Genomic DNA, 71,843 nt, shown 5'->3' with positions numbered 1-71,843 from the left:
CTCTCCAACACGCTGAAAATAAACAAGGATTCATTTAAAATGTACTCTGAGTGTCCCTGTGTAGTATTTCCACGACTGTATTTGGGACAAATCATTCACTAAACCCTAAACCTCAACTAAATCTTGAAAGAAATCATATGGAAATTTAGCAAGTTGTGGGGACTAAACTGCTTGGAGTAACCCTAGATTGTAAACTGTCATGGTCAAAACATATTGATACAGCAGTAGCCATGCTGTGGAGAAGTCTGTCCATAATAAAGCGCTGCTCTGCCTTCTTAACAGCACTATCAACAAGGCAGGTCCTACAGGCTCTAGTTTTGTCGCACCTGGACTACTGTTCAGTCGTGTGGTCACGTGCCACAGAGGGACTTAGGAAAATTGCGATTGGCTCAGAACAGGGAAGCACGGCTCTCTGTACACACAGAGCAAACATTAATAATATGCATGTCAATCTCTCCTGGCTCAAAGTAGAGGAGAGATTGACTTCACCACTACTTGTATTTGTGAGAGGTATTGACATGTTGAAAGCACTGAACTGTCTGTTTAAACTATTAGCACACAGCTCAGACACCCATGCTTACCCTACAAGACATGCCACCAGAGGTCTCTTCACAGTCCCCAAGTCCAGAACAGACTATGGGAGGCGCACAGTACTACATAGAACTCTATTCCACATCAAGTAACTGATTGAAGCAGTAGAATCAGATTTAAAAAACATAAAAATACACCTTATGGAACAGAGGGTACTGTTAAGCAACACAAACATAGGCACAGACACATGCATACACACACATGACCACATATGCACTATACACACGCGTACACATGGATTTTGTGTTGTAGATATGTGGTGGTTGAGTATGGGCCTGAGGGCACACACTTAGTGTGTTGTGAATTCTGTAATGAATGTTTTGTAATGTTTTTAAAATTGCCTTAATTTGCCCGGACCCCAGGAAGAGTAGCTGCTGCCTTGGTAGCAGCTAATGGGGATCCATAATAAATACAAATACAAAACCTTGTGTTGTCAGGGATATTACAGAGTTTAACCGGTGCTGCACCCAGTTTGGGTAAGAACATGGGAACACATTGATGGTTAAATTAAAGTGCTATGCACATAGCCTACAGATGAAAGTTCCATCTTCCTAGTACCATACTTCTCTTTTAAAAGATGAAGTGGACGATGTTATGCCAATGAATTGATAAATGGCCAAATAAGTCAGTTACTGAAACGTCGGCATAGGTTACAGTTCATGGTTCTTATTAATGTGCGTTATTATTTTGACTTTCACAGGTCCAGTGTGGCTCAGTTGGTAGAGCATGGCACTTGCTACGCCACTGTTGGGGGTTCAATTCTCAAGGGGGACCTGTATAAAGGAAAATGTATGAGCTCAACAACTATAAATAGCTAAATTGTAGAAATATAAACAGTACTAAAGGCCATTAGGTTATCCCAAGACATTTGAAATATCTTCATGCCTAGAAGAGGATCCAGGCTTCTGTCAATTCTGAATGAGGAAAATAATTATTACATGGGCAGTTTGGTAGAACTAATCCCGTCAAAATCATCCACTGTAAAAACGGACATGTTGGGGTAATAATTACATAACAAACGTTCTATACTAGTCCTGCGTGAATAGGGCTTTAAATAATCCCACAGCACCCATGAATATGCTGATAGCCATTTAGGAGAAATGTACTTACTATGATTGTGATATATGAAATCAAATTAAGATGAATGCACTCTAAGTCGCTCTGGATAAGAGTGTCTGCTAATTGACTAACATTTGCTAAAATGCTAAAGTTGTCCGTGATGAGATAAGAAACAAGCAACCTTTGGGTTGCTAGATATTTGCATTCTATAAATCTATCTCCCACCATTTAGTATGATTTGTTACGTTTTGTATGTTATGTATTAATTTGTGCATGTCCATCATCCATTTAGTATGATCACTTACAAATTGCAATTCATATGATATGTTATAATTTGCAATTCATACAATATGCTACGAATTTGCAATACGTATGATATGTTACGAATTCCAATTTGTTGTTGCTAATGTTAGCTAGGTGGCTAAAGCTAACGTTCACTAAGTGGCTAACGTTAGCAATGCTAAGGGTTAGGGGTTACATTTAGGGTTAAGGTTATGACTTAGGTTAAGAGGTTAGGGTTAGGGTTAGGGGAAGGGTTAGCTAACATACTAAGTAGTTGCAAAGTAGCTAAAAAGTAGTAAGTAGCAAAAATGCTAATTAGCTAAAATGCTAACATAACATATCATACTATTTTGATTGTCCCAAATTTACCCATGCTGCCTATGAGACAAGGCTGGATGATTCGCACATTTGATGTGCCATCACATTACTAGTGTACCTGAAAGTATTGTAGTACACTTGTGTAAATAACAAGTAGGCCTATAAATAATTAATGGTGTGTTTTTTAAGAGGTACTTGTATGAAAGGAGAGGGATAATGAAGATTGTCTTTCATATTTTTACCCCAATAAACCTTGGTTTGAATCGTCAAGCAGACATTTATCATTTGCAGTGCAGTCCACCAAAATCTTCTATTGTTATATTGTTGTATGTCTGTCAAAGCAGCTCAGCTGACAAAGCTAGAACTCAGCGGTGGAGAATTCAATTTATTCACCATTAATGCAGCAACATGGAACAGCACTTTGCTGTTCTGAAGAGAAGACATCCTGGATATCAGTTTAACCCGCATTAACATGTGCTCAGAGGACGGTAATTGCAATGGCATTAGGATATTATGTCACTTAATTTCAATAGCTCTTTCTATTAAGGAGTTCTATTACCTAGGAATGGATTGGTCTGAATCGCTCTAGGAATCACTGTGTACAATATGTGCAAACATTTACTTACAAATACACTTCCCTTAGGCAGCATGGGGACATTTTGTAAACAGTGCTGAGTGTCTGCTGTGCTGCTGGTTTCTTAGAATTATACTGGAGATAAATGGAGTCTGCAGTGTGCAGTGTGCACTTCCCTACATACTTCTCTCTGGCTGATATCATGAATGGGTCATGAACATACTGACCATGCACCACAAACACTTCTCCCAATCTCCTTCTCTGTGCAATAACATAATGCCAGGGTTTAATTACCAAAGCCTAGCTCTTTCCAAAGGCAAATTACCAAGCCAGGCTGCCTTTTGACATGTACATACCTCATAAGCATATATACAATGGAGATAAGTGTTTTATGGGAAAGTGTTGTTCTTTACAGATGGCCTTGCTGGAGAAACATCTGGAAGCTGTTGAATTGGAGGCTGTAAGAGTCACTTGCAGGGCTGATAAAAGGGGGCTCAATTTTGTTTTCATTTAAATGACTGCGGATGTTATCGCACTAAAATACATCTGGAAAGGTTGTTTTTCATATGAATAATTAGAATAATTGAATCAGGACGCATATTCAAAACGTTAACATGACTGACCAAGGGCCAATGGTTTAAGTTTAAGTATAATCTCCAAATGTCTTTGTTGAACTAAACTGGACCCAACAGTTAAATGTTGCATGTATTGTTGTCTTGGCCTTTTTCCCTTTCTTCAGTATATGGAATACATTTTCTGTTGCATGTTCCGTTTATTCTACAGCATAAACAGATAAAGCCAGGTATAATGGTATCTGACTCCTTGTTTAAACAGATATTCTCTTCATCTTGTAATGTCCAGCCGCTATACAGTAACTACTGCTACATTAAGCTTACACAAAACCCTTTGGTTTCTTTATAGGGAGACATGGTAAGGCCTTGCCTGAGCGGCCTCCTCTGTATTTTCTTCCTGCAGAATGGTGCTATTAATAGGTGCGAAACAGCAGGGGAAAGGTTAGCTGTCCATTGAAATTGTCTTAACGACTCCATTATCAAGGGGTGTCAAGCTCTACCACGACTCTGCTACCTACTTTGTGCCCATGCCCCAGAACAATTCCAGTTCAAAAGAGCCAGGCTTTCTAATAGCTCTGATTTGACACTCTCAAAGAAAAGGGGAAAGGATCAGGCCATTGGTTTGTTTTGTCTTATGCTCATGACAAGGAGATAATGATTGAATGGCGCATATACTGAATGGGTGTATCCTACTGACTTTGTTAAGATGAAATGTGTTAGTCTTGAGAGTCCAAACAATGACAATTGAGGAGGCTTAACATCTTAATCGTGAGATGGCACCATGTGATGTAGTGTTTTATATTACAACCACTAAACCCAAGTGTTATGCTGATGAAACCCAGAGTGTTGGCCCAGGTACAGTATGTCGCTACCACAGTCCCACACTCACAGTACGATTCCCACACTCACATTGTCAATGCTTTCTTCACCATCTGCCTAAAACAGAACAGAGTGCGAGTTCATTTATTGTGATATTGCTTGTCCTTGTTCATTGTTTAACTCATGTACAGTAAAGTGGCTCTTTCACTGCAGTTGAGTTGAGGTGAATGCCTTGTCTCAATCCCCATATAGGACTTGGTCATGGACAACAAGTATAGATTTGGAGATCACAGGAACCTTGCCAGGAGAGATAGTGCATGTGATGATTTTTCATGCAGAAAGCTACCGGTCCCTGTGAAGAATTTTGGTCATTATGTTACTTGGAGCTGGGCTCCTGCACCTTGGGTCAAAAGGAGAGGCAAGTGGAGCTGAGCTCCAGCATGGGTCCAAAGAGATAAGCATGATAAAAGGTACAATAAAAGTATGATAAACCAAGATTAGGGTTAGGGTAATGCAAAAAGTGTGTCAGGCATAACCCTAACTTTAGCCTTATGTTGGACACCTGAGTGGCGCAGCAGTCTAAGGCACTCCATCTCAGCACTAGAGGCGTCACTACAGACACTGGTTCGATTCCAGGCTGTATCACAACCGGCCGTGATTGGGAGTCTCATAGGGCTGCGCACAATTGGCCCAGCGTCATCCGGGTTTGGTTGGGGTCATTGTAAATAAGAATTTGTTCTTAACTGACTTGCCTAGTTAAATAAAGGCTAAATAAAATACAAATGAACCCTATCATCCCAAAATAGGTCTCCCCCACCTCTGAATTCCCAATTTAACCGCTGATTATTGCCTTCAAAATGCAAAAGACAGACTCTTGTGGTTTATGTAATGAAAACAATAGAACATAGATAACATTTTAATGAACTCAGTCAATCATTTGATATAGTGAAATCTGATGGATAACACTCTGTGATGTTTTGTCTTGGGCAAAAGGCAGAGGAACAAGAGTTATGTTCAACAGATGGTGGAGACCATTTGGATGGAGGGAGGCATTCTTTGCAGTGGGGGTGGAGCCATGAGCCAGTCTGAAATGCTTGAAACAGCTGACATAGTGAAAGGAGGTTAGCACGTGAAGCCTATTTATAGTAGGCCAAGAATTGTCTTTAAATTGTCTCACCTAGATTTGGTTTGTTTAACAGTACTTGTTTTGCAGTTGAAAAATCATATCTAGAAAAAAAATGTTAAAGAAAGAAAAATGTATGCACTCAATACTGAAGCTACGTTGCTCTGGATAAGACTGTCTGCTGAAGGACTCAATTGCAAATGTAAATGTAAGAAATCAATGGTTAAATGTCTGGTCAAATCCCAAACAGACACAAATCTTTGCATTGTTTCACCAAATTTTAACAAAATTATTGTAGCGTTCGTTGTTTGAAGTAGAAGGAGACCAAGGTGCAGCGTGGTAAGCGTTCATGATATTTAATCAAACTGAACACTGAAACAAAATAACAAAGTGGAACAAAACGAAACCCAAACAGTTCTGTCAGGTGCAGACACAAAACAGAAAACAACTACCCACAAAACACAGGTGGGAAAAAGATAGACAGCTGCCTCTGATTGGGAACCACACTCAGCCAAAAACAAAGTGATAGAAACATAGAATGCCCACCCTAATCACACCCAGGCCTAACCAAAATAGAGAATAAAAACCTCTCTATGGCCAGGGCGTGACAATTATAATTTCTTGTTTCAGACCAGCAGGCGGGAACTGTCTGTAAATCAATATTTGTATGGCGAATTTCTAAGTGAAATTCATCATAAATAACTTTTTTAACGTAATCAACTTGAATGTATTCCTTTTTACTTAATGAAAAACCCAAATATATTACTTAACCTTAACCATAACACCCTGTACATAGCCTCTTTATAATTATTTAATTGTGTTACTTTTTTTAAACTTTAGTTTATTTAGTAAATATTTTCTTAACTCTATTTTCTTAACTGCATTGTTGATTAAGGGCTTGTAAGTAAGCATTTGACGGTAAGGTCCACACCTGCTGATTTGATTTGAGTTGAGTTGAAAGGAGTAGAAATAGAAGAGAAGGGAACACATTTAATGAAAAGAACGGACCTTGAAACAGAGAAGTCTATTGGTGGTCTTAAAATGAAATGCAAATTGGATTTGTACTCCATGAAAGGGTACATTCCCTGCATACTTTTCATCAGTAGGAGGAAGAAGGAAACTTTCCTTCTTGGCTACAAATAAACAAAATATGCATAAATGAAACATCATCTTTAAACCTGGTGGTCCAAGTATTCAATTTGACATGGTGCTTTCTATTTTCAGCTAATCATGTTTATGTGAAGGAAAAAATATATAATTTTGGATGGATTGTTGTTAGCAGAATCCAACCTTGGCGCAGTACTTATTATGGAGAGGGGATGCATCTACAGCGATACGAGACATCCACTGCTTTGAAATGTGTTCATATAGTGCCAAGGCCTCAATGTTCTACAGCTTCAATAAAAGTAGTTGCTAAATGCTCACACACACTTTGTATAGATTACATTAATATCTCAGGTTATATCTCAGTCTTCTTTTTTTCAGGGGGCAAAAACTTGTCATGGTACTGAATAGTGGGAATTTGATTTAAAGCACATTACATGTCTATTTGAGACAACCCTGTCTCATTAGCCCTGTTTGTACCTGGTTCTCTAACTTGCGTCCTTTGCCCTCTTCATGTCCACATTCTGATTGTGCCCACATTTTTAGAAAGGTGTAGACTCAAAAGACATAATGTCATCTGATTGTGATCAGATCATCCTGGCCTGCCTCCGGAGGATAGTGAGACACACATTGTGTCTGGATATCTTACAAGTGTAGACAGCTCGTGAGAGAGAAACCATTTCAATCATAAATATTCCACCCTCTAAAATCATTGGCAGGTGGCATCATTGACTGATTACATCAATATGTGTCTTACAATAAATAAATAAATTGTATTTGGAAAGAATAGCTGTGAAATCATTTGCATAAAGGAAGGGACCAGGAAATCTGGTCACAATGCAGACACAGTGGACAGATAACAGACACATTTTAATACCATGTGTAGACACATTTCTGGAAATTTAGGCACAATCAGAATGTAGACAAGATAAAGACAAAGGACCCATGTTAGCACCAGCTATAAACGGGGCTTTAGTTACTGTCACTCGTTACATTCCAGCGAGCAACAAACGTTTCCAAAACTTTAGAGAACTTTCCCTTAAACTAACGTCTTCATAGGAATGTTCCAGTGATGTGCAAGGACTGTTTTCAAGAGACCGTTCCTTTAATGTCAAATAGAACTTACCCAGAATGTGGTTACCATGTTCACAGAATATTTAATATTAATGTTCTCCAAACGTTTCATTGGAACGTTGCAAGAGTCTTCCAGTTGTCAGTCTTCTGAGGGTTAGGAGAATATTCCATCAACGTCACACCAAACATACACAGAACATGGTTCCCATGTTCTCAGAATATAAGATATTAATGTTCTAGACACGTTTCATGGGAATGTTGAAAGAACATTCATGTGTCCAATGATGTTTAAAACAAAGGATGTTCTGTCATGGTCCCCTGTAGGTTTTTGTCTAGTTTCCAGCGTGTTTCGGTGACGTCCATAAAGACGTTTTGCAGTGGAGAGGATCAAAAGCTTCAAGGTCCTCAGCGTGAACATCACTGAGGACCTGAAATGGTCCCTCCATAATATATTTTTTACTTTTTGTTTATTGTATTGCTGGATATTACTGCACTGTTGGAGCTAGAAACATAAGCATTTTGCTGCACCTGCAAATAACATCTGAAAATCTGTGTACGTGACCAATAACATTTGATTTGGTTCACCATTCAGGGCCTTGATGGGCTCGGCAACAGTTATAAGGGGTGATCTGTAATGAAACACGTTTTTGGGGGGGAGAACGTCTCTTTGGGACTATCAGGCGACGTCCTAAAACGTACTTACGGAAGTCACTGGAACAAGCCGGGAACTAGACAAAAACATCCAAGGTACCATGCCAGAACGTCATATATTTTAAACGTCCTTAGACACATGCATATTTTGGCAACATTCCAATGACTCATGTCTCGAACATTAATATCTTATATTTTGAGAACACGGCAGCCATGTTCTGTGTATGTTTGATGTGACGTTGATGGAATATTCTCCCAACCCTCAGAAAATTGGACACATGAAAGTTATTGCAAAGTCCCATGAAATGGGTCTAGAAAATGTATATTGGATATTTTGAGAACATGGTAACCACATTCTGGGTAAAATTCTGTTTGACATTAAGGGAATGTTCTCCTAACTCTAATGCCAAACATGATAAATAGGTTCTCAGGAGGTTTTTGCTAACATACAGTAACAGCCAAAAGTTGACACACCTACTCATTCCAGGGTTTTTCTTTATGTTTACTATTTTCTACATTGTAGAATAATAGTGAAGACATCAACACTATGAAATAACACATATGGAATCATATAGAACCAAAAAAAATTTCAACAAATGTAAATATATTTTAGATTTGAGATTCTTCAAAGTAGCCACCCTTTGCCTTGACGACAGCTTTGCACACTCTTGGCAGTCTCTCAACCAGCTTCACCTGGAATGCTTTTCCAACAGTCTTGAAGGAGTTCCCACATATGCTGAGCACTTGTTGGATGATTTTCCTTCACTCTGCAGTCCAACTAATCAAATGGCTACCCAGACTATTTGCATTGCCAGTACATCCTGCCCTTGGATCTTTTGAACCATCAGTGTAAATGGCCACAAAATCGTGATACACAGTATCCAGATGTCTCTTAAACAAATCAGATGGATCGACACCCTCCCAATCTTTCTGTAGTCTCTCCAACACTTCTAGATCAACTACTGGAGGCGGGAGTAGTCAATTTGGGTTTACAGGAATAGCTAGCGTTGGACTAAACTCTCTTCCATACAGTCCATTTCCCTCGGCTTTGTAGTACCCACCCACCCAAAGTTTGTGTTCTGTCCTTGCTCATGTTCCGAGCATGCCTGTAAAATCCCTTTCAAAGGATGAGACACCCCATGTCTCTGTAGGTTGACCCAATAATTAATTGCCAGCTGCTGTCTCCTAATCTACAATGAGATATCCCCCATCTCCACCTGTAGTGCAGACACTGGAGAGGACTGAAACGATCCACTACATATTGTGAGTCCTTGCCCCTGCATGACATCTAGCCTTTCCAATGAGGCCTGGGCTGCCTAACCATACGCTATACTGCCATAGTCTATTACAAATCGGATCAATGCAACATACATGGTCCTCAATGAGTAACGCCCAGCCCCCAGTCCTTCCCTGTCAGACAGCCCGGGTCAGCCTAGTGTCAAAGTATACCCCAAGGAACCTGATGGCCCCCACCCTCTCCAAGTTTCTCCCATATAACCTCAAGCGTACCTCATCTCCCACCTTCCTCCTGGTAAAGAACAATGTCTGAGTTTTCTCTACAGATAACCTGAATCCTCACATTAACTCCCACTGTTCTACCTCATCAATTGCTTCCTGTACTTCCTGACTATGTATGGCACATTTCTTCCCCTCTTCCATAAGTCCCCATCATCAGCAAATAACAACCTCCCAATATCGATCCTTACTGGAGAGTAAACAGCATTGATCATGATTGAGAACAACAGAGGACTAATCACGCTCCCCTGCGGTGTACCGTTATCCACCAGGTAGCTACCTGATAGACTTCCCCACCCTTACCTAGATAGACCTTCCAAACAGGAAATACTTTATCCAGTTGTACGTTCTATCCTCCTACCCCCATAATATCAAGCTTTATTAACAACCCCTCCTTCCACATCATATCATATGCCTTCTCCACTTCAAAAAAGACAGCTCAACAGTCTCCTTGTTCAGCTGAGCCTTCCTGACCTCTGTTTCTAAGCAGAGCACTGGGTCCATTGTTCCCTTAACCTTCCTGAACCCAAATGGTTGTGGCGATACCTGCTCTCCAGGAATTAAGTTAGCCTCTCCATAATCATACACTACATGATCAAAAGTATGTGGACACCTGCTCATCGAACATCTCATTCCAAAATCATGGGCATTAATATGGAGTTGGTCCCGCCTTTGCTACAGGGACTTGCTTCCATTCAGCCACAAGAGCATTAGTGAGGTCAGGCACTGATGTTAGGCGATTAGGTCTGGCTCGCAGTCGACGTTCCAATTCATCACAAAGGTGTTCGATGGGGTTGAGGTCAGGGCTCTGTGCAGGCCAGTCAAGGTCTTCCACGCCGATCTCGATAAACCATTTCTGTATGGACCTCGCTTTGTGTAAGGGAGTATTGTCATGCTGAAACAGGAAAGGGTCTTCCCCAAACTGTTGCCACAAAGTTGGAAGCACATAATCATCTAGTGTGTCATTGTATGCTGTAGTGTTAAAATTTCCCTTCACTGGAACCAATGGGCCTAGCCCGAACCATGAAAAACAGATCCAGACCATTATTCCTCCTCCAACAAACTTTACAGTTGGCACTATGCATTGGGGCAGGTAGCGTTCTCCTGGCATCCACCAAACCCAGATTTGTCCGTCGGACTGCCAGATGGTGAAGCGTGATTCATCACTCCAGAAAACGCGTTTCCACTGCTCCAGAGTCGAATTGCAGCGAGCTTTACACCACTCCAGGTGATGCTTGGCATTGCGCATGGTGATATTAGGCTTGTGTGTGGCTGCTCGGCCATGGAAGCCCCTTTCATAAAGCTCCCGACGAACAGTTTTTGTGCTGACGTTGCTTCCAGAGGCAGTTTGAAACTTGGTAGTGAGTGTTGCAACTGAGGACAGACAATTTCTACACGCTTCATCAGTGCTCGGCGGTCCCGTTCTGTGAGCTTGTGTGGCCTACCACTTTACGGCTGAGCCGTTGTTGCTCCTAGACGTTTCCACTTCATAATAACAGCCGTTGACCGGGGCAGCTCTAACAGGGCAGACATTTTTGTAACTGACTTGTTGGAAAAGTGGCATCCTATGACGGTACCACGTTAAAAGTCACTGAGCTCTTCAGTTAGGCCATTCTGCTGCCAATGTTTGTCTTTGGCGATTGCATGGCTGTGTGCTCGATTTTATACACCTGTTAAGTGGCTGAATGGGTGTGGCTGAAATAGCCAATTCCACTAATTTGAAAGGGTGTCCACATACTTTTGTATATAAAGTGTACATTCCATAATCTTACATATACAGTATGTGATGTTAAAGCTATTGGCTGATGCAACATTTACATCCTCCCTCTTATCCATCACTCCAGGGTGCTCCGCTCTCTTTCTCTCTCTCCCACTCTGCCCCTGCTCTGACAAATTTGCTGATCTACGCACCTGGACAAACGCTGTGGCCATCATCTCTGCCTTCTTCTCATCTGTTTGTGCCATATCCTCCCCACTCGTCAACACTGGATAATCCCATTCCCTTCTGACCCCTCCCACAGGTGTCGCCCTTCCAATGGTGTCACAGAACTGACTCCAACATGACCTGGGCCTGCTAATACTGAATTAGATGTTGGAAGTTACAGTGAGGAGAACAAGTATTTGATACACTGCTGATTTTGGGTTCAGGTCTGGAGACTGGCTAGGCCACTCCAGGACCTTGAGATGCTTCTTACGGAGCCACTCCTTAGTTGCCCTGGCTGTGTGTTCCGGGTCGTTGTCATGCTGGAAGACCCAGCCACGACCCATCTTCAATGCTCTTACTGAGGGAAGGAGGTTGTTGGCCAAGATCTTGCGATACATGGCCCCATCCATCCTCCCCTCAATACGGTGCAGTCGTCCTGTCCCCTTTGCAGAAAAGCATCCCCAAAGAATGATGTTTCCACCTCCATGCTTCACGGTTGGGATGGTGTTCTTGGGGTTGTACTCATCCTTCTTCTTCCTCCAAACACGGCGAGTGGAGTTTAGACCAAAAAGCTCTATTTTTGTCTCATCAGACCACATGACCTTCTCCCATTCCTCCTCTGGATCATCCAGATGGTCATTGGCAAACTTCAGACGGGCCTGGACATGCGCTGGCTTGAGCAGGGGGACCTTGCGTGCGCTGCATGATTTTAATCCATGACGGCGTAGTGTGTTACTAATGGTTTTCTTTGAGACTGTGGTCCCAGCTCTCTTCAGGTCATTGACCAGGTCCTGCCGTGTAGTTCTGGGCTGATCCCTCACCTTCCTCATGATCATTGATGCCCGACGAGGTGAGATCTTGCATGGAGCCATAGACCGAGGGTGATTGACCGTCATCTTGAACTTCTTCCATTTTCTAATAATTGCGCCAACTGTTGTTGCCTTCTCACCAAGCTGCTTGCCTATTGTCCTGTAGCCCATCCCAGCCTTGTGCAGGTCTACAATTTTAACCCTGATGTCCTTACACAGCTCTCTGGTCTTGGCCATTGTGGAGAGGTTGGAGTCTGTTTGATTGAGTGTGTGGACAGGTGTCTTTTATACAGGTAACGAGTTCAAACAGGTGCAGTTAATACAGGTAATGAGTGGAGAACAGGAGGGCTTCTTAAAGAAAAACTAACAGGTCTGTGAGAGACGGAATTCTTACTGGTTGGTAGGTGATCAAATACTTATGTCATGCAATAAAATGCAAATTCATTACTTAAAAATCATACAATGTGATTTTCTGGATTTTGTTTTAGATTCCGTCTCTCACAGTTGAAGTGTACCTATGATAACAATTACAGACCTCTACATGCTTCGTAAGTAGGAAAACCTGCAAAATCGGCAGTGTATCAAATACTTGTTCTCCCCACTGTATGTGTCCGTTTCAGTACTCTAAATGCCCTGTTCCTACTCCTCACCATTACCCCACACTCCTCCGTCCACCATGGGACTGCTTTCCTCCTCCTTCTCCCATTCTTAGGTATAGCCTCAGTAGCTGCCCCCACTAAAGCTGTTCTAACCCAGTTAATCATACTGTCCACATATCCCCTCTCATATCCACCTGTTCACTCAGCTCCTGAAACTGATCCTACTTTGCCCTTCCAAACACCCACCTGCCTACTCCATCCACTGACACCTCCTCCTCCCTCCGGCCTACTTTGCATACTATGGGATAATGATCACTCCCTACTGTCGACTCCTCCCATACCTCCCACTCACAGACTACTGCCATCGCACTAGATACCAGAGTGAGGTCCCCTACAAAAGTCCAACGTTGGTTTGAGCAAATTTTCCTGCACACAAATAAATTCAGGCTTAATTTGCATATCCACAATGAACTGTTTGAACTCCTGCCCATTAGCCAACAGGCTTCGAGCATTCTATTGTAGTATTACCACCATAACTAAGATCCAGTAATACATGACTTCAGCCTCGGGTGATTGAGGTAATCTCAAACCTTTCCCATGTCAACCCTGTCACTCAGATGTCTCTCAGCATATGACACCCTTCTCTACACTCTCACTTGCTGCACCTCCACTGCCTGCTTCATTGCCTCACACCCACCATATGCCACACTATGAGCACCCCCACAGCACTTTGGTTGTACACCATCCCCACACTTCCCATACGCATGTTCCCCTCCACACCTGGCACACCTCTTTTTCTCTTTCCTTGCTGTTGCCACATGCCCAAACCTTTGGCATTTATCACAGCTTAAAGGCTTCGGTACATAAGCCCTCACATAATAACTCCTATATCCTATGGTTACTTTATTTGGCAGTATCCACTTGGGGCTCCCGTGTGGCGCAGCGGTCTAAGGCACTGCATCTCAGTGCTAGAGGTGTCGCTGCAGACCCTTGTTTGATCCCGGGCTGGGTCCCATAGGGCAGCGCACAATTGTCCCAGCATTGTCCGGGTTAGGGGAGGCCGGGGTAGGCCGTCATTGTAAATGAGAATTTGTTCTTAACTGACTTGCCAAATTAAAATTGGGCTATCTAACTCCATCTCTTGTTGCTTGCAATCTTTGAACATTCACTGAACGCCTCCTCTGAAGTTGTAGCATACCTCCTTAGTGCTAACACTCAGAGGCACTCCTGTTATCACCCCTTTAATTCACTGCTTCCCTGCTTGATCAGTCCAGCTGCTCGACACCACTTTACACTTCCCTATTTGCTTCACTCTGAGAGTGTTTTCTCTCTGAGCCATGTCCTGACAGAACACCAACAAGATCCCATCTCTTAACACTTTAGCATAGACAACTTCCCCAATCAACTCTTTTATCACAGCCGTCAACCTTCCCCAATCAGACTCATTGCCCCAATTCCCCCTTCCTCCCTAAACTTCAGAATCACTTTATGCTCCTCCTCAACTCCATGCTACCCTCGCAACTTATCTTGCCCTTCCTCGGCACTCTTTACCTCCAAACTGCGGTACCACTATGCTCCATACTTGCCTCACTTTCTTCTCCATCCTTATCTCCTTTCATCTCTGACCCAGTCCCAGCACAGCTGTCCCGAACCGCCACCACACCAAGTAAAGTTTGATTGTTTGCTTATCAACGATTGATACCAGAGCTCCGATCAACCCACATTACATCTCAACCGAGTTCAGATTCCTATTCAGATTCCCCCAACGGCATAAGGCAAGGGTAAGTGGACGAGGGTGTGTCTTTTATGAGTTTAAACCGCAGCCCTTGAGTCTTATCTCCCTGGTGTTTCATGACTTTCTGCCTGACTTCATGACTTTCATGACTTTCTGCAACCAAATACTGCACAGAAATTGACCATGATGATGAATCAACTAGTTATCAACACTGTTATCATGCAGCTTGAGGTAGAACTCAGCTGTTGTTGAAAGAATTGATGCTGTGGTCTTCCAACATGGCCACCAGGAGGCGTCGTGCGTCAACTGGCAACCCTCTATTGAGGCTAAAACGCATATGGTACACTTCTCTATGGTCCATTTCCTGCTTTGACTTCCTGCTTTGATTTCCTGCTTCTACTTCCTGCTTTTATTTCCTGCTTTGCTCCTATGAGTACACTCCATAGAGAATGACAGAGGCCTCTAGTGGCCAAAAGGCTGTTTTAGCATGAACGTAGCCATTGAGGGCTTCCACCATTTTAATGTAATCAACTGGGGGTGGGACAAACGGCTATATCAGTCCGCTAAAACAGGACTATTAAATGCCCAATGCTAAATTTTTCTCAAGTTTTTTATTTTGTTTTTATTAATATTTTGTTTCAATTCAGATTTTTCAGGGGGTGCTGCAGCACCCCTACTTCCCATGGCTATGTAATGTGGCCAATAGCGTTAGAGCAGGTATTCCCAAACTGGGGTACGCGCAATGCCGTCGGGGGTACGCCAAATAGAAATGTGATTCACATTTTCAAACAGTCCATTTATATTTTCCAACCGGTCTATACATTTGGGTGAGGTTTTGTTCTCGCCTGAGTGGCCTCGTTTCACTGGCAAAAATAAATTTAAACCATCTAGTGTTCAGCGAAATAACAACACAATTTCAAATACAGGTAGCCTAGTTAAATAATTAACATCCAATCATTAACCGTTACTCCGCGTCCATAGAGACACATACCAGCTCTACTGGTAGTACTGCTACTGCCATCAGTACTACACCTGCAACTGTTGACGACGCAAGTTGTTCTGCTTCCACGAGCACATCCAATGCTAGCATCAGTAATTCTACATTTGTTGTTAGCCCAGCTAGCATAGTATCTGTACTGATGGTGCAAAAGCCATGACAGGGAGACATGGTGGAGTGGTAACGCACGTGCAAGCAGTTGCTCCCAACACCACTTGTGTACACTGCAGCATCCACCGAGAGGCTCTTGCTGCCAAAGGAATGCCTGACAGCTTGAAAGATGTTTTGGACACTACAGTGAAAATGGTTAACTTTGTTAAAGCAAGGCCCCTGAACGCTCGCATATTTTCTGCACTATGCAATGATATGGGCAGCGATCATGTAATGTTTTTACAACATACAGAAGTGCTCTAGTTATCAAGGGGCAAAGTATTGACAAGTTTTTTTGAATTGAGAGACGAGCTTAAAGTTTTCTTTACCGACCATAATTTTCACCTGTCTGACCACTTGCATGATGACGAGTTTCTCACATGACTGGCCTATCTGGGTGATGTTTTTCTTGTCTGAATGAACTGAATCTAGGATTACAGGGACTCTTCGCAACTATTTTCAATGTGCGGGACAAAATTTAGGCTATGATTAAGAAGTTGGAGCTCTTCTCTGTCTCCATTAACAAGGACAACACACAGGTCTTTCAATCATTGTATGATTTTTTTGTGTGCAAATTAACTCAAGCTTAAGGACAATATCAAATGTGATATAGCGAAGAACCTGAGTGAGTTGGGTGTGCAATTACGCAGGTACTTTCCCATTAACGGATGACACAAACAACTGGATTCATTATCTCTTTCATGCCCTGCCTCCAGCCCACTTACCGATATCTGAACAAGAGAGCCTCATCGAAATTGCAACAAGCGGTTCTGTGAAAATTTAATTTAATCAGAAGCCACTGCCAGATTTCTGGATTGGGCTGCGCTCAGAGTATCCTGCCTTGGCAAATCGAGCTGTTAAGACACTGATGCCCTTTGCAACCACGTACCTATGTGAGAGTGGATTGTCAGCCTTCACAAGCATGAAAAAGAAATATAGGCACAGACTGTGTGTGGAAAATTATTTAAGACTGAGACTCTCTCCAATACAACCCAACATTGCAGAATTATGTGCATCCTTTCAAGCACACCCTTCTTATTAACGTGTGGTGAGTTATTCACAATTTTCCATGAACAAATAAAGTTTTATATGTAAGATGGCCCTATAAAGAGGAAAATTATTGATTATTATTATATTATTATTTGTGCCCTGGTCCTATAAGTGCTCTTTGTCACTTCCTATGAGCTGGGTTGTGACAAAAACTCACACTCATTCTTATGTTTAATAAATGTATCGTATAGTGTGTGTGTGGCAGGCTTACAATGATGGCAAAAAAACAACATTTGAGAGTGCGCTGACCCTGGTGCTAGAGGAGGTACGCAGCTGGAGGTTGAATGTTTGAAGGGGTACGGGACTATAAAAAGTTTGGGAACCACTGCGTTAGAGGATGGAAGCCCTTCTTTTGATCCTAAAATAAACACCATTGGCACAAAACGGTAGGAGTAGACCCTCCTGCAGCTGAGAGGCTTATGGTAGGCATATTATACAGATGATTTAGCCTACCATTTTGGTTGGATCTTGAAATTATCCTATAAACATTAACCTCTCCCTCAATGTGAGCAAGACAAAGGAGCTGATCGTGGACTACAGAAACAGCCGGGCCGAACAAGCCCCCATTCACATCAACGGGGCTGTAGTGGAGCTGGTCGAGAGTTTCAAGTTCCTTGGTGTCCACATCACCAACAAACTATCATGGTCCAAACATACCAAGACAGTCGTGAAGAGGGCATGACAAAACCTTTCCCCCTCAGGAGACTGAGAAGATTTGGCATGGGTCCCCAGATCCTCAAAAGGTTCTACAGCTGCACCATCGAGAGCATCCTGACCGGTTGCATCACCGCCTGGTATGGCAACTGCTCGGCATCTGACCGAAAGGCGCTACAGAGGGTAGTGCGAACGGCTCAGTACATCACTGGGGCCAAGCTTCCTGCCATCCAGGATCTATATAATATGCAGTGTCAGAGGAAAACCCATAAAATTGTCAGAGACTCAAGTCACCCAAGTCATAGACTATTTTCTCTGCTACCGCACGGCAAGCGGTACCGGAGCGCCAAGTCTAGGACCAAAAGGCTCCTCAAAAGCTTCTACCCCCAAGCCATAAGACTGCTGAACAATTAATAAAATCGCCACCGGACAATTTACATTGACCCCCCCTCCCTTTTGTACACTGCTGTTACTCGCTGTTTATCATCTATGCCTAGTCACTTCACCCCCACCTATATGTACAAACTACCTCAACTAACCTCTACCCCCGCACACTGATTCGGTACCGGTGCCCCCTGTATATAGCCTCATTATTGTTATTCTTATTGTGTTTATTTATTTTTTACTTTTTATTTTAGTTTACTTGGTAAATATTTTCTTAACTCTTCTTGAACTGTACTGTTAAGGGCTTGTAAGTAAGCATTTCACGGTAAAGTCTACACTTGTTGTATTCGGCGCATGTGACAAATAAAGTTTGATTTGATAGGCTAACTTTTAAACGAATAACCTATCAATTTACATTCCCCTGGTGACTTTTCTAGTTGTATTCAAATCCAAGGCTTTACTTGTAGGCTACTTTAGGTGGGTACCTTAATGAGTATAAGAAAGGTATGAATTCCTTGAGTTTATTTTTTTTCTTCCCTTCATCCTTCATTAGGCCTAATTAAGGAATGACAGCGCTCAATGCCATCATAACTGCTTCAATTCCTTGATCCATCATTCATCCTTCCAGTGCCTAACTTACATAGCTACTGTGTTCTATTTGTTGTATTTTGGTATGTGCTTTTGTATATGCAATGCAGCTTTCAGCTGCCATGTATAGAATAAATTTTTTGAAACAAAAAAACAACAAGGAATGCACTGCAGCCACAATGACTGCTTCCTCCATCAAACAGAGAATAAATCAAATCAAACTATTAAGCTAGAGAGCATTTTCTCAAATATCCCAAAGGTTTTAGTGCAATAAAATCTTGAATGCTAGCTTGAGCCAGTGATTTTAATGCTCTGAACAGTGAAGATCTTTCCAGCACTCCTGAAGCACTTATTTCAGAGCAGAGAGATAGCTTTTAAATTGGCAATGTCATCCCTTCGCTCTTGGCTTTGTTGTAGAATATGTTGATTTTCCACAGTGTTTCTAATGTGTATACCTTCAGCTGGACTTCCCAGAAATGAGAGAGAAGCAGATCAGCAGGAGAGCGGAAATACCCCACACTTTCTTAAAATATGCAATGCTTGTTTCATCATGTTTTTAAACCTGGACTGAGGGCTGGGTATATTCTGGATTTGCCTGTCTGTTTTAGTCAGAGCCAGCTCAACCGTCGCTGCCTTGTTTGGCATTACAACGACAACAGTCCTGGCTAATGCTGAAGCAAATTGGAAGCCAGTCTGTTGTGCTTTAGCTTTTATGACACATGGACATTACAAAAGGCCTGTTATGAACCAGGGTCCCACTGGGCACAGACATCATTTCAACATCCAGTTTCGATTTACATTTGGTTGAGTTTTCAACTAACGTGAATTCAACGTCAAATAAACAAAACATTTCACCATGTCATTGGATTTAGGTTAAAAGTTGGGTGAAAAAAAGATGAAATTCCCTTACGTTGATCATTTTTTGTAAATCCATTCAGTATTCCACGTTGATTCAACGTCATCACAATTGTTTTTAAATGACATGGAAGCAACATTGATTCAACCAGTTTTTGCTCAGTGGGCTAGTTTTAATAGTTATTGATGAGTGGTCAAAAGCTGTTGCAATCCTGAGAAGACAAGTCGATGGGCCTCTCAAAGTGTCTCTTGAAGGTAGATGAGTTTCTCTGAGCTGTGGGATTAAACATCCGGTCAAATGGATGATTTCAAATTAGTCTATTCTCAATTTCTGTGTCGAGCACAAGAATGTTTACTTTAGATGTGTGCTGTTATGAATGCTATTTTATGGGTAATAACCTACATTTACTCTGTCTGGGCTTAGCCACTTACAACCCTGTTGATGTAGCACTTATAGAACAGGCTGAATAAAACCGATGCTGTCAGATGTCCTCTGTAATCTCCATCTGAGATGTATTGTTTTTTAAAGATTAAATAAATGGTCACAAGTTCCCTTTATTGGAGTCCAAGACTGGAATATGAAATATCAATTCAGATTTCACTGTCATTTATCTCCCCATAAATGGCCCCCTTTGTGACAAAAGCTTTAAAATCCCGTAACATTTTCCCATTCTCTCGTCTGACCGAATTAAATGGGGTTACATAACTTTTCAATTGACACCTCTACAGTCCTTCATTCATGTCCTGGACATCGGTTGTAATGATACGACCTAAGGGAGTTGAATGCCCATCTCTAAAGACTGCGCCAGGATACTGTGGCGGGGTGCGTTCCACAGCTGGATCAATCATTCAGTTTCAGTGTCAGGTGCCCTTGTCTGGCTCCACGGGGCTGTGTGACATCATCGCCCACTACCCGCCCATCTCTAAAGGAGGCATCGGCTGGTGAAGGGGCTCGTGAATAATTTAGGAGCTCTGGTGCACTTTATAACCTGGCCTGCAAGGCTGCTTGAGACATTCACTGTAAGTGCATTAGTATGATAGTAGTAGGGAGAAACAAGCCTTTATTGACTAATTTAATCAATAGCAGCACTTCTGTTGAAAAGGACTGGGGGTGCGCTGGACAGATGATTATATAGGATAAGATTAACTACAGAGCATTGGTGGCAGTGAAAGAAACAGTTCTAGAATACTTTTCTAATTGGGGTGAATTAGTTTCCCATATTCTGTTGAATAGGCCTACCAATGAACAGATGTTGGCTGCAAAACAGACAATAAGAAAAGTTATTCGTGATGATTCACACCGAGTAATTTACCATTCATTTCCTTGTCTGAGCGAAGAGCCATCTGTGACAAAATCCACACATAACATCCTCATGGCAAGGAGATTACTTTTTTCAACAAGATAAAATCAAATCAAATGTAATTTGGGCTCCCGAGTGGCGCAGCGGTCTAAGGCACTGCATCTCAGTGCAAGAGTCACTACAGTCCCTGGTTCAAATCCAGGCTGTATCACATCTGGCCGTGATTGGGAGTCCCATAGGGCTGTGCACAATTGGCCCAGGTTTAGCCGGGGTAGGCTGTCATTTAAAATAAGAATTTGTTCTTAACTAGTTAAATAAAGGTTCAAATGAAAAAATATAAAAAATGTGCCGAATACAACAGGAGTAGAACTTTACCATGAAATGCTCACATACAAAAATATGTACAAAATAAACTAAAGTAAAAAATAAGTAACACAATTAAATAACAATAACGAGGCTATATACAGAGGGTACCGGTACTAAGTCAATGTGCAGGGGTACGGGTTAGTCGAGGTAATTTGTTCATGTAGGTAGGGGTAAAGTGACTATGCATACATAATAAACAGTGAGTAGCAGCAGTGATAAAAGCAAAGGGGCGTGAGTGTCAATGCATATAGTCCGGGTGGCCATTTGATGAATTGTTCAGCAGTATTATGGCTTGGGGGTAGAATCTGTTAAGGAGCCTTTTGGACCTGGACTTGGGGCTCCGGTACCGCTTGCCATGCGGTAGCAGAGAGAATAGTCCATGACTTGGGTGACTGGAGTCTTTGACAATTTTTTGGGCCTTCCTCTGACTCCACCTAGTATAAAGATCCTGGATGGCAGGAAGCTTGGACCCAGTGATGTAACGGGCTGTACGCACTACGGTCGGATGCTGAGCAGTAGCCATACTAGGCGGTGATGCAACCGGTCAGGATGCTCTCGATGGTGTAGCTGTAGAACTTTGAGGATCTTGGGACCCATGCCAAATCTTTTCAGTCTCCTAAGGGGGAAAAGGCATTGTCGTGCTCTCTTCACAATTTTCTTGGTGTGTTTGGACCATGATAGTTTGTTGGTGATGTGGACACCAAGGAACTTGAAGCTCTCAACCTCTTCCACTACAGCCCCGTCGATGTGAATGGGGGTGTGTTCGGCCCTCCTTTTCCTGTAGTCCACGATCATCTCCTTTGTCTTGCTCACGTTTAGGAAGAGGTTGTTGTCCTGGCACCACACTTCCAAGTCTCTGACCACCTCCCTATAGGCTATCTCATTGTTGTCGGTGATCAGGCCTACCACTGTTGTGTTGTCAGCACACTTAATGATGGTGTTGGAGTTGTGCTTGGCCACGCAGTTGTGGGTGAACAGGGAGTTCAGGAGCACGCACCCCTGAAGGGTACCCCTGGGGTGGCCCGTCAGGAAGTCCAGGATCCACTTGCAGAGGGAGGTGTTTAGTCCCAGGGTCCTTAGCTTAGTGATGAGCTTTGTGGTCACTATGGTTTTGAACACTGAGCTGTAGTCAATGAACAATATTCTCACATAGGTGTTCCTTTTTGTCCAGGTGGGAAAGGGAAGTGTGGAGTGAGATTGAAATTGCGTCATCTGTGGATCTGTTGGGGCGGAATGCAAATTGGAGTGGGTCTAGGGTTTCCGGGATGATGGTGTTGATGTGAGCCATGTCCAGTCTTTCAAAGCACATCATGGCTGCAGGGGTCGGTAGGCATTTAGGCAGGTTACCTTTGCAATCTTGGGCACAGGGACTATGGTGGTCTGCTTTAAACATGTAGGGTTTACAGACTTGGTCAGGGAGAGGTTGAAAATGTCAGTGAAGACACTTGGCAGTTGGTCCGCGCATGCTCTGAGCACATGTCCTGGTAATCCATCTGGCCCCACAGCCTTGTGAATGTTGACCTGTTTAAAGTTCTTGCTCATATTGGCTACGGAGAGCGTGATCACACAGTCGTCCGGAGCAGCTGGTGCTCTCATGCATGCTTCAGTGTTGCTTGCCTCGAAGAGACTGCCAGAGGTCCGGACAACAGGCCCTCCGATTTGACACACTGAACTCTATCTGAGAAGTAGTTGGTGAACCAGGCGAAGCAGTCATTTGAGAAACCAAGGCTGTTGAGTCTGCCGATAAGAATACGGGGATTGACAGAGTCGAAAGCCTTGGCCAGGTCAATGAAGACGGCTGCACAGTACTGTCTTTTATCGATGGCGATTATGATATCGTTTAGTACCTTGAGCGTGGCTGAGATGCACCGTGACCAGCTCGGAAACCAGATTGCACGAAGGTACGGTGGGATTTGAAATGGTCAGTGATCTGTTTATTAACTTGGCTTTCAAACACTTTAGAAAGGCAGGGCAGGATAGATATAGGTCTGTAACAGTTTGGGTTTAGAGTGTCACCCCCTTTGAAGAGGGGGATGACCACGGAAGCTTTCCAATCTTTAGGAATCTCGGATGATATGAAAGAGAGGTTGAAAAGACTAGTAATAGGGGTTGCAACAATGGTGGCAGATAATTTTAGAAAGAGAGGGTCCAGAATGTCTAGCCCAGCTGATTTGTACAGGTCCAGGTTTTGCAGCTCTTTCAGAACATCTGCTATCTGGATTTGGGTGAAGGAGAAGTTGGGTAGGCTTGGGCAAGTAGCTGCGGGGGGTGTGGAGCTGTTGGCCGGGGTTGGAGTAGCCAGGAGGAAAGCATGGCCAGCCGTAGAGAAATGCCTATTGAAATTCTCAGTTATCATGGATTTATCGGTGGTGACAGTGTTTCCTAGCCTCGGTGCAGTGGGCAGCTGGGAGGAGGTGATGTTATTCTCAATGGACTTTAGTGTCCCAGAGCTTTTTGGAGTTAGAGCTACAGGATGCAAATTTCTGTTTGAAAAAGCTAGCCTTTGCTTTCCTAAGTGACTGTGTGTATTGGTTCCTGACTTCCCTGAAAAGTTGCATATCGCAGGGACTATTCGATGCTAGTGCAGTACGCCACAGGATGTTTTTGTGCTGGTCGAGGGCAGTCAGGTATGGAGTGAACCAAGGGCTATATCTGTTCTTAGTGCTACATTTTTTGAAAGGGGCATGCTTATTTAAGATGGTGAGGAAATTACTTTTAAAGAACAACCAGGCATCCTCTACTGACGGGGTGAGGTCAATATCCTTCCAGGACACCCGGAAAGGTCGATTAGAAAGGCCTGCTCGCGGAAGTGTTTTAGGGAGCGTTTGACAGTGATGAGGGGTGGTCATTTGACCATCCTGATTGAAAACAGCAGAGGTGTATTTGGAGAGCAAGTTGGTCAGAATAATATCTATGAGGGTGCCCATGTTTACATATTTAGGGTTGTACCTGGAGGGTTCCGTGATGATTTGTGTGAGATTGAGGGCATCTAGCTTAGATTGTAGGACGGCCGGGGTGTTAAGCATATCCCAGTTTAGGTCACCTAACAGAACAAACTCTAAAGATAGATGGGCGGCAATCAATTCACATATGGTGTCCAGGGCATAGCTGGGAGCTGAGGGCGGTCTATAACAGGCGGCAACAGTGAGAGACTTATTTCTGGAGAGATTAATTTGGCAGTTCTATCTTGACGGAAAATGTTGTAGCTGGGGATGAAAATCTCAGAATTTTTGGTGGCCTTCCTAAGCCAGGATTTAGACACGGCAAGGACATCAGGGTTGGCGGAGTGTGCTAAAGCAGTGAGTAAAACAAACTGAGGGAGGAGGCTTCTGATGTTAACATGCATGGAACCAAGGCTCTTACGGTTACAGAAGTCAACAAATGAGAGTGCCTGGGGACACACAGGGCCTGGGTTAACCTCCACATCACCCGAGGAACAGAGGAGGAGTAGGATGAGGGTACAGCTAAAGGCTATCAAAACTGGTCATCTAGTGCTTTGGGGAGAGAGAATAAAAGGAGCAGATTTCTGGGCGTGGTAGAATAGATTCAGGGCATAATGTACAGACAGGGGTATGGTAGGGTGCGGGTACAGTGGAGGTAAACGCAGGCATTGAGTGACAATAAGAGAGGTTGCATCTCTGGAGGCACTAGTTATGCTAGGTGAGGTCACCCCATGTGTGGGAGGTGGGACAAAATAGGTATCTGGGGCATGTTGAGTGGGGCTAGGGGCTCCGGAGTAAAATAAAACAATGATAACTACCCTAAACAGTATACAAGGCATATTGACATTAGAGAGAGACTTAAAGCGAGTTATAAAGCAATCACAGGTGTTGATTGGGAGAGCTAGCTAAGACAACGGGTAAGACAGCAACAGCTAATCAGCTAAGACAACAACAGTAAAATGGCGATGAATGGGCAGAGAGGGTCAGTTAACTACACACAGGGCCTGAATTCGAAGGCTGGGGCCGACAGATAAACAAAATAAACAAAATGGAATACCGTGATTAATGAACAGTCCAGCAGGCATCAGCTATGTAGCCAGGTGGTCATAGGGTCCAGTGAACAGCAATAGATGAAACAGGGAAGTCGTTACTACACAAGCAAGCGGGAGACACGCTGTTCATAAAGTTAGCAGGCCGGGGCTAGCAGAAGCGTCTTCACCGACATCCGACAAAGGCCGGTTGAGGGCACATCGGACGGAATTACGTCGGCAGACCAGATGTTTTGGATCGGCGGGGCTTCGTGTCGACAAAGGGTCCAGGCCAATTGGCAAAAGAGGTATTGTAGGTGGAGTAATTTCGTATGCTAGCCTGGCTCGAGGCTAACTGGTGCTAGCTTCGGGACAAGGGCATTAGCCACTATAGACACTCGGTAACAGCTAGATAGTTGCGATGATCTGATGCAAAGGTCCAGAGCTTACGGCAGGAATCCAGCGATGTAGTGGCTTCTAGTCGTGTTAGTGAAGAGTCTGGGAGGCATCAGCTGTGTAGCCGAGTGATCATAGGGTCCACTGAGCAGGCCGGGAGATGGGCCTGGCTCAAAGGCTAGCTTCGGGGCTGGGTCACTCGGTAGCAGCTAGCTAGCTGTGATGATCTGGAGTAATGGCGGAGAAAAGCAGTCCGGAATTCTCAGGGTTGATATCGCGCTGTGCAGACTGGCGGGTATTATCCAGGGAAAAAGCGGCTGGTGTCTGAGCTAGAGGTAAAGGCCGCTAACAATGACTAAATAGCAGATCCGCATCACATTGGGTGAGGCGGGTTGCCGGAAGGTATATTTAATTTAAACATGGAAAAAGAGATTGAAATATATACAAAAATATGAGGGTGAGGGAGAGCTTTGTACGCATATCGGTGTGTGGAGTAAAGGTGGTTTAGAGTTTGTTTTCCTATGGTTGCACATGTGACATGCTGGTAGAAATGAGGTAAAACAGATTTAAGTTTGCCTGCATTGAGGTCCCCGGACACAAGGAGTGCCGCTTCTGGATGAGCATTTTCTTGTTTGCTTATGGCCTAATACAGCTTGTTGAGTGACGTCTTAGTGTCAAGCGTTTGTGGAGGAAAATAGAGGGCTGAAATGAAAACTCTCTTGGTAGATAGTGTGGTCTACAGCTTTTCATGAGGTACTCTATCTGAGACGAGCAATACCTTGAGACTACCTTAATATTAGACATCGTGCACCAGCTGTTACCGACAAATAGACACACACCACCACCCCTTAGCTGTTCTCTCCTGCCGATGCATGGAAAACCCAGCCATCTGTATATTATCTGTATCGTCGTTCAGCCACGACTCGGTGAAACATAAGATATTACAGTTTTGATTTCCCATTCCTAGGATAGTCTCGAACGGAGCTCATCCAGTTTATGCTCCAGTGACTGCACGTTGGTTAGTAGAACGGATGGCAGAGGTGGGTTCCCCACTCGCCGACGAATTCTCACAAGGCACCCTGATCTCCGCCCCCGGTATCTCCTTTATTCATGTGAATGACAGGGATTTGGACCTTGAATTTCCATCTTTTCTTCAAGCGAACGATGGGGATTTGGGCCTGGTCTCGGAGAAGCAGTATATCCTTCGCGTCCGACTCATTAAATAAAAAGTCTTAGTCTAGTTCGAGGTGAGTAATCGCTGTTCTGATATCCAGAAGCTCTTGGTTGTAAGACAGAGACAGAGTCTTCTCACAAAATCATCTGTAACATCCGAATGGTTTGGCCTACAAACTATTATGACCCCTCTATGGAAAGATGAGACTCTCAGGAACACCACGGTGTACTCGTCTGAAGTCGGTACAGCTCATCTGCCAACTTCTGTCTGTAGTGTCTGAACACTTTGGGTTACACACTAATATGACCCCTCTATGGAAAGGTGAGACTCTCACGAACACGTACCCAAGGCATCACAAGACTTGTCTTAAGATTCCTGGTACCAGTTTTTTTTTAAATGAATGGAAGTATACATGGAGACAGTTTAGTGCCAAAAAAATAAAATACAAATCCTGATCTTTCATACAGCTCTCAGATATAGGACAGACACTTCAGAACAAACTTCCTTTAGATTTTTTTGGGAGAACTATCTGTTTTTCCATGTAGTTAATCAGTTATTCAATGCGTTTGTATGAGCTAATAGCAGTAAAATAAAATTTTAAAAGTATCAAATAATTGTCTGAAATATTATTTTTTATACTTCACAGGGTCTTAAAATTCAAAATCAAATAGCTAAATGATCATTGCTATTAACTTCTTAAAACAATTCCATATAGCTTAGTATAACCCCCCCTCCCCAGTTTAGACAGGGCTTAGACTGTAGACTCTACAGTGTAGAGGGTTAAGGCTTAGATTCAATCAGATCTAGTGATAGCAGACACCTGCATAGAGGATGTTTGGCGGTGTAGGAGGTGGAACTGCGTTTAACCTGGTAAGCAGCTGTTCTTGCAATCATTGTCACAAAGCCACATCCATCCCACTGGCCCGATGTTCAGAGCGAAAAAGTGTCGGCTGTATAGAAATAATTACGCTTAAATTGAAAATACCTTTAAATTGAATAATGAGGATTTCATCCTAATCGAGGTGTAGATTACGTAAAATATTAATGTCACATGCACAAGTTCAGTGAAATGCCTTTCTTGCAAGCTCTAAACCCAACATGGCAGTGATCAATAACAATGTAACTGTCACGCTGGTATGAACGATTCGTGAGACAGGCGCAAGAACGCGTAATATATTTTTTTTATTACGCCGCATTTTACGGCGTGCAGTGTAAAGGCACGCGGACGAAGACCAAAGGAACACGTAACAAAAACACAGGGTTGAAACCCAAACAAAAGAGCGTAGAGAGAGAGTACCTCGAATAAATAACACTAGCGGACAATGATTAACACACGGGACGAGACCCGTAATCATCTGCGCAATCCACAAGGGCACGAACGCCAAAACACACAGCACAGGTACGGTCATAGTAACAATAATCGACAGCACCATGGTGAACAAAGGGCACGTTATACAAATACAATCAGTGGGAATAGGGGGCAGGTGTGCACAATGAATGTTCCAGAGGAATCCGTGACAGTAACACTAAAAATAACAAGGTAGATCAAAACACACAAGATATAAAAATAAGAAGAACACAATAAAATAAGTAAGCATACAATAGACAGGGTCAGTTCCAGCACCATATTTACAATGTGCAAGGATACTTGATCGATAGAGGTAGATATGTATAGGGTTAAGGTGATTAGGCATCAGGATATACACTATATATACAAAAGTATGTGGACACCCCTTCAAATTAGTGGATTTGGCTATTTCAGCCACACCCTTTGCTGACAGGTTTATAAAATCGAGCACACAGCCATGTAATCTCCATAGACAAACATTGGCAATAAAATGGCCTTGCTGAGGAGCTCAGTGACTTTCAACGTGGCACCGTCATAGGATGCCACCTTTCCAACAAGTCAGGTCGTCAAATTTCTGCCCTGCTAGAGCTGCCCCGGTCAACTGTAAGTGCTGTTATTGTGAAGTGGAAACACTAGTGGCCCTAGTGTTGTACTGGGCTGTCAGCACCACCCTCTGTAGCGCCTTGCGATTGAGGGCGGTGCTATTACCATACCAAGCAGTGATGCAGCCAGTCAAGATGTTGTCAATGGCACAGCTGTGAACTTTTTGAGGATTTGATGGCCCATGCCAAACCTTTTCAACCTCCTGAGGGGGAAGAGGTCCTGTCTTCACGAATGTTTGGACCATTTTAAGTTCTTAGTGATTTGGACACCGAGGAACTTGAAGCTCTTGACCTGCTCCACTGCAGTCCCATCGATGTGGGTGTGCTCGTCCCCGTTTCCTGTAGTCCACGATCAGCTCCTTGGTAATACTGACGTTGAGGGAGAGGTTGTTGTTCCGGCCAGGTCATTGACCTTCTCCCTGTAGGCTGTCTCATCATCGCCGGTGATCAGGCCTACCTTCGTCGTGTCGTCAGCAAACTTGATGATGGTGTTGGAGTCTTGCGTGGCCACGCAGTCATGGGTGAAAAGGAAGTACAGGAGGGAGCTAAGCCCACACCCCTGTGGGGCCCCGTCTTGAGGATCAGCGTGGCGGAGGTGATGTTGCCTACCCTCACCACCTGGGGTCTTGTCGGCCAGTCAGGAAGTCCAGGATTCGGTTGCAGAGGGAGGAGTTCAGTCCCTGGGTCCTAAGCTTAGTGACGAGCTTGGAGGGGACAATGGTGTTGAACGCTGAACTATAGTCAAAGAACAGCATTCTCACATAGGTATTCCTCTATAGGTGGGTGAGGGCACTGTGGAGTGCAATTGACATTGCGTTGTGTATGGATCTGTTGTGGCGATGTACGCAGGAGTACGGAGATCTGATTTACAGAATGGAGGACGAGGGAGGGCCTTGTATGCTTGCTTGTGGGTAGAATAACAATAATCTAGGACGTTATCGCCCCTAGTAGTGAGAGAAATGTGTTGATGGAAGTTGAGCATCACGTGCCTTAATGACACAGAATTAAAATCTGTGGCAACCAGAAAAGCATCCTCTGGAAGTAAGTTTTTCTGCTTGGTTATAGCCTCGTACAGTTCGTTAAGTGCCAGCCTGTTCTTGTCCTGAGGTGGAATGTATACAACAGTTACGGTAACAGCTGAAAACTTCCTCGGGAGGTAAAAGGATCGGCATTTGTCCATCAGGTATTCGAAGACGGTTGAACAATGGGTTGGCACTTCCACCAAGCTCGAGTCAGCAAACCAGTTGCGGTTTGAGGCTAACCCCTCCCCCCTCGATTTCCCCGACTCCACTGTCCTGTCGGGATGGTGAATTGAGAGTCTATCGAGTTGGAAAGCCATGTGGTGTATCTTGTCCGAGAGTCATGTTTCAGAAAAGCAGAGAATATTGCAGTTTCGAGAGTCCCGTTGGTAGAAAATCCGCGAATGGAGGGAAGAGGTGGTCGGTTTTCCCTTCAACTTAATCTCGCCAGGATCCCCCTCTCTTGCCTCTGTAACGTCGTCGTTTCCTCTTGGGTAGCCCGAAAATTGGCCGGAATTACAGAAAGAGCCCAGAGCAGATGAGTCGAAGTTGAAGCCGGAATTGAGGTAAGTAACTGCCGATCTGATGCTCAAAAGTTCTTGTCGGTTGTAAGAAATGATAGAGGATACATTTCGAGAAAATAAAGTAAAAATACACAACAAAAGAATTACAAAAGCTAAGTTGCTAAGTTGCCAATGAGCTTGCATAACAACGGCCATCCTGTATGGCTCCATTTATTTTTTAAATATTTTTTACATCTCACATTCCAGTGTTCGAACTTGTTAAAAAGGCTGCATGGGATTTCTATCAATGTGACTATTTGCACCCAATGGCAATGTTCGGTTTAGGTATAATGCCGGGAGCCACTTATGGATTTGTAAGGTCTAATGCAATTCCACCTCCGAACACAGCCAAAACAACCACCTTGCGGATGTCGGCTGAAGCAGATCTGATTGAATAGAGCCCATAGTAGGCTACCTCTATACTATCCACTGCAAACTCAGAGTCATTGAGGGAATTGTTTATTAGTTGATTTATTTATTTTTTATTTCCCCTTTATTTAACCAGGTAGGCCAGTTGAGAACAGGTTCTCATTTACAACTGCGACCTGGCCAAGATAAAGCAAAGCAGTGCGACAAAAACAACAACAACACAGAGTTAGTGGGACGTATTGGGATAGAAGCTCAAGGTAATTTCTAAGAGAATGATGAGAGATATAGAAAATCTCAAGAGCTTAATCATGTTGATAGTAATGGATTGTCTCTTGAAGGGAATTGCCTACCGTTCTTGTAAGGTGAAAGTAAAAGAAAAGTGAGGCTCCATGCCATTCTAATTTATGGATATGCTTACTCAGCAATGTGCGTCCACACAGTGTTTTGGCGAGCTCTGCGTTACAAATTCACTACACAAACACACTGCTCTTACAATTAGGTCATCCCAGCTGATGCTAGTAAACTTTTACTGACATTTTTTTTTACATGGACATATTCATCAATTTAATTCTCCATCATGTTAGGTAAGGAAACAGGTAACGGATAGGCATATGTTATCTCATTCCGGTTAATTGAAACACAATCAAAGTCATGATTGAATTATGATGATGCATGGACAGCTGTTCTCTAAAGAATGCATTTTGATTGGTAGAGAGGTGAACACACTCACAGGAACAGTGTCCAGGTGCAATGGCCTTCTCGGGGAATCTACTGCCACACACACTCACAAAAACGAAGGAGACGGCCAAGTGACCCCAGAGGTAGATTTACAATGTGTCAGCAGCAACCTCCCCCTCCTCCCTACACACCACTGAGGATTTATAACATGACTGGAGAAGTTTTGGTTTGGCTGACTGACTTACCGAGGTCAAATTACAGCATCTTGCAGCCTGCTCTAGCCACATGATGAAAGAGTAATCATACAGAATCTTAACGTCACTCTAATATCTGCCCATAGACTTCCGGCTACATCTGGGGACTTTTACACTATGGTTTCAATGTTGGGTAGACTTGAAATCCTACGAAGTCAGAGCCAATAGCTCCTTCGTATTGTGGTGTACGTGTCTAAGTCAGTCTGGAATATAACCAGTCTGGTATTAATAAATTGTGTATAGGGATTGGGGTGGAAATATGGTTTTGGGAATCAAGAGTGGAGCTATCTTGAGCATAGATTACAGTACAGGACATGGTGGGGATAGACTGATAGTATAGAATGATATGTTTTGGAAATCTGCCATTTTCTGTCAGATTTTGCACTTCCTTCCTGGTTGAACAGCATTTTCCACAGAGGGTTTCTTCATGAAACCCAATGGGACAGCTGAAGAACACTTTTTTTTTTATCCCTATTGCTAAAAATCTTGTTGTATCCTATGTTTTAGAAGGGTTTGATTCAACTCATGATAATAATGGAGTAAAATGCTAACTTACATAACAGGCTCTAGCACAACAACACAGTGTCAATGTATCACATTTCTATGGATAGAAATGCAAAAAAAGGGTATTACAATTTATCGGATTTGACTGATCAAATATAAAGCTAACTATCATCAACGTCATGCAATGGCAGCTTTGCCATTTTGACAAGGCAATTAATATACAAATACTATGTTACCAGTGTATCTTGTGTATGGTTACAAAGTCAGATGAATTGGGAAGTTCTCAGTTCTTTGAGCAAAGGCATCCAACAAACAATTTCAACCTTTTAATTTACTGAGTGGGTTTGGCTTAGTCAGACAATGCGCAGTGTAAGGATTCATGTTGTACAGGCTGTTCAACAAATGTGAGGGTATGAACTTGGTTGGATAAAGAAGATGAAAGAGCTGTTGCCATTCAATTCTTACACAGAGAGGTTACGTCATTTAGCAAATGCTCTTACCCAGAGCAACTTGCAGTAGTGAGTGCATAAATGTTTAATACTGGTCCCCCATGGGAATCAAACCCACAACCCTGGCATTGCAAACTCCATGCTCTACCAACTAAGCCACACTGGACCTGTGTGTTCCACTCACTAAATTGGAATGAACCAATGAGTGATTCCTTTTCACACCTGGTTGAAACAGACCAGTGTTCATGCCACAATAGGAGCCTTTCTTTCCTTCATGTGCCATTGAGCAGCAAAGGTTGGTAAAGTTCAGGAGGCACACAAATTTTTATTTTAAAATCTATAAATTGTGAAAATGAATGCCCCTGTGTTTATTTGTGCTTCACTTTCAGGGCCAGAGACTTCAGTCCGGTTGCCAGCTGCAGACCTATTAGTACCCCACAAAACCCCCTAACATCACAGCTGTGGCGTTGTGTTTGTTTGACTTTGTCATTATTGAATTGAGACATGCAAGCACAGTGGATGTGAATTGAGAATGTGTATTAACTCATTTTGAAGGGTGCACTTGTTAAGTCCTGACCATCTCGGATAATGTTTAGACTGAGAAACACTTCCAAACTGTTGACTCTGGTCTTGGACAATTCAACTTTGGGTGAGTTATGTATCTCAGAAATTTGAAAGGTGTTTCTGAGGCCAAGTTTTCCATTCTTTCTGGACCTCAATGCTGACTCCTGAATTCATTTATTGAGGAGGGCTTGAATAAACACAGAATATGGCATGAGCTTTTGTGCCTTAGTGTTGATTGAATATGTTTGAATAAGGATTATCCCAAAGCTGCGTTCAAGCTGTCATCAGAGAGTGTGTAATTTGATGTAATTCTTCACGAATCATAAATACAGTTTTGACATATGGTATATGGTTGTTATTCAATATTCAAACAATAGCACACAGGGTAATGAGAGAGCGGTCATTCAACACTACGGTTGAGTGGTCACTCCTCTTTTCTATCTGCTATTCCACTATGTCATCTCCATGAAACTTCCACAAAAAAAACAAAAGGCCAAAAATCCAGTGTTCCAGGCTGCTTCAACCGTACGGCTTCAAGCTCCACAGGAGGAATCTGTCTTGTAAACTGATCTGGCTGGCCAGTCATGACCTCAGCCTTCAAGCATGAGTTCTCAGCATGGGTCTGGGTTTAAAAGAACAGCTTTCCAGTGTAACTGAGACTAATTAGCATCTGTCCCTATGGAGAGCAGCAGAAGGTACAGTAGAGCTGAAAAGATGAACCTATAGACACTCTTTAAGTAACATCCCCTTATGCTTATGATGACAGAAGGTAGGCTAAAGAAAATAGGCTGAGAAGCTATTTGTTTTCTGAAGGAGATTATTTTATTTTTCCCCACTTTGCATTTATTGTGATCTTAAAGCAATTTACTAAAGCAATGTTTTTGTTTTTTAATTCTGCAACAGATTCATATTTCTCTGAGTGCTGCAATGTTAACTCGCAATGTGAACTGTACAACAAACTACAATAAACCAAGTTTTCAATGCCAAATAAAAACTTATCTTTGTAATATTGCTCAGTTGGTGACAGCTTAATCACAGTATGTTGCCAAGCTGTTGTCCAACAAACAGGTTGAGAGCTGTCAGCAGATCTGTGAATGATGGTCTGTGATCATGACGGATACAGAGGGAACTCTGTGAGATGACAGGTGGCCGTGGACAGCATTAGCTCTCTGAGAATCCTCTTGGGGGTCTCATGGAACAATGTTCCCTTGAACCTCAGCTGTGGATGGGCTAAAGTGATAACTTTTGCCTCTGCTGTGTCCATTAGCTTGATGTGATCAATTGTAATTGACGCTGCTTGCTCCAGGACGGATTGAGACCTGTTCTTTTAATGGGATCCTCATATTCCTCTTGAGAATACTCAAGGTCTTATTCTACAGCTTTGCTTGCAATGGAGCCCCCGAGCAAAGATATTCACTACAGTGCCTGAAATAAAGCAAGGTGACATTGTTCCTAAACCAGAATGTGGGTTCAGAGGGTAGGCTAAACTCAGAATGTGGGTTCAGAGGGTAGGTTAAACTCAGAATGTGGGTTCAGAGGGTAGGCTAAACTCAGAATGTGGGTTCAGAGGGTAGGCTAACCTCAGAATGTGGGTTCAGAGGGTAGGTTAAACCAGAATGTGGGTTCAGAGGGTAGGCTAAACTCAGAATGTGGGTTCAGAGGGTAGGTTAAACCAGAATGTGGGTTCAGAGGGTAGGCTAAACCAGAATGTGGGTTCAGAGGGTAGGCTAAACTCAGAATGTGGGTTCAGAGGGTAGGCTAACCTCAGAATGTGGGTTCAGAGGGTAGGCTAAACCAGAATGTGGGTTCAGAGGCTAGGCTAAACCAGAATGTCAGTTCAGAGGGTAGGTTAAACCAGAATGTGGGTTCAGAGGGTAGGCTAACCTCAGAATGTGGGTTCAGAGGGTAGGCTAAACCAGAATGTGGGTTCAGAGGGTAGGTTAAACCAGAATGTGGGTTCAGAGGGTAGACTAAACTCAGAATGTGGGTTCAGAGGGTAGGTTAAACTCAGAATGTGGGTTCAGAGGGTAGGTTAAACCAGAATGTGGGTTCAGAGGGTAGGCTAAACTCAGAATGTGGGTTCAGAGGGTAGGTTAAACTCAGAATGTGGGTTCAGAGGGTAGGTTAAACCAGAATGTGGGTTCAGAGGGTAGGTTAAACCAGAATGTGGGTTCAGAGGGTAGGCTAAACTCAGAATGTGGGTTCAGAGGGTAGGTTAAACTCAGAATGTGGGTTCAGAGGGTAGGTTAAACTCAGAATGTGGGTTCAGAGGGTAGGCTAAACTCAGAATGTGGGTTCAGAGGGTAGGTTAAACCAGAATGTGGGTTCAGAGGGTAGGTTAAACTCAGAATGTGGGTTCAGAGGGTAGGCTAAACCAGAATGTGGGTTCAGAGGGTAGGTTAAACCAGAATGTGGGTTCAGAGGGTAGGTTAAACCAGAATGTGGGTTCAGAGGGTAGGTTAAACTCAGAATGTGGGTTCAGAGGGTAGGCTAAACCAGAATGTGGGTTCAGAGGGTAGGTTAAACTCAGAATGTGGGTTCAGAGGGTAGGCTAAACCAGAATGTGGGTTCAGAGGGTAGGTTAAACCAGAATGTGGGTTCAGAGGGTAGGTTAAACCAGAATGTGGGTTCAGAGGGGAGGCTAAACTCAGAATGTGGGTTCAGAGGGTAGGTTAAACTCAGAATGTGGGTTCAGAGGGTAGGCTAAACTCAGAATGTGGGTTCAGAGGGTAGGTTAAACCAGAATGTGGGTTCAGAGGGTAGGTTAAACCAGAATGTGGGTTCAGAGGGTAGGCTAAACCAGAATGTGGGTTCAGAGGGTAGGCTAAACCAGAATGTGGGTTCAGAGGGTAGGTTAAACCAGAATGTGGGTTCAGAGGGTAGGCTAAACTCAGAATGTGGGTTCAGAGGGTAGGCTAAACCAGAATGTGGGTTCAGAGGGTAGGCTAAACCAGAATGTGGGTTCAGAGGGTAGGCTAAACTCAGAATGTGGGTTCAGAGGGTAGGCTAACCTCAGAATGTGGGTTCAGAGGGTAGGCTAAACCAGAATGTGGGTTCAGAGGGTAGGTTAAACCAGAATGTGGGTTCAGAGGGTAGGCTAAACCAGAATGTGGGTTCAGAGGGTAGGCTAAACCAGAATGTGGGTTCAGAGGGTAGGTTAAACCAGAATGTGGGTTCAGAGGGTAGGCTAAACTCAGAATGTGGGTTCAGAGGGTAGGCTAAACCAGAATGTGGGTTCAGAGGGTAGGCTAAACCAGAATGTGGGTTCAGAGGGTAGGCTAAACTCAGAATGTGGGTTCAGAGGGTAGGCTAACCTCAGAATGTGGGTTCAGAGGGTAGGCTAAACCAGAATGTGGGTTCAGAGGGTAGGCTAAACCAGAATGTGGGTTCAGAGGGTAGGTTAACCAGAATGTGGGTTCAGAGGGTAGGCTAAACTCAGAATGTGGGTTCAGAGGGTAGGCTAACCTCAGAATGTGGGTTCAGAGGGTAGGCTAAACTCAGAATGTGGGTTCAGAGGGTAGGCTAAACCAGAATGTGGGTTCAGAGGGTAGGCTAAACCAGAATGTGGGTTCAGAGGGTAGGCTAAACCAGAATGTGGGTTCAGAGGGTAGGCTAAACCAGAATTTTATTACGTTTGCAATCGCAACAAATAATCTGCTCAGACCCCAACCAAGGAGCATCAATAATCGTGCTATAAATTCTCAGACAACACAAAGATTCCTTGATGCCCTTCCAGACTCCTTCTGTCTACCCAAGGACGTCAGAGGACAAAAATCAGTTAACCACCTAACTGAGGAACTCAATTTAACCTTGCGCAATACCCTAGATGCAGTTGCACTCCTAAAAACTAAAAACATTTGTCATAAGAAACTAGCTCCCTGGTATACAGAAAATACCCGAGCTCTGAAGCAAGCTTCCAGAAAATTGGAACGGAAATGGCGCCACACCAAACTGAAAGTCTTCCGACTAGCTTGGAAAGACAGTACCGTGCAGTATCGAAGAGCCCTCACTGCTGCTCGATCATCCTATTTTTCCAACTTAATTGAGGAAAATAAGAACAATCCAAAATGTATTTTTGATACTGTCGCAAAGCTAACGAAAAAGCAGCATTCCCCAAGTGAGGATGGCTTTCACTTCAGCAGTAATAAATTCATGAACTTCTTTGAGGAAAAGATCATGATCATTACAAAGCAAATTACGGACTCCTCTTTAAATCTGCGTATTCCTCCAAAGCTCAGCTGTCCTGAGTCTGCACAACTCTGCCAGGACCTAAGATCAAGAGAGACACTTAAGTGTTTTAGTACTATATCTCTTGACACAATGATGAAAATAATCATGGCCTCTAAACCTTTAAGCTGCATACTGGACCCTATTCCAACTAAACTACTTAAAGAGCTGCTTCATGTGCTTGGCCCTCCTATGTTGACCATAATAAACGTCTCTCTATCCACCGGATGTGTACCAAACTCACTAAAAGTGGCAGTAATAAAGCCTCTCTTGAAAAAGCCAAACCTTGACCCAGAAAATATAAAAAACTATCGGCCTATATCGAATCTTCCATTCCTATCAAAAATTTTAGAAAAAGCTGTTGCGCAGCAACTCACTGCCTTCCTGAAGACAAACAATCTATACGAAATGCTTCAGTCTGGTTTTAGACCCCATCATAGCACTGAGACTGCACTTGTGAAGGTGGTAAATTACCTTTTAATGGCGTCAGACCGAGGCTCTGCATCTGTTCTCGTGCTACTAGACCTTAGTGCTGCCTTTGATACCATCAATCACCACATTCTTTTGGAGAGATTGGAAACCCAAATTGGTCTACACGGACAAGTTCTGGCCTGGTTTAGATCTTATCTGTCGGAAAGATATCAGTTTGTGTCTGTGAATGGTTTGTCCTCTGACAAATCAACTGTACATTTCGGTGTTCCTCAAGGTTCCGTTTTAGGACCGCTATTGTTTTCACTATATATTTTACCTCTTGGGGATGTCATTCGAAAACATAATGTTAACTTTCACTGCTATGCGGATGACACACAGCTGTACATTTCAATGAAACATGGTGAAGCCCCAAAATTGCCCTCGCTAGAAGCCTGTGTTTCAGACATAAGGAAGTGGATGGCTGAAAACATTCTACTTTTAAACTGGGACAAAACAGAGATGCTTGTTCTAGGTCCCAAGAAACAAAGAGATCTTCTGTTGAATCTGACAATTAATCTTGATGGTTGTAAAGTCGTCTCAAATAAAACTGTGAAGGACCTCGGCGTTACTCTGGACCCTGATCTCTCTTTTGACGAACATATCAAGACTGTTTCAAGGACAGCTTTTTTTCCATCTACGTAACATTGCAAAAATCAGAAATTTTCTGTCCAAAAATGATGCAGAAAAATTAATCCATGCTTTTGTTACTTCTAGATTAGACTACTGCAATGCTCTACTTTCCGGCTACCCAGATAAAGCACTAAATAAACTTCAGTTAGTGCTAAATACGGCTGCTAGAATCCTGACTAGAACCAAAAAATGTGATCATATTACTCCAGTGCTAGCCTCCCTACACTGGCTTCCTGTTAAGGCAAGGGCTGATTTCAAGGTTTTACTGCTAACCTACAAAGCATTACATGGGCTTGCTCCTACCTATCTTTCCAAGTTGGTCCTGCCGTACATACCTACACGTACGCTACGGTCACAAGACGCAGGCCTCCTAATTGTCCCTAGAATTTCTAAGCAAACAGCTAGAGGCAGGGCTTTCTCCTATAGATTTCCATTTTTATGGAATGGTCTGCCTACCCATGTGAGAGACGCAGACTCGGTCTTAACCTTTAAGTCTTTACTGAAGACTCATCTCTTCAGTAGGTCATATGATTGAGTGTAGTTTGGCCCAGGAGTGTGAAGGTGAACGGAAAGGCTCTAGAGCAACGAACCGCTCTTGCTGTCTCTGCCCGGCCGGTTCCCCTCTCTCCACTGGGATTCTCTGCCTCTAACCCTATTACAGGGGCTGAGTCACTGGCTTACTGGTGCTCTTTCATGCCGTCCCTAGGAGGGGTGCATCACTTGAGTGGGTTGAGTCACTGACGTGGTCTTCCTGTCTGGGTTGGCGCCCCCCCTTGGGTTGTGCCGTGGCGGAAATCTTTGTGGGCTATACTCTGCCTTGTCTCAGGATGGTAAGTTGGTGGTTGAAGATATCCCTCTAGTGGTGTGGGGGCTGTGCTTTGGCAAAGTGTGTGGGGTTATATCCTTCCTGTTTGGCCCTGTCCGGGGGTATCATCGGATGGGGCCACAGTGTCTCCTGACCCCTCCAGTCTCAATGCTGCAGTAGTTTGTGTCGGGGGGCTAGGATCAGTCTGTTATATCTGGAGTACTTCTCCTGTCTTATCCAGTGTCCTGTGTGAATTTAAGTATGCTCTCTCTAATTCTCTCTCTCGGAGGACCTGAGCCCTAGGACCATGCCTCAGGACGACCTGGCATGATGACTCCTTGCTGTCCCCAGTCCACCTGGCCGTGTTGCTGCTCCAGTTTCAACTGTTCTGCCTGCGGATATGGAACCCTGACCTGTTCACCGGACGTGCTGTTTTCAACTCTCTAGAGACCGCAGGAGCGGTAGAGATACTCTTAATGATTGGTTATGAAAAGCCAACTGACATTTACTCCTGTGCTGGCTTGCTGCACCCACGACAACTGTGATTATTTGACCATGCTGGTCATTTATGAACATCTTGTCCATGTTCAGTTATAATCTCCACCCGGCACAGCCAGAAGAGGACTGGCCACCCCTCATAGCCTGGTTCCTCTCTAGGGTTCGGCCTTTCTAGGGAGTTTTTCCTAGCCACCGTGCTTCTACACCTGCATTGCTTGCTGTTTGGGGTTTTAGGCTGGGTTTCTGTACAGCACTTTGAGATATCAGCTGATGTACGAAGGGCTATAAATAAATTTGATTTGAAATTTGATTTAATGTGGGTTCAGAGGGTGGGCTAAACTCAGAATGGCTGTTAGGCTAAGACACGTGTTTTTCTTTTGAAGGTTGAACAACAAATGTAATTGTAGAGGATACAGATCAATGGAAAGATCTACATCCTTGGGGAATAAAGATTCATGAACAGTTTATACTACAGGTAGTCTAGCGGTTAGTCGGGCCAGTAAGCGAAGGTTGGTTTGAATACCTGAGCAGACATGGTGAAAATAGGCAAGGTACCCTTGAGCAAGGCACTGAACACCAATTCGCTCCAGTTCTATGGCTAACCCTGTAAAACACATTTGGGATTACCAGGTCATTGTTACCTTGGGTTCAGATCCAGACCCTTCCATTTTTGGGGTTACAAAAGCAGAGGACTTAATGAGATGGACCAGAGGCTGACCAACAGCAGAATAGATCTGACCTGAATAATGTCTGTACAGATGCTCCTTAGAGTGCAGTGAGAGGCCTTGAAAAGGAGCAGCTCTGAGCAACTGGGTCAGCCCAACCATGTCCCAAAAAAAGCAGCCTTACAGCTTGAGTGTCTAATGCATGTGAACACCGGCCATACTCAGTTGCCATTTCCTCTAAGCCAGTCAAAATGTCATTACGCAAGCAGTTGAATGCCTACCAGAATTTGTGCTCTTTGGCAGATGTTCAAGTGATAGCTAGAAAATGGCATTGTAAATGTGCCATGCAAGCACCAATAAAGGAAACTAGCTGCACATCACATGAAATTGCCAAGACAGCAACTAAAGCACTAGCTCCTTCTAGTGGACAAGATTAAGTATTACAATAAGAATACCTTCAAAATCAAAGTATTAAACAAAAGCATAATTTAAAAGTTTATAAAATGTTTATTGACATTACATGAATATACAGTCTTGATCATACATGCAAGTTACATTGATGGCCAGGTAGAACTTACCCACTTTAGGTCAATGCATTTAATTACCAGGAAGTCCAACACCCAGGTGTTGGAACACAAGCTATACACTTCCAACACTAACATTTCTCCCACAATCGTTAAGACTTTACTAAAAAAAATAAAAATCACATAAGTCATACATTCTGTACAGTACAAGCAGCACATAGCGCCAGCAGGCATCTCATAGGGTGAGTTGTTTTGCAAGGTCCTTGATCAATGAAGACTTAAGCTGTGAAATAGTGGCAATTCTCATCTGCTTCTGACTAGAGTACTTGTTCTTAACCGTCTGAAACAAAGAGTTAAAAATCAGGGGGACATGGGCAATTTCGTAGAATCATTTGAACGCTAATCATTGGTGCATGTATAGTGACATTCACAAAGCAAGAGGCAGTACTTTATATGATACTCACCATGTGCTTAGTTTGTCCCTCGTTCACCTTCAGAACATTTTTTGCGATGTGCTGCATGGCAGGGACCAGGCTGTCTTCTGTGTAGTTCATGTAATGCTGTAGTGTGGAGCTCTGGGGTGAGGACGGAAATACAGCAAGTAAGAAGACTTAAGCAATAATGAACAATGTCCTCGTTTCACTGGTCAGGAAAGCTTACAAAATGGTGGATGCCATTCAGAAAAGTTAAGAGAATTGAATAAACTGATGACATCTTACCCATTCACCGCAGTTGAAGACCTTCAGGGTGAGGGCAAAGGCTGCACTGGCCACCTGGGAGGGAGGGAAGTGCACCATCTCGTAGTCTACCATGGTGAGCTCCACAAAGTACTTTGCCAGGGTGTGGTGCTCAGCAGTCACCTGGAGAGATTTTAATTGGTGTGAATACAGGACAGGGCTGTCCAACCCTCTTCCAAAGAGCTACAGTCCTATAGATTTCTGCACTAAGGCTAATCTAGTGCACCAGATTCTAATAATTAGCTGGTTGATAAACTAAGTTACACCTGTGGTTGGAGCAAAAACCTACAGGAAGGTAGCTCTTTCGGAACAGGGTTGGAGAGCAACACAAATGGAGGTGTCAGTATTGAAGGGGGTTGGCATACCTCGCCAATCTTTGAGGCCCTTCTGAGGAACTGGAGGGGGAGAGGACGGCCAAAGCTGAACTTGAGCACCCTTAGGATCGTCATCTCCATGTCCCTGATCTGTGCAGTGGTGTAGGCCTGGTCGGTAACATAGGCGAAGTCTAAGATCTCCGGAGGGTACATCTCCTCGTATTTGGAGGCAATGAACATGGCTGTCACACCAACAAGCTGGAGCTGCTTTTTGGGCAGTGGGTTATCCTGGTGAACGAGATGTCAATCAATTGGGACCTTTCACACACACATAGTAATAAGAGCAAATTATTTGTGGTTCTGTCAAACCCATTTTGTTGATCTGCCCCAACTTGAAATGCTGGATTGGCAAAAAATAAAGCCTACTAGCGGGTTAAATGATATGTCTGCTACATTCCCCACCACGTGGCCTCCCGAGTGGCGCAGTGGTCTAAGGCACTGCATCACAGTGCTAGCTGTGCCACTAGAGATTCTGGGTTCGAGTCCAGGCCCTGTCGCAGCAGGCCGCGACCGGGAGGCAGCGCACAATTGGCCCAGCGGTATCCGGGTTAGGGGAGGGTTTGGCCGGCAGGGATATCCTTGTCTCATAGCACTAGCAACGCCTGTGGCGGGCCGGGCACAGGGCACACTGACACGGTAGCCAGGTGTACGGTGTTTCCGACGACACATTGGTGCGGATGGCTTCCAGGTTGGATGGACATTGTGTCAAGAAGCAGTGCAGCTAGGTTGTGTTTCGGAGGATGCATGGCTCTAGACCGTCGCCTCTCCCCGAATCCGTACTGGAGTTGCAGCAAGACTAGACTAACTACTACCAATTGGATATCACGAAATTGGGGAGGAATAAAGGGGTGAAAATAAATTCCCACAACACTTCAAATAGTTTCAGATCAGGATGTCTAGGATATAGTTGGTCAAGGGAAAAATGCCACTGACTTATTACCTGAAGGAAGCGATCAATGATTCCCACAGTCATGAACATGGTCTCCTGCAGCAGGCGGAACTTGATTTGGACCTGGACAAGCCAATCGATGAGGATAGCACGCATGTTGCCTGTAATTTCCTGTCCCTCCAGATATTTGGGTTTGACAGCCTGATCAATCTGCAAGGGGAGATGACAGAGGGTCATGTATGCAACAGGCACATGCAGTAAGATAATGCATTTGCTGGACATAGTTACTCCGTTTCAGAACACCAACCTCAAGTTTCTGGAGATATTTGTAGATGTCCTTCACATAGTCACTGCAGAGCATGGGGTTGTCATAGTCATCAGCATCTACATCCTTGATATTAAGTAGGACATCTGAGAAGGCCTGGCACAGCTCGTTGGGAACACAGCCAGATGTCTCCATAGGTGTGGGAGACATTGGCTCAGGCAAAACCTGTCAGATAGCACCCAACGTTCATATTCAATATGGGGTGTAGTGGTGAACAAGGTCCAAAACGGGAATGGAGAGTTGAGCAGATTGAAGGCAAACAAAAATATGAAGCAGACAAATTATTGCCCATCACCCCAGAAGTCTCACCTGAACAAGGGGAAAAACTACTATTTTTGGTGCTTGAACCACCTGGGCCTTCTCAGCCCGCGTGCTGGTCTTCCTGTCAACCACCTTAGTGGTTTCTGCCTTTGCATTCTGTAGAATAATTTAAGCGCAGTATTTTAGTACAAAAAAAAATAAAGACATGGCAACTAGATCGTAAGCCATACATAGAGAAAACTTTTCCGGAATCTCACCTTTTTCAGAGTCTGTCTGGGGACTCCAACATTTCCGATTTCGCCGAGCGCCGCTCGTTGTCTCAGTGTAGGCTTAGTTCCCAGAACAGCCTTTCCCGGCAGAGTAGTTTGGTTCTCTGAGGAAGCCAGACGACTCTACCGCAATAAAAGAAACCATGTAGCTAGATTGATTCACAGTCAAATAAAACAAGGGATATCGAACTCTGAATGACTACAGTACGCAAGAATGTCACGAGAAGGAAACATTTTTGCAGATGCACGAGGCGATTCCCTCATCGCCATTTGAGCTCCAAAAATTCTAAACTAATGCATAGAAAAAATGAATCAAATGCCACGACTACATTACAACAACGAGAAATTCCGCAAAATATAAAACTTACTCTGGTCATAGGGAGAGCCATTTCGAAAGATGAGTTGGTTTGCTGAAGACAGAATACACTGATCTGTACAATACCAAAGGGTGAATGACCGTGGTTTAAATGCAGGCTTACTCGAATCTCATTCGCTGCGTTCCCAAATTCATTGTCATCTGATTGGATGATATGCAGCCGCTTAGAATGCGTTCCTAGGACAACCAGTAATGACGACAGAATTCATCTTTTTTTTTAAGACTTCCGCCTCCTTATAAATAAGAAAAATACATTTTGTTTCAGTTGAAAACAAAGGCACTTTATTGTACTTAATTACGGTTTACCAACTTGTTTTTTTGTTTGTTGATGTTTTCTACTATGTAATGAATTATATGTTTGCAAAGATCTTTTAATTTATTTTACTAGGCAAGTCAGTGAAGAACAAATTCGTATTTACAATGACGGCCTACCGGGGAACAGTGGGTTACCTGCCTTGATCAGGGGCAGAACGACAGATTTTTATCTTGTCGGCTTCGGGATTCGATCCAGCAACCTTTCGGTACTGGCCGAACTCTCTAACCACGAGGCTACCTGCCGCCCCTAGGAGCACCATCAGCTGCTAAATTCCCCAAAGATTCTTAAAAACCTTTGATTTTGGCTCTGCTTTTCTTTGATAACTCCACCATCACAGTTGCATTTTATGTAATAAAGTGTACACTTGTACTGCACTGTTATTTGACTATTTACGGTCTTCTTATTACTGCATTTGTGCTAGTCATGTAGGAAACAGGACATCATGCCCATACAACACACATTTATTATATTGTGTTAACCTCTGATCCCATAAATGTGCTCTGGAGGCACATCAGGCTCTCCACATATCTTGTGCATAATTACTCTTCTAAAAAAATGGAGGTGGAATAATCAAAGAACATAATAAAGACAGTGGTTGTAGTCCAACCATGATAAAAGTTATATATTCAATTTTTATTTCACATGAACTGCACACACACATAAATGCAAAAAAAAAAAAAAAAAAATTCTAAAATTTGATTTGGTACCACAGAATAAGTTACATGATACATGTTCCATCTTTCAGATAATTCATGGACTCCATTTGTTGTGTCATTGCCAGAACATCATGGAATCCAGTAGTGAGGCCAGACATGTGCTGGAAATAGGCCTCCTTCTCCACCTGGACAGATAGATTATTCACCCCGGCATCTTTCAGAATAGCAGTCACCTATAAATGACAACATGAAAATGGTTTGAGATGTATTATTCATGAAAACACAATTAACTTAACCCAAAAAATAACCAAGAAAAAAAAAATTCCACTCGCCTGCTGTATGATCCTCTGCTCCACAACGTCTGACATCAGCTGCAGGTGAATCGTTCCTGCGATGACACTGGCTGAGTGTCTCCAAAAGTGAGGGTCGCGGTAAGATAGCACACCTTCTACTTTCTCAATCTGAAAGAATACAAAAATACCCAACCTGATTATTCATTGTATGGTCCGCTCTTCAAACAATATCAATCAACCCAACATGATTATTCATTGTATGGTATGGTCCACTCTTCAAACACTATCAATCAACTGAACACAAATCTAATGTACTTAATTACAATATTTCAATTTTGATTTACTTTACTATGTAAGTACAGGTTTTGCTATCCAACCTTTTCCAGGGCGATGTTGAGGTCCTTCTCATGTTCAGGAGGCGTCCTCAAGAGGAGGACCTCGGCTGCATCTGTCAGCAGCGGGATGACACTGAGGAAGATGAGGGTGGAGATGAAGAGGGAACAGATGGGGTCAGCGATCAACCAGCCAAACTGACGAATGAGAATTGTGGAGATGATCACACCAACACTGCCCAGGGTGTCAGCCAGCACGTGCAGAAAGACACCTGGAAAAAAATACGCATTTAAAGCCGTGATTAAACAGACTGTGGTCCGTCATACAGTTGAAAACAACGAAGAGCAAATGAGCACCTAATTTGGACGTACATTCATAACACCTCTCTTCAGCTCAGCTCTACAAGGAATTATGAACAGCTTTTATAATGTGGATCACTCACCTCTCATATTGGCATTCATGCCCCCGCCATGGGAGTGGCCATGGCTGCTTCCATGACTGTGTCCATGACTGCTCTGCCCATGCCCGTTTCCACCGTGCCCATGTCCCCCATGAGAGTGCCCGTGCTCGCTGTGCCCATGCCCGTGGGAGTGGCCATGATCATGTGATGAACAGTTGCTTTTAGCGGCACCGTGGGAGTGGGCGTGGCTGAAGGCACAGATACCCACTAGGTTGACGAGGAGACCTCCAACTGACACAGGCTAGGGAAAACACAGATGCTGTGTTATCAGGGTTACCAGACGAACATTTGTTTAAACTCTTTTGGACAACCTACATATTATTAGGTAGAGAAACTTGAATATGTTTGATACAAATGTTAACATGATGAACATAAAGAGGCATTATGAGAAGCTGTAGACATGGTTAACTTACTGTCAACATGTCTGTGTTAATGTTGGGAGGGTCTACGAGTCGTGTGACCGACTCCACAAAGACAAAGAAAGCTATGACCATGAGGAACAAGCCATTGATGAATCCAGAGAGAATTTCAACTCGGCCATATCTGCAAATTGAAACAGAACATTGATCAATCACATTTGAATTTCTCAACTTGACAATAATAGCTCCAGATAAGAATGAAGACGTCCAATTAGGGCTGGGCGATATGACGATATATATCGTGTGACGATAGAAAAACTTCTATCATTTCATATTATGCTCTATCGTTTATTTCGTTGTGTCGCAAATCACACTCTATACGGCAATATTTTTCGTCGATTGGACGACGCTTTGCGTTCTTCCACACGTGCAGAAGGAAATTTGCAACACAAACAAACATGGAGGAGAGTGAACGTGACACAAAGCACGGAGCCATGGAGCTCGTATCTAAAAGAGGGGCTACTTCGGTCGCTTGGACGTGGTTTGGGTATCAAAAGTCTGACACGGGCCAGAAAACCGTCCTCTGCAAAATATGCCGCAAGCCGGTCCCGACAACAGGCTCAAACACCACTAACCTCTTTTACCACCTACGCAAGAATCATGTGAAACAGTACGGAGAGAATCTAAGGATGAGACCCAAAACAGTACAATCGAGTGCTCAAAACAAACCACCGACTCAGACATTGCAAGAGGCTTTTGCCCGCGGCACACCATATGGCAAAGAATCACAAAGGTGGAAGGAGATAACAGCTGCCGTTACAACTTACATCTGCAAAGACATGGCCCCAATTTATACTGTCGAGAAACTGAGGTTTCGTGAGTTGGTGCCAACACTCGACCCAAGGTACCAAATGCAAATTGATAAGTGACAAGTATTAATGCCAAAATAACATGCAAAACAGGCAAGCCCCCCTCCATTTAAAAAAAATATTATATATATACAGTGGGGAGAACAAGTATTTGATACACTGCCGATTTTGCAGGTTTTCCTACTTACAAAGCATGTAGAGGTCTGTAATTTTTATCATAGGTACACTTCAACTGTGAGAGACGGAATCTAAAACAAAAATCCAGAAAATCACATTGTATGATTTTTAAGTAATTAATTTGCATTTTATTGCATGACATAAGTATTTGAACACCTACCAACCAGTAAGAATTCTGGCTCTCACAGACCTGTTAGTTTTTCTTTAAGAAGCCCTCCTGTTCTCCACTCATTACCTGTATTAACTGCACATGTTTGAACTCGTTACCTGTATAAAAGACACCTGTCCACACGCTCAATCAAACAGACTCCAACCTCTCCACAATGGCCAAGACCAGAGAGCTGTGTAAGGACATCAGGGATAAAATTGTAGACCTGCACAAGGCTGGGATGGGCTACAGGACAATAGGCAAGCAGCTTGGTGAGAAGGCAACAACTGTTGGCGCAATTATTAGAAAATGGAAGAAGTTCAAGATGACGGTCAATCACCCTCGGTCTGGGGCTCCATGCAAGATATCACCTCGTGGGGCATCAATGATCATGAGGAAGGTGAGGGATCAGCCCAGAACTACACGGCAGGACCTGGTCAATGACCTGAAGAGAGCTGGGACCACAGTCTCAAAGAAAACCATTAGTAACACACTACGCCGTCATGGATTAAAATCCTGCAGCGCACGCAAGGTCCCCCTGCTCAAGCCAGCGCATGTCCAGGCCCGTCTGAAGTTTGCCAATGACCATCTGGATGATCCAGAGGAGGAATGGGAGAAGGTCATGTGGTCTGATGAGACAAAAATATAACTTTTTGGTCTAAACTCCACTCGCTGTGTTTGGAGGAAGAAGAAGGATGAGTACAACCCCAAGAACCCATCCCAAACGTGAAGCATGGAGGTGGAAACATCATTCTTTGGGGCTGCTTTTCTGCAAAGGGTACAGGACGACTGCACCGTATTGAGGGGAGGATGGATGGGGCCATGTATCGCGAGATCTTGGCCAACAACCTCCTTCCCTCAGTAAGAGCATTGAAGATGGGTCGTGGCTGGGTCTTCCAGCATGACAACGACCCGAAACACACAGCCAGGGCAACTAAGGAGTGGCTCCGTAAGAAGCATCTCAAGGTCCTGGAGTGGTCTAGCCAGTCTCCAGACCTGAATCCAATAGAAAATCTTTGGAGGGAGCTGAAATTCCGTATTGCCCAGCGACAGCCCCGAAACCTGAAGGATCTGGAGAAGGTCTGTATGGAGGAGTGGGCCAAAATCCCTGCTGCAGTGTGTGCAAACCTGGTCAAGAACTACAGGAAACGTATGATCTCTGTAATTGCAAACAAAGGTTTCTGTACCAAATATTAAGTTCTGCTTTTCTGATGTATCAAATACTTATGTCATGCAATAAAATGCAAAGGAATTACTTAAAAATCATACAATGTGATTTTCTGGATTTTTGTTTTAGATTCCGTCTCTCACAGTTGAAGTGTACCTATGATAAAAATTACAGACCTCTACATGCTTTGTAAGTAGGAAAACCTGCAAAATCGGCAGTGTATCAAATACTTGTTCTCCCCACTGTATATATTTTTAGGCCTATATTTATTTTGTTTGCAACTATAGTTGAAGTGTTTTCTATTTACCTTTTTAGGTTTCATAAATTTGGTTACATTCTTATTTGAAAATGTGCACAAAGGTTCTAAATAAAAGGAGAAATAATCATATGAGTAAGTACCTTTTATTTGTTGATTATAACTCAAAATGTAATAAGAAATAGGCCTTTACATGTGGTCATTTCATATAAACTATTTATTCATTGAATTTACAGAAAATGTGCTATATCGTGATATGATTCGTTATCGGGATATGAAATTACTTATAAATCGGGATATGAGATTTTGGCCATATCGTCCAGCCCTACGTCCAATACCTCTTAGAGCAGCTTATCTCCATTACTGAGCTTACCCATAAGAGAATATCCTGGTTGCTTTCCAGCGTGTCATGAGAGCTGCGAAGAGGCCCAGCACTAGAGCAGAGCAGTCAAACAACATGTGGAAGCCATCAGAGATCAGGCCCAGGCTGTTGGTCCACACACCGTAGAAGAGCTCCACAAACGTGAAAGCCTAGAACGTGGAAAACAAGAAGTAACAAGCAATTTAGTCAACTAATCTTAATTTTTTTTAGCCACCACAAAAAGCTCTGTAGATAAGGCATGGTACTGAAATTCTCAAGTCTAGATCACCCAGTCCAGTCATCTGATATTCAGTCCTGTGTATTCTCATACCTGAGGTTCTACTTACCAGATTGAGACAGAGGAAGTAGAAGATCTGTCTGGAATCATACTCCTCCAGGATCTGTTTGAGGGAGTCTTTGATGAAGCGGGGCAGAGACTGGGACGTGTGCTGCAGGGCGTCCCCCATGAAGTTATACAGAGGGGTTCCCTCGGGGGAATACCCCACCAAGGTCCCCTTCTGACCCTTCTTCGATGGTGACGACAAGATGCTGTCAGCTGAAAACAGTGAGAGAGGGGGATTTACGCTATATGACATGCTCAATGAATGCCACCTGAAAGTTAGACTACTTAATGTCAGTCCTTAATCTGACAAAAACTGTCTAGCCACCATGAAGTCAGTCATTACTACTGCCGGTACTCTCACTCACCCATGATGAAGAAGACTGCACTGACCAGCACCCCCCCAGAGAGCACATGCTCCGTCTCTGTGCTCTCTTGCTGGGGGGTCTTGCTCATGGTCCGGAGCTGTTCCGTCAGCGGGTGGGTCCAGAAGTTGGCCAGCAGCAGCCCGCTGAGGAAGAGAAAGATGGAGCCGTAGCGGGCACACCTGGGAGCCTCCATCTTGGTGATGCAGATGGACTCTACATAGAACTCCAGGATCATTACAGAGAAGATGATCATCCCAAATGGCAGGATAAGAGCCGACCATGACTCCACTTTGCTCTGGAAATTTAGAATCACAGTTTAGGCACTTTGTACTCTTTATGCAGTAACAAATACCCAATTGTTTGGGCTCTTAACCTTACTGAGACAAAATATTTGTAAAGAAATCTGATAAAGCTGCATTATAGATGCCTTAGAACTGTGCTTTCCCATATTATCCATATCTTACCTCTGTGGTGGCTGAGAGCACTATGACCCAGGGCAGCAGGACTATGGAGGAGACCAAGTTATCCAGGGCATAGAGGCGTTTGGCTCCCCCGATCTCCACAGACAACTTCCTGGAAGCTGTGTGGAAGCCAATCTTCAGGCAGAGGGACACCACCAGCAACACAACTCCACCCTGAGAAAGAGAGCATTAGTGGCTTAACTTTTCTCAAAGTGTGGAGAAAGGAGAGAAGATGGAGTTGAGGCACAGGGAAGATTACATCCACTAGACAAGCAAATACTGTACTTGTGATGTGATTGATTTCCTTACCTTGTGATCTGCTACCCCCAAGAATGCAATAGCAGTATAGAGAGCATGAGTGAGGGCACTGTCATGGTGTCCTTCAGCTAGAAGAGCAGATGATTAAGGGAAAGACTATAGAGGTTAGACATTATGATCACCCATTCAGAAAGAAAATAATGCACTTGTATACCCCTATTCTATCATGCATTTCAGAAAGGATACGATGTTCCGCCATCTTCGCCATGAGGTCATCATTGTCAAAGAGAAGGAGACAGATGACAGCGATAATGAAGAGAGCAGCACCTCTGGTCTACAACACAAACAGACATGTTGTCATTCACAACATCCACAGGGGTTTGGAAGACATTGAAATGAAGATTGATAAGACTGTTTAGAAAGAAATTTAAAAAACAGATGCACACGTGTGCTTACCTTGGAGGGGCCACCTCCTGAGCTTGTGAATAGAACACTGAGGAGTGCGATGACCACCACATCGCTGTGCTCAAACAGTAACAACGTCCTGAGCAAGAAGGAAAAAAATTGGATCTTATCAAGGAGTGTCTGAGGTCGTACAAGTAATGACATCAAGAAACAAAACCCTCCATTCAATCAGACGGCTGAAATGACATCTTACCTTAAAGGTCCACAGAGAGTGAGACCAAAGAAACCCAGGAGGGAAATGATGCAGCTGATGACCGAATGTTTGAGAAGCTTGATCCACTGCAATAAAGATGGGTGAGGGTCACGTGATTACTCCTGGAGTGCACATGCTGTCTATGACACATTATTTGTGTCTCCGAGTAAGACCTGAAAGCAAGGCAAAAGCATACCTGTCTCTTTGAAATTGCTTTCCCAGAAGAGAATGGTTTTTGGAAGAAAACCAAAATCACTGCACACCTAGACAGGAACAAGAGACAGATGTATTTTCCATTCATAACAGAATAAACTCAGATTTTAAATCGGAGGAGAAAAGGGTAACAAGGAGCTACTCACCCCAATTTTAGTATGAAGATGAACTGAACAATATGGACAACTTTAAGGAGGTCATATGATTCAAAGATCCCAAGTGCCTTCAACACCTTGGACACAAGCAGTAACACTATGTACCTGGTTAGCCTGAAAGAGAGAATACCAAATGCAATCTGAGAACATGAATTTGCCCACCTAGCTAAGGACGACTAGTGATGACAATCAGTGACAAACACAGCCATGATGTAAACAATAGCCTCACTTCTACTGTAGGCTAGCATTGAACAGAACATACAAGCAAATACTCTGAACTCAACTAATGTGGTACAATCGTCACAGGATAAATAGTTAGTCAGCGAAGAAAGCAACTGACCTTTTTTGTCTTGCTGCTTTTTGTTCTATGTTGCTCTGTCTGTATGCTACGTCTTGCTTGTCCTATGTTGCTATGTCTGTATGCTATGTCTTGTTCTATGTTGCTATTGTCCATATTGTAATTGTTTTTAATAACCTGCCCAGGGACTGCGGTTGAAAATTAGCCGGCTGGCTAAAACCGGCACTTTTACTGAAACGTTGATTAATGTGCACTGTCCCTGTAAAAATAAAATAAACTCAAACTCAAACCTAGCTGAGGAACGCTCAGCTCTGTTCTCTCTTGAGCATTCCTCAGCTACAGCTAACCTAAGCTGCCTAACCACAACAATTTAACGTTACTAGAAAACTAGAGGGCTTACCTGGCATTCGGTATTTCAACCCTGCCAAGCTGTCCACTGGAAAGTACATTGCTGCTGTATTTGTCATCCATTTTTAAAGCTAGGCTGAAATTCAACAAATGTAATGATCCATGCGACCAGGCTGGTGGTTGCTAGCGAACGTTGGCCTTGTAAAGTTGTGTCAAAGAGATTAACGTTACTATAGTAGCTGTTGTTAGCTAGCTAGCCGGCTAGCTTATCATATAATTCAACAAGGCATCGTAGCTAGCTAGTTAGCAAGACCTCCCTCTTACAATACAGATGCAGACCATGTTCGTTCAAATATCCGGCATAATTAAGAATATGGTATCATAAACTATTTGTAAAATTGCTTCCAAAGGAAAGAATACCATCCCAGATGGTTGCGGCCACACTTCCGGATACTGTAAACGTTTCCACGTCACAAATTCGCGAACCTAATGCCGCGTTCAAACAACTTGGAACACGGAAAAATACGAGGTCAAATCATGACGTTAGTGATCTTCAGGTCGGAAAGTCGGAGCTCTAGGCATAGGCCCGAGCTCCCGATTTGAATTCCGATTTGGATGACCATTCAAATCGATTTTTCTCAGTCGACGCTTGTTTTTTCCGAGTTCCCAATGGTTTTGAACGTACTAGAGTTCCCAGGTCCGAGTTCCCATCAGTTCTGCTTTTTGCAGCCAAAGTGAAATTATAGCCTTTCCCCAAAACATTTTATATTTAGACTTTGGATTACATATTTTATACTGCTGTAGGATACCTAAAAAGATACATTGATTACTGCTCTTACAAAGAGTTTTATGAATACATAATTCCAATATACTTATTTAGTAAACAAACCACATATGAAGGCAGCACTAGTTGTCAAGCTCTTATCTGTTCTTTATGTATGCAGCTATTTGTAAACAGGTAGGCCTTCAATATTTTCAATATGTTTTTATTTATTTTAGTAATGCAAGAACATTTGGTATGTACAGTCTTCAGAGAGGTCCGCACAGTAAAAGCAGGATTTTCTCATAATATCCCTTGTCTCCTCCTGTTTCACAAAGGAAACGGGGTAATGAGTTAATGTCAAAATAAAAAATCTCCAACTTTCTCCTGATTCTCACCCAGTGTTGTGTTGTGTAATTCACCAGGGTGTGCTCCTGTAGGTTTTTTTTGTACATGGTCTCAAACTCTTCCATCACCTTCTTCAGGTCCACCTCAGAGCGGCTCAGCAGGCATCCTGATCAGAGTTTCATCACACGTACCGTAGCCCTGGAGAGGAGTTTTATATCTTTACCAAATACACCATCTAATACAGGTAAGCACCAACGCACACACGCATGAACACACACACACACACACACACACACACACACACACACACACACACACACACACACACACACACACACACACACACACACACACACACACACACACACACACACACACACACACACACACACACACACACACACAGAGAGAGATTAAGAAAGCAGGCTTGCAGCAGACACTTTACTACACTATCAAAGACATACAGATCAGTTGAATATAAATCCCAGAAATAGAGTACAATGTATCAATCCTGATAGTGGAGATGACCTCACCAATGTCTATGAGGCAGTCCTCAACGTCCCCCTTCGGCTCCAGGTCGAGTGCTTTGGGCAAAGCCACAACACTGAAATCAGAATACTTCTGGAATGCTAGGAGATAAAAATAGACATTGATTCATTCATGATTAAGGACAGTCTTAAGAATCTTTCTTTCTGTGTGTCCGTTTTATGTGTGATCTGTTTGTGTGTGGTTACATTACACCTGTTTGTCTGGGTGTGTTTGGACCTCTGTTGTGTGTTGGAACCTATGTAGTGATTTTGTACCTGGCTATTTTGGAGACTCTGCAGGCCTTCTGTGTGTTTGTGTGTGTTTGTACTCATTAATATGCCTTACCTTTGGCGAGCTGTGGGCCGCTCCTGCTGCAGGAATGTCAATGAAGACGGCGACATCAGTCCCTTTGGTATTCTCTCCTGCCTCAAAGAGAGCCTAGGAAACAATTTTACCACATTAGAGACTGACTATGTGCCCAGACATTATCATGGAGTTATATTATTGCATCTACTATGTTGTTAAAGCTCCTACCCTTGCACCCTTTTTGGCAAGATCGATGTCCACGTCAGTGTCTTTACTCCTGTCAGCCTTCAGAAGGGCCAGAATTGCGGGGGTGAAGTCTCCACTGGTCTCACATTTAATGACCTTGTCCAAGTCCTTCTGGTATTCTGTAGGAGAAAGCGAGCGAGACATTTATAACGCTTCAATACATCCTTACACTCATGATCGATCTTGAAATGAACACATATTCACACTATCCATGAAGGTCCTCTTGATCTGACAAATCTCCTCGTGTGTCCTTGATGCCATAATTTCTACCAGAAGATCCTAATTTGTGCCCAAACGCTATTGAACAAAACAAGAACCATATCGAATAGCAATTGAAGCATAGACCTGCCCTACAGTACATGATAATATTGGTCACAATTGGTCACCAAATAAAAGGGTGTGTGTGAACATTTGCAATTTCTTTCAACATGGCGCAGGATAGACAGCAAGGGAGAGGAAGAAATCAAAGAGCTCGTAGACAAGGGGCCCGTCAAAGAGGTCAAAGAGGTGGGCATGGGCCCCGTCAAAGAGGTGGGCATGGGCCCCGTCAAAGAGGTGGGCATGGGCCCCGTCAAAGAGGTGGGCATGGGCCCCGTCAAAGAGGTGGGCATGGGCCCCGTCAAAGAGGTGGGCATGGGCCCCGTCAAAGAGGTGGGCATGGGCCCCGTCAAAGAGGTCAAAGAGGTGGGCATGGGCCCCGTCAAAGAGGTGGGCATGGGCCCCGTCAAAGAGGTCAAAGAGGTGGGCATGGGCCCCGTCAAAGAGGTGGGCATGGGCCCCGTCAAAGAGGTGGGCATGGGCCCCGTCAAAGAGGTGGGTATCAGAGAGAGGGAGGTAGGCGACATGGAACATGTGTCTAAAGTCCAGGCCATCGTCGTTGACCATGTGGTAAACAGAGGCCTTACCATGGCAGAGGCTGCTAGATTAATTCACCAAATCTGAAAAGATCAACTGTCAATTCGATCATGAGAACATTTCGCCAAGAAAACCAGTAAGTCTGCAGAATATGCACTCTGCTTTATCATTACATTTACAGTAAATGACATGTTACAGTAAATTACATACAGTAAAAAAACATGTTAATGTTCTTACAGTATGATCTATTGACAGTATACACTGTTCTACCCTCAGAATTGACAGAAGACCCTGTGGCCGTGTGCTGACCGACCAGCAGGAGTGAGCAGTGGTGGAAAAGGTGAGAGCCATCAGTGACATATGGCTGTTCAAAATAAAGCAGGCCATTGAGGAGACCGATGACACCTTTATCAATGTGGCATCCACCAGCTTAACAACAATCATCTGCCTTTCGAAGAGGCACCAGGTATCTATGAAACACATTTACCTTGTGGCTTTTGTGAGAAACAACGACTGGGTGAAACAACTGCGGGCCTAGTATGTTCAGGTACAGCACTATATTGTAAGGCTCTGTATTTATTTTCTTAGTCAACCTTGTGTTCTGTTTCTTTGTGTTCTTGAACGTAGCCCTGTCTTTCATTTTTGCTCGTTGATTTCCCCTGTGTTAGTTACTCACCTGGTCTCATCAGCTCCTTATTTAGTTCAGTTCATTCTGTTTGTGCCTTTGTGAGGTATTGTTCGCTTTGACTCTACTAAGCCTTTTCCTAGCTCGTTTGTGAGAAACAGTTATAGCCTTCAGTCCTAGTTTTGATTCACCTGCCTGTTTGCCTACCTGTGTATGACCATTGCCTGCCTGTGACCACGATTCCTGCCTTCTGCGAAATAAACACCTGCTGCGCTCTGCGCGTGAATCTACACCTTTTTCTCCCTGAGTATTCATTACATATATACTGTATTACTGTTATTATTTGATGTACACGTTACTTCACAATATCATATTGGAACTATACTGTAAAAATAACTAACAAAAATATATTTTAGAGGGTGATAGTGCTTGATGCTACTGTGAACTATCACAAGTATATCTTTGTTGATGAAGCGGGCTTTAACCTGGCCAAAACTTGGCAACTCATCGGCCAACGGGCGACCGTCCAAGTGCCTGGACAACGTGGGGGAAACATCTCCATGTGCGCAGCTATCTCTGAAGATGGTGTGGTATAACGTAGGTCATTACTTGGATCCTATAACACTGCACACCTCATTGTGTTTCTCAATGAAATTGAGCAGGACTGTCAAGGTGGAGAAGTCACCGATGACATTGTGTGGGACAATTTCAGGTTCCACCATGCAGAGGGGGTTCAGGCATGGTTTTGGGCCCATCCCCGATATGTGACCCTGTTCCTGCCCCCATACTCTTCTGTCCTCAACCCTATTAAGGATTATTTTTCAGCATGGATGATCGCCGTCCTCATGAGCTTGCCACCTTCCTTCTGGCAATGGACGAGGCTTACGACGACATCAATGCAGACCAACGTCAAGCTTGGATTTGCCAACCCAAAAGGTTTTTCCCGCGATGCATGAACAATGAGATTCACAGTGATGTGGACGAGAATGTACGGCCAAATGCTCAAGAAAGGCTTGATGCAAATGAATGCGTGCTAAATGTTATTTTATCTTAATTAATTTAATTTGTTTCATTTGAACACGTATCTTGCATTGGATGAACTGGTAGTTAAAACGACTAAGTTGAAAATATAGAATTATGTGATTAAACCAATGTTCTCATTAGATTTCACATTAAACGTATATTTTGAATCAGTGGTTGTGTGGTGAGAGATGTTCACAATCCAAATGAATGCACAACGGCAAGTTTTGAATGAAAGACTGGCTGTGTTACAAGTGACCAGTTTGGAGTTTTGTACTAAGAGTTGTGAAAATATACCAAAAAACTGTATTGCTGTTTACCTTTGTAGCTTGTCTGAGCTGGTGGGCATCAAATTAGTCAGGGGTCATCAGCAGGGCCAAAACCACATCCTTCAGATCTGAGCTCAGAGCTGACTTCAGGTCATCAGTCAGAGCCTGAAACAAGTTAGAGGGGAGGGGACGAGATGTGTAAGGGGCAGTTAGGAGTGGGGATTGGCTGAGGGGACAATGTTGTGACTCATATGCCCAGAAGACTGCTCATAGACTCATAGATTTGTTGTCTCTGCCCATTGCTCCTCTTCACCAGAACTGTCATAGTCACATCCTCATCCACTCCTGTAGAGGTAATATTGATCATTAATAAAAACACAACAAAACCGACTGAGTGAATAGTTAAAGGTTAAATAAAACATTTAAATTAAATTAAAATAGAAGCCCATTGGATAGAAACTGGTTGAATCAACATTGTTTAAACATAATTTGAACCACAAAATGTAATGTGATGATATTGAATCAACGTGAATGTGGAATTTGTCGTTGTTGATTTCACGTTGAATTCACGTTAGATGACAACTCAACTCAACCAAATGTAAATCAAAACCAGACGATGAACTGACGTCTGTGCCCAGCGGGAGGGGGGGCTTGGAGGTTGACTATTCTGATACATGGTGTTCTTACCTTTGACTTCAATGGCTTTCTCAAGAGCTGTTGCATCACCACTAGCGCTTAAGTGTGGATATGGGGCTACTGTTCCATAATATACAGGCTTTGATTTACCAAACATTTGTGAGTTGTCTTCCATCTTTCCAGCTGTTATGTCTGTTTCCATCTCTACAGCTGATGTGACGGTTTCAATCTCTACTGTTTGCGACTGTTTCCATCTTTACAGCTCGGAATTTAGTTATATCTGTGAAAATAATTCCTGTAAGTACAGTGTAACAGGTGCTGTAATTACTGATTGTTACACTGTACTTATCTCAGTCAACTTAACCCTATCACTAGTCCTCACACTAATCCTAAGTAATAGCAGTATAATTACAGTGTACTTGTTACACTGTACTAACTGGAATACGTACACAGTAATAAGTTATAGATATGTTATTCTCATTGAAAGCAAGTCTAAAAAGCGGTAGATCAGCTGAAAATACAATATTTTGGGCTCTGGAAAATATATTTCACAGATGGTACAATGACTATCTACACTGTACTTCCTTGTTTTGTCACATAAACTGAAATTAAGCAAACTTGTAGAATTTTAGCAACCAGGAAATGGTGGAACGATTTCTGCATAGTGCACCTTTAAAGAGAATGAGCACAAGTGCATCAATACTTCTTATACGTTCCTTATGGTCACAAGGCCGCAGAGCCAGACGGATTACCAGGATGTGTTTTCACTGACATTTTCAACCTCCCTGTCCGAGTCTGTAATGCCAACATGTTTTAAGCAGACCGCCATAGTCCCTGTGCCCAAGAACACTAAGGTAACCTGCCTAAATGACTACAGACCCATAGCACTCACATCTGTAGCCATGAAGTGCTTTGAAAGACTGGTCACAGCTCACATCAACACTATTATCCCAGAAACCCTAGACCCACTCCAATTTGCATACCGCCCTAACAGATCCCCAGATGATGCACTCTATTGCACTCCACACTGCCCTTTCCTACCTGGACAAAAGGAACACCTATCTGAGAATGCTATTCATTGACTACAGCTCAGTGTTCAACACCATAGTGCCCTCAAAGCTCATCAATAAGCTAAGGACCTGGGACTAAACACCTCCCTTTGCAACTGGATCCTGGACTTCGTGACGGGCCATCCACCAGGTGGTAAGGGTAGGTAACAACACATCCGCCACGCTTATCCTCAACACAGGGGAGGTCAGAGACCTGGCCGTGTGGTGCCAGGACAACAACCTCTCCCTCAACGTGATCAAGACAAAGGAGATGATTGTGGACTACAGGAAAAGGAGGACCGAGCACGCCTCCATTCTCATCGACGGGGCTGTAGTGGAGCAGGTTGAGAGCTTCAAGTTCCTTAGTGTCCACATCACCAACAAACTAACATGATCAAAGCACACCAAGACAGTCATGAATAGCACACAACAAAACCTATTCCCCCTCAGGAGACTGAAAAGATTTGGCATGGGTCTTCAGATCCTCAAAAGGTTCTACAGCTGCACCATCGAGAGCATCCTGACTGGTTGCATCACTGCCTGTTATGGCAACTGCTCGGCCTCCAGCCGCAAGGCACTACAGAGGGTAATGCGTACGGCCCAGTACATGGGGCAAAGCTTCCTGCCATCCAGGACCTCTATACCAGGTGGTGTCATGCACCCAAAAATTGTCAAAGACTCCAGCCACCCTTTTTGTTAGTTTAAAAAAAAAGTTTAAAAATGTAAGTGCATTGTTGGTTAGAGGCTTGTAAGTAAGCATTTCACTGTAAGGTCTACACCGGTTGTATACGGCGTATGTGACTAATACAATTTTATTTTATTTTATTTGAATGTTAGAAAACCTCACCTGTTCACCTGAAGAGATTGTCCTGAGTCGCAGTTGTCTTGATTGTGTTGTTCACTACTCAACAACACACCTTGCAGTGTCTCCACCATTCACTTCTCAAACCCCTCCGAGCCTGACAACATTTTATCCCTCAAGCGAACCTTGTTCAACCACAACAGATTTAGCATACTAGTGCCTGTGTTAAAGATTACAGTAAGAAGCAGAAATGCTGCAAATCAGTCGTTATGTAGTGGGTTTGATTGCGGTGATGTCTGATGTTCTCCTCCAACACAATAAAAGTGATAAGCATTTCACGACATACCATGAAGACGTGTTGTGTTAACAAAATGTTACGTCAAAGTCAGATTCATTGAGTAAAATACAAAGCCAGTAGGCATGTACAGTATGTGAATAAAAGGTTGAAATGTGTTTTCCCAAACCGTTCCAAACACAACCGTTCCAAATCTGTTATTCCAAACTATTTCAAACACGAGGCAAACTCAATAAAGACACAATAGCAGTTGAATAATTGTATATCTCTTTATACACTGAGTGTACAAAACATTAAGAACACCTTCCTAATATTGAGTTGCCCCCCCACACATGGATGCTGGCCCACGTTGTCTCCAATGCTTGTTGTTTCCAATGCTACCCACAGTAGCATTGGCACCTACTACTATACCCCATTCAAAGGCACTTAAATATGTTATCTTACCCATTCAACATCTGAATGGCACACATACACAATCCATGTCTCAATTGACTCAAGTCTTAAAAATCCTTCTTCAACCTGTCTTCTCCCCTTCATCTACACTGATTGAAGTGGATTGAACAAGTGACATCAATAAAGGATCATAGCTTTCACCTGGATTCGCCTGGTCAGTCTATGTCATTGAAAGAGCAAGTGTCCTTCATGTTTTGTACACTCAGTGTACAGTCCCCAACCTAATCCAAAATGTGAATTTGTTCTTAAGCAATTAGTAGCTCAAATCCAACACTTTCTTGTACAATTCAATACATTTGCAAATTCTTTAGTTAAACAATTGTTAGATTTATAAAAAATCTTGACTTTTATTTTTCTTCTGGGTGCTAGCGTCTTGGAGGTGGCTGTCCTCTCCCCCGTCCTCGCCCTGGTCCCCCTCCTGGCCCCTGCTGACCATTTCCAGGCAGAGGTCCAGGCCCCCGGGCACCCGGTGGGCGGGTCACTGCGCCTCGAGCGTTGGGATTTGGTGATGACAGGGACACGTCTTTCTGCAGGTTCACATCCTTGCCTGCAGTTCCTGGCCTCACCTTTGTAGACTTTCCACCTTGGTCTGCTTTATTGTCTGGTCAGGGAAGACATAGGGGGAGTGCATTGGCTCAAAGTCTAAACAAGTACAGCCATATTTTTGCTCATGCAACCTGGACATAACATAGTAAATCCAGGACTCTCCAATTAGTATGATATGTTATGTTTTGTATGGTTTTTCTATTAATTTGTGGATGTCCATCATCCATTTCGTATGATATGTTACGAATTACAAATTGCACATTGTACAATATGTTACGAATTTGCTAAACTTATGATATGATACGAATTCCAATTTGTGGTGGCTAACATTATCTAGGTGGCAAGGTGGTTAACGCTAACGTTGGCTAGGTGGCTAGAGTTAGCTATGGTTTAGGGGTTAAGGTAAGGGTTAAGGTTAGGGGTAGGAGTTAAGTTAAAGGGTTAAGGTTAGGGAAATGGCTAGCTAACATGCTAAGTAGTTGCAAAGTAGACAACAGTTGTAAGTAGTTGCAAAGTTGCTAATTAGCTAAAATGCTACATTCGTCCGAGATGAGATTCGAACATGTAACCTTTGGGTTGCTAAATGTTTGCATTATAAACCTACCCATCCACCCCAACCAACCATCCTATTTTTGTTTTTGCCTTAAGTAACTTTCTGTTTTATGTAACCATACCAAACAGAACATATCATATTAATTTGAGTGTCCCCGGAGTTACGTTTACCATGTTACGTCTAGTCTATGAGACCAGGCTGGCTCATGATATCATTGATTTCAGCCATATTTAACATCAGGTCAAACAAGATCACCTGCGTTGCACTATCGGAGCTAAGGTTTCATACACATTTAACGTGAAGGTATGATGCTCACCTGCACCTGTCTCTGGTGGGGGAGCTGGGGGCAAGAGAGAGCGGTTGGGGAGCAGGTCCTCCAGGTCCTTCATGACCTGGTCTGTGCTTTCAGTGTTGTTCCTCCTGTTCTTCTCCTCATCTCTTGCCTAAAGAGAGACAGAGAGTGTGTGTTTGTGTGTGTTTGTGTGAGTGATAGATAGATGAAAGATAGATATATACATGTAGATAGATAGATGATAAGGAGCAAGTGAGTATTATTTAAATAACAGTCAAAAGTTTTTTGAACACCTACTCATTCATTTTTTTAAACTATTTTCCACATTGTAGAATAATAGTGAAGACATCAAAACTATGAAACTGTTGGAAAAGCATTCCAGGTGAAGCTGGTTGAGAGAATGCCAAGAGTGGGCAAAACTATCATCAAGGCAAAGGGTGGCAATAAAATATATTTTGATTTGTTTAACACTTTTTGGTGACTACATGATTCATATGTGTTATTGCATAGTTTTGATGTCTTCACTATTATTCTACAATGTAGAAAATAGTAAAAAAAAATAAAGACCCTTGAATGAGTAGGTGTCCAAACTTTTGACCGGTAGTGTGTATATTAACCACATAACATTTTTACGTGAGACTGAATTAATTCGAAAAACCCTCAGACTCACCATCTGCATCTTCTTCTTCAGCTCTGCGTTGGCATGTTGGTACGCCTCAGATACCGAGTTCAAATAGTAGATAGCCAGTCTGTGGGGAAGTACATATCCATCTGTTTACAAATGTAGATATGCAGTATCCTAATATATATATATATGTGTGTGTGTGTGTGTGTGTGTGTGTGTGTGTGTGTGTGTGTGTGTGTGTGTGTGTGTGTGTGTGTGTGTGTGTGTGTGTGTGTGTGTGTGTGTGTGTGTGTGTGTGTGTGTGTGTGTGTGTGTGTGTGTGTGTGTGTGTGTGTGTGAACGTGTGTGTGAACGTATGTGTAGCTATATACTTTTCTACTCACACCATCAGTAGCACAGCTGGTATAATGAGGCCAGGGTTGGCTGCATAGCCCATCAGTGTTCCCAGAAAGGCAGGCAGGTCCAGGTCTATCGTCTCCATGATGACATCAAACATCTTGGCCTTCCCACTGTGGAGATCACATATTGTGTGAGTCTGTATTTGTGATTTTTTTGTGTGAGTATGTAGCTACAGGTATGTGTCCTGACATATTGTATATTGTTCGTCTGTGTTTATGTGTAGAGATGTGAGTGCATTTGCAGGGATTCTCCTCTGTGAATGTGTATGTCCTACAGAACAGTAAACATGCCTGTGTGTGTTACCTGAATGGCCCACAGTCAAAGGAGGGTGGCAAAGTCATGATGGTGTAGACCACAGGCAGTAGACTGAGAAAGAGGATGAGAAGGAGGAGGCCCATGTAGAAGTTGTTGGATTTGGAGGCTTTGAAGACCCTCTCATGGGGCACGTTAGTGGCCATTACGGCCCAGCACTGGTAGTACATGGAGGAGAGGAGACGCAGGACGTTTATCCCTACCAGCCCTGGAGCATAGAATGCACCCATCCTGAGAAAAAAAAAAAAAAGAGAGAGAGAGACACAGAGAGAGACACACACACACACACACACACACACACACACACACACACACACACACACACACACACACACACACACACACACACACACACACACACACACACACACACACACACACACACACACACACACACACACACACACACACACACACACACACACACACACACACACACACACACACACACACACGATCAGCAAAGGGAATATACTACATGAGTTCTATAGTTCTACAACCAGAATAGAAATATCTCTTACCAGATCATTCCTTGGTTGAAGACCAGACCAAGAACGTTGCCACTGATGTCAAACTCTCCATACGATGGCTAGAGAGGGAGAGACAATCCATATCACAAACAGTGGTTCAAACTTCTGCCTGGTAACAAAAATGTAGACCTCTAGAACATCCCCGCCAATGGACAAGATAAGACATTTGTAACAATGACCAGTGGAGCACGTACATATGTGGCTTCGAGGTCCCAGCACCAGCAGTAGTTGAGGAACCTGACAATGACAGCCCGCGCAAAGTCACCAATCAGGATGGTCAGGTAGGTCACCTGGATGTCTGAAACGGTCAGCTTCACAAACTCCTGTCGCATGATGAACATCACAGACAGGGCTTCACAAAGGTACATTGCATACAACAGAAACAATGACCATATCACACCAGAGATGAGGATATCAGTAAGGTGTCAGTACTATGCCGACGGCGGTCTCCCAGCATGGCCCCCTGATGACATCAGAGGGGTCCATGGGGGGTGGGGTGGTGTCCGTGTCATTGTTGTAGAGGGTGAAGTTAGCGTAGTATTCCTTCTGGGCCCAGATGGACGCATTCCTAATGGACACCTCCTCCTCAAGCTGAGGGGAAGGAAGGAAGTCATCGAATCACAGGTCATCCATTACAATGCACTACCCATTCATCCCAATGACAATGCATCTCTCTGAGGAACATCAGTCCTAAGAGTATGAAACCAATCCCTCACTACAGGATGCACTGCGTTGTTTACAGAATACGTAACTCAACCGTCCCAGTATTAAACCTTATCCTTCTCATTGACCCTTTCTTATTATCCCAAAAAGGATCCTGTAATTCCGCTCTCAGTGTAGATTTAAGATGAACAAGAAAGAGCTAACGTCTGGTAGTGGCCTAAAGTAGTGTGAGGCAGCCTTACAGTACCTTGTTGTTGACCTCATCAAACAGGGCAAACAGGAAAGTGTAGAGGTTTCCCAAAAAGAGGGCAAAGATGCGCCCCAGCTGCCATTTGAGGGCGATCCGGGGGTGGTACTCCTCCAGCTCAGCAATGGTCTCAAACAGGGGAGGACACACCAGGCCCAACAGGGACATGATGAGCTCCAACTACACAGTGGGACAATGGGAGGAATCATACCATCTCTCCACTACACCACCACTTTACACAACACCATATGATCAAACATATTTCGGTGATGAAATAGAGAGGGAAGTTTGTTTAGTCATTAATGAATGAGATAAAGAACATGCTACACTATTATGACATAATATCACTATAATTTATTCCAAGTAGAAACTGATTCCATTGGTTTCAAAGGATGTACATGGCATCAACACCATTCTCCAAGCATTACCTCGTTTTTCTCGTACCAGCTCAGGTCGTCCCTGTTGGCAAATTCCTGGGACCTTTTCACCACAAAGAAGATGAGGTAGCCACTTCCTCCCAGGCAGCAGATGATCATGAAGTTGGCCAGCACACGCAGGAACCTCCTCAGGTGGATGTTCTCATCCTTTTGGTTCTCCTGCTCATCCACGATGGACTCCTGCACTCAGACAGACAGAAAGACAGTTAGATTATGGGCCACTAACATGTTTAAGTGGTGCTGTGTAATTAGTGGGAAATAATATATGTAATTATATTGGATTGAATACAGTAGAGAATACTCAGAAGAACATCATTCAAAAGATCAGACATTGTGATGAAGTTGCGAAAATAGAACACGTCTCCATGGTTACCTTGAAGCTTGTGGTGATGGAGGCGTACTTGTTGTCAGCCGTCTCGGCGTTGCCGATGAGGTAATCCCAGCTGGTGAACATCTTCCAGGCAAAGGTGAACTCCCCGTCATCTCCGTCCCCTCCCCCCACGTCAGCATTCTTAGCCATTCTATCAAAACATATATGAATGACAGTGGGGAAAGGCCGTCATCCAATTTCAGATCAAACACCATGAACAAACAAAATGATTTGTATTTATTTGTTTATTTTGATCCCCATGAGCTTTTGCAGAAGCAGCAGCTACTCTTCCTGGGGTCTATCTTGATGTGTTAAGCTGTGTTTGACATATGTGTGACATGGGATCATATTTTATAAGTGGGGGATTGGGTGGTGACTCACGTTCGTATCACCACCATCAGGCTGTAGCCAAAAGTCCCCACTCCTACCATGAGGTAAGACAGCGGGAGGCGGAACTTCAGCAGCCCAATGGTCCTCTGGTTGTTGTAGTAACCATAGAAGAGGACTGAGTATTTGCAATATCCCTGAGAGAGAAAGAAGTGATTGCAAGTGATGAACTGCGCTCTTATAGTGTACCAATAAACTGTGTCTTCTGATCTTCACGGGTGTCTCCAGACCCATGCTGATCATTTAAATAGTACAGTATGAAATATCATCACATCATATGAGCCTGAACTCTTTGATATGGTAATATTTGATAGGCTTTCATGCAGAGTAAATAGAGGGTAGCCTATCTCGACTGCATGTTTTAACCCACGTTGAAGTCCATGAGGACAGAGTAGTCTTGAGCAGTGGGCTGCTCAGCTCTGGGCACTGTCTTTCTGGGAATGGATCCATACGGAAGTCCCATCAGAACCTGGAGCCATAAAACATTTAAATAATGATTGATAGACTGCTAGAGTATACATTAGAGTTGTATCTATGTGTTAAAACTCTTTGTGAGGCGGTTTTACCTCTGGGATCACAACCAGTCCGAAGGTTAAGCCAAAGAGGACCATGTTCATGCCATACATCCAGCGCAGGAAGATGAAGTAGGAAGCAACTGAGGACCCAAAGTGACCTGAGGGGAGAGAAGTGACCTATAGGGTTTCTTCACTAGGTTGTAGTGATCAGCTGTCATTCAACTGGCCTTTGTCAATCAGCTCAGTATATTACTTTATCTTGTGTCGTGACCTGTGTTCAGGAATATTTTCAGTATTTTGGTGTTTCGAAAGTGTGGGGTATCAGGTAACTCACTTTCAACCTCTTTTATCTTTCGTTCCCATGGTATGCAAGTCGTTTTGAAATTTTCAAAATCTCTTTGGAATTTGATCCATTTCTGGCGAAAAAGAAAGACAATCATTTTTATAGCCTCGTATTTTGACAACCACAAAAAGCTAAGTGGCAGAAAATCATATATTGTGCTCATGGTTCCATACCTTCGTCATCATGACTTTATAGGCATAAAACTTCCTGCCTTTTCCTTTTCCCAAAGCCCCTTCAAATTTATCCACAAATTCTTGACATTCTCTGAGAACAAATCATAAGGTTAGCAACAGAACAGCTACAGTCAAGCTCAAATAATTTGATAAAATTAACAAAATATGAAAATAATTCTGACAGGAGGTGTAGAACATACTTTAAAATGGGGTACAAAAACACAGCTATGATCAATGAATAGAGCTAATTATTATCTGAAAGTGTATCTCAACTTCATCCTGTCCAATGACAGCATATGTCATATTTCCAGTAGCCTATGCAAGTGCAATCAGTCAACTCGTTCATTACTTCAGATGTACCAGCCTCCTCTTCATTCGCCAGGGCTTGTTCCTCATAATAGCTATGACCTTCTTCTTCTCCTCCACCTCCTCCTTCAGTCGTTCCATCTCTCCCTCTGACATGGACTCTTCCTCTGAGTCTGTGTTAGAGTCTGTGTCTGAGCTGGGAGTTAGATAGAAGATAGTATAATACAGTTAAATAAGGTATTTGACCCGTTATTTTGATTCCTGTGCTGTTTAGTACTACGTTTAGAATCTTGGGCCCTGATTTCCACTCAAGATACCTGCTCTCTTTCTTCTTCTTCTTCTTCTTGTCCTTCTCGTCTTCCTTCTCCTTTCCTTTGCCCTTCCCTTTGGCATCTCCTTTCTTATCTTTGGTCTCCTCTTCTTTCCCCTTCTTTCCCGTGGCTCCCTTCTTGTTTCTCTTGTTCCCCTTCTCCTCCTCGCTGTCCTCGTCACTGTCCTGGGCCTTTCCTCCTTTCTTTTTGTTTGCTGCTCCTTTATTTGCTGCTCTTCCTTGTCTTCTCTTAGGGGTGTCATCCTCACTTTCATCGTCGGTGTCACGTGACTTAGCACCTTTCTTCTTATTGGCTCCTCTGCGGTTTCTGGGGGCCTCCTCTTCCTCCTCGTCCTCATCATCCTCATCAGCTGGCTTTTTGCCCCTGCCGCGGGCTCCTCCTCTGCCAGCTGCCGGTCTTCTGTTCCCTCTCCTTCGACTGGTGTCATCTGTATATATATACACGCACGCACACGCACACACACACACACACACACACACACACACACACACACACACACACACACACACACACACACACACACACACACACACACACACACAAATGTATGCGCGAGAACACACACACAACAGCTCAACACATGCAGAAATATACACTTTTAGCACAATGTAAAAAAATACACTAATACAGATAGAGCTGAAGCTTTTTAAATATCAGGTCAATTCTAACAACCGGTGTCAGTAGCTGTCCTCCTTCTTCACAGAGAAAGACACCACTATAAGCTCTGCTTTATACGGGTCAGGTGAGAACTCATCTCCGCTTACCCTCACTGTCACTCACGTCCCCATCGATCTCGATTCCAACTGAATGACAACGCAAACAAATAAATGTCCACCACTCATTCAAACATCTCTAAAATGGCCCAGCATGAATCTATAAAGGAATTTTGCATTTGCATCTCATATAAAGTCTTTATATCACCTCAAAGCCAGAGCATAAAAACATTAACAACTGAGATTCTGAATCCCAACTCACCATCCTCAATCTTCGCCGCCACATCACTCTTCCTAGGCATGGTGGTTGGCGTGAGATATTCCCTGAAGGTACTGGGACTTTAACTGGACTGAATGCACCAACCCCTCCCCAGGTACACAGAGCCAGAGCTCTACCGGGACCTGTACCTCGCTCTAGTAACTAACTCCCCATCACTATGACAACTACAGCATGTGACCTGCCTCCATAGGTGTTATATTGTTTCTGGTAACAAAAACATGATATCATAGCTGCAGACATCAAGGAGTGTGTAACTTAATCACAGCAACAACAACAAAAAAGTTCCAGCATGATCTGGTGTTGGTTTTCTTAAATAAAACCCAGAGAACCCCCATAGGGAACCTGAGGAACCATTTCAGTGGACAGCATCTGTGTCAGACAGAAGGTTACGGGAGTGGACCTTCTCTACGGTCCATATAGCAGCAGAAGGACAAGGACATTTAAACAGTTAGAGACACTCTCACTCGTCTGGACATCAGACACCATGACCACACACAGACCAAGACGAACAGCCTTAAAGATTTAATGAAGGTTTAGGTTTCCTTTTCAAGACCCATTAGGCAAACCTCATACACATTAGACACATCTTACACATTACATTTGCTATTGATACAATGCCTACAGAATATTGGAGAGCTATTGCCCACAATGACGGTGTGAGAATGTACAGCGGTTTGTGTAGTAACACATACAGTACACACACAAAGATACAGAGCGCACACCGCTGAGCCTGTCGGCCCCCATTAAATAATGAAGAGGAGCTCATCTTCCACAGCCAAAACGACACCATCACACGCTCCTCCACCCTGTCAAGTAGAAAACACACACACGCACACATGCATAAAACATTGCATCTGTCACCAGTATCATTTAAAAAAAAGTGCAATCATAATATTACAATTTCATTTTTCCAACCAATAATATTCCAGAAATGATTCCACCTTCAATGAAAATGGAAACCAGGTCATCACCAACAGCTTTCATGCCAACGTAGTCATCATTCTAGTCTGAAAACTTCCGCGCTTCAAAATGACTCAGATGATTTTAAATCAATATTTAATGCATTTCTGCCATGAATTGTGCATGAGTATTTAATGTTAATGCTTCCAGTCTGGAGGATGCAGTAATATCACTTTAAGGGGACGTTTACCCGTTTTTTGTTTTGTTACAGAGAAAATCGTTTTTTAAAACATTTTGCTGAGTTATGTTTGAATTATCCTGTTTACAACATCAATAACAACACTAACAAAAATAGTATTGAAATATGGATTTATGGGACAGTGAACCTTAAAAAAAAAAAAATTGTGCAGAAACATTCAGAATGGCATTCTGATGTAATAGGAGTTGGTTTGGAGTGTTTTCTAACATACTTTGGACACATTTTCATAATGCATTGTAATCAATGGGCAAGTGATGACTAATGGAACAAAATATTTTTTTTAAAGGGGTTTCGGGATCAACTACAAACACAAAAACTGTGAAAAAAGTATATACTGTATGTAAAAATGTTAGACAGGACAGGAGGAATGTTTAGTCTGTGCTGAAAAAAACACTACAATCATGTAAAGCCACTCAGTCAATGTATATCACAAGATCTTGAAAAGACAAACAAATACACGGTTTGTATGTCCGTTTTACAGCAGCTACATGTCACCTTGACTTGTGCACAAATCAGCAAGGAACAGAGATCTGATAAGCTGGTGACGAAAACAAATGATCAGTCAGAGCAGTCTCCAGCCTGTCACCTACTGGACAAGAAGGATATTATCATTGGGTTTGTGATAATCTCCCGTGGGCACCCAGTTGACCAAATTACACAAGATTTTACTTCTGGGTTAATAAAGATTAGTTTTGTGAACAAAGAGGTGTTTTGTTCGAGAATCAGATGGTTTAGCAATCTTAGAAAATAAAGTGTGAGGAAATTCAATTTGTGTAAAATAAAAAGTACCTCCCTGTACGGCCTGTTATTCCTGGCCTTATAATAACTATGTCACTTGACAAGGACAAACAGTGTTTCTCACCACTTGATGATATATTGTAATAGTGTACAATTGATTGATATTACTGATCAACCCATACAACTTACTTATGAACTATGCAGACAAGCAGGTATACTAGCAGGTAGACTAGCCAATGGACATGTAGGTACATGTTGTAATGTAGGTACATATGTTTATGCTCTGTCAGCAGTGGTGTAAAATACTTAAGTAAACATACTTGAAAGTACTACTGAAGTAGTTTTTTGGGGTATCTGTACTTTATTTGACAAAATGACACCCAAAAGTACTCGTTACATTTTGAATGCTTAGCAGTACAGGACAATTGTCTAATTCACACAGTTATCAAGAGAACATCCCTGGTCACCCCTACTGCCTCTGATCTGGTTTGTTTGTACATGATATCTTAGTGTTGGAGCATGCCCCTGGCTATCCGTAAATTTAAAAAAGATATATATATATATATTATGCCGTCTGGTTTGAATTATATAAGGAATTTTAGCAATTACATTTACTTTTGATACTTAAGTATTTTTAAAGCAAAAACTTTTAGACTTTTACTCAAGTAGTATTTTACTGGGTGACATTTTCCATTAAGGTATCTTTACTTTTACTTAAGTATGAAAATTGGGTACTTTTTCCACCACTGTCTGTCAGAGAACTGGCAATCACAAGAGGTCCAACTCATTGCCCAGAGATTTCTCTCTCCCGCATGGTGTTTGGGGGCCTTTTAAAGTAATCCACAGGGTGCCTGCTGTGACTGTGACCCCTGGGTTGTGCTGTAGCTGAACACGTGCAGCTTGTTTTAGGCTGATTATGCCTGCCTGCCCAACAGTGTGCATCATAACATACTGTACTGGTGGAAGCTGGGGGTGAGTATTTCATGTAAGAGAAGGCCACACAGCTGCAAATCAGGTTGCCAGTCTCTATATTTACCCATAAGCAGAGACACACAGGGGTGTTGTCAGTCAAAATGTAAGTAACTTAATGTATGTTCCTCTGAACGACTGTCAATCCGCCAGTTATTGTCAGCAGTAATCATGCGCCTATGAACCTGAGTTACACTGTTAGCACTGAGACGGTTTTCCCTAGCAGGAAGCC

The 71,843-nt window shown here is 43.3% G+C and overlaps 3 protein-coding genes and 1 pseudogene across 4 annotated transcripts; all 4 read right to left on the bottom strand.

Annotated features, from left to right (window-relative positions):
* Positions 1-40,767: 40,767 nt before the first annotated feature.
* LOC139551785 (G2/mitotic-specific cyclin-B1-like) lies at positions 40,768-44,160 on the bottom strand. 2 transcript variants are annotated; one of them, XM_071363121.1, is made up of 9 exons: positions 44,028-44,160; positions 43,648-43,782; positions 43,439-43,546; positions 43,112-43,294; positions 42,856-43,014; positions 41,907-42,143; positions 41,524-41,664; positions 41,269-41,379; positions 40,768-41,144 (listed from the first exon to the last, which is right to left on the bottom strand). In XM_071363121.1, the coding sequence occupies exons 1-9, from the start codon at positions 44,046-44,048 to the stop codon at positions 41,040-41,042; spliced, it is 1,200 nt and encodes a 399-aa protein (XP_071219222.1). In that variant the 5' UTR covers positions 44,049-44,160; the 3' UTR covers positions 40,768-41,039. The 2 variants fall into 2 exon arrangements, with proteins under 2 accessions (XP_071219222.1, XP_071219223.1); XM_071363122.1 differs by lacking the exon at positions 41,907-42,143.
* Positions 44,161-44,963: 803 nt separating this feature from the next.
* Positions 44,964-53,142, bottom strand: slc30a5 (solute carrier family 30 member 5). Its single transcript, XM_071363120.1, has 16 exons — positions 52,583-53,142; positions 51,876-51,998; positions 51,713-51,779; positions 51,517-51,602; positions 51,315-51,402; positions 51,105-51,192; positions 50,910-50,986; positions 50,604-50,774; positions 50,140-50,434; positions 49,779-49,987; positions 49,444-49,601; positions 46,507-46,636; positions 46,076-46,334; positions 45,678-45,904; positions 45,340-45,468; positions 44,964-45,240 (listed from the first exon to the last, which is right to left on the bottom strand). Exons 1-16 carry the CDS (start codon positions 52,651-52,653, stop codon positions 45,070-45,072), a joined length of 2,349 nt encoding a protein of 782 aa, XP_071219221.1. The 5' UTR covers positions 52,654-53,142; the 3' UTR covers positions 44,964-45,069.
* Positions 53,001-58,298, bottom strand: LOC139551844 (annexin A1-like; annotated as a pseudogene).
* A 2,280-nt stretch (positions 58,299-60,578) lies between these two features.
* On the bottom strand, positions 60,579-68,767 carry tmc2a (transmembrane channel-like 2a). Its single transcript, XM_071363204.1, has 20 exons — positions 68,728-68,767; positions 68,517-68,555; positions 67,738-68,185; positions 67,464-67,616; positions 67,115-67,205; positions 66,933-67,014; positions 66,650-66,756; positions 66,454-66,552; positions 66,078-66,220; positions 65,700-65,847; positions 65,318-65,506; positions 64,890-65,069; positions 64,412-64,570; positions 64,174-64,302; positions 63,971-64,038; positions 63,441-63,680; positions 63,122-63,247; positions 62,784-62,862; positions 62,138-62,264; positions 60,579-61,323 (listed from the first exon to the last, which is right to left on the bottom strand). The coding sequence occupies exons 1-20, from the start codon at positions 68,765-68,767 to the stop codon at positions 61,088-61,090; spliced, it is 2,883 nt and encodes a 960-aa protein (XP_071219305.1). The 3' UTR covers positions 60,579-61,087.
* Positions 68,768-71,843: the final 3,076 nt, after the last annotated feature.

This window comes from Salvelinus alpinus, chromosome 24, assembly GCF_045679555.1.
Source record: "Salvelinus alpinus chromosome 24, SLU_Salpinus.1, whole genome shotgun sequence".
In the NCBI taxonomy this organism is placed as follows: domain Eukaryota; kingdom Metazoa; phylum Chordata; class Actinopteri; order Salmoniformes; family Salmonidae; genus Salvelinus; species Salvelinus alpinus.
This window is presented reverse-complemented; position numbering and strand designations above follow the sequence as displayed.

Bases quoted from the DNA above. Each gene is read 5' to 3' on its own strand.
- slc30a5 (XM_071363120.1), bottom strand. From the start codon at position 52,653: ATGGATGACAAATACAGCAGCAATGTACTTTCCAGTGGACAGCTTGGC. The intron at 51,403-51,516 runs GTAAGATGTCAT...CTTCTTGCTCAG, and splicing joins ACTCTCTGTGGACCTTTAAG to GACGTTGTTACTGTTTGAGC. The intron at 45,241-45,339 runs GCGAGTGGAATT...TGTCATTTATAG, and splicing joins AGCAGAGGATCATACAGCAG to GTGACTGCTATTCTGAAAGA.
- tmc2a (XM_071363204.1), bottom strand. From the start codon at position 68,767: ATGCCTAGGAAGAGTGATGTGGCGGCGAAGATTGAGGATG. The intron at 68,186-68,516 runs GTAAGCGGAGAT...GCGTGTATATAT, and splicing joins GGACGTGAGTGACAGTGAGG to ATACAGATGACACCAGTCGA. The intron at 65,070-65,317 runs GTAATGCTTGGA...CCCACTGTGTAG, and splicing joins GCTGGTACGAGAAAAACGAG to TTGGAGCTCATCATGTCCCT.
- LOC139551785 (XM_071363121.1), bottom strand. From the start codon at position 44,048: ATGGCTCTCCCTATGACCAGA. The intron at 43,783-44,027 runs GTAAGTTTTATA...TTATTGCGGTAG, and splicing joins TGGCTCTCCCTATGACCAGA to AGTCGTCTGGCTTCCTCAGA. The intron at 43,547-43,647 runs GTGAGATTCCGG...ATTATTCTACAG, and splicing joins CCAGACAGACTCTGAAAAAG to AATGCAAAGGCAGAAACCAC.